The sequence below is a fragment of the Acromyrmex echinatior genome, chromosome 8 (assembly GCF_024713525.1).
Source record: "Acromyrmex echinatior isolate Ae372 chromosome 8, ASM2471352v2, whole genome shotgun sequence".
Lineage (NCBI taxonomy): Eukaryota > Metazoa > Arthropoda > Insecta > Hymenoptera > Formicidae > Acromyrmex > Acromyrmex echinatior.
In genome coordinates, this window is record NC_141859.1 from 14,297,223 (window position 1) to 14,369,311 (window position 72,089).

The 72,089-nt window shown below is 39.9% G+C and overlaps 1 protein-coding gene and 3 pseudogenes across 1 annotated transcript; 2 read left to right on the top strand and 2 right to left on the bottom strand.

The window, feature by feature from the left end:
* Positions 1–10,228: 10,228 nt before the first annotated feature.
* Positions 10,229–11,278, top strand: LOC147908849 (uncharacterized; annotated as a pseudogene).
* Positions 11,279–25,080: 13,802 nt separating this feature from the next.
* On the bottom strand, positions 25,081–31,835 carry LOC147908850 (uncharacterized; annotated as a pseudogene).
* A 13,004-nt stretch (positions 31,836–44,839) lies between these two features.
* Positions 44,840–47,201, top strand: LOC147908851 (uncharacterized). Its single transcript, XM_087409072.1, has 3 exons — positions 44,840–44,934; positions 45,644–46,088; positions 46,518–47,201. The coding sequence occupies exons 1-3, from the start codon at positions 44,840–44,842 to the stop codon at positions 47,199–47,201; spliced, it is 1,224 nt and encodes a 407-aa protein (XP_087265198.1).
* A 23,523-nt stretch (positions 47,202–70,724) lies between these two features.
* Positions 70,725–72,089, bottom strand: part of LOC147908852 (general transcription factor II-I repeat domain-containing protein 2-like) — a 4,602-nt pseudogene continuing 3,237 nt past the window's right edge.

Here is a 72,089-nt window from a genome sequence, read left to right on the forward strand (position 1 = left end):
TCTTGATGATACGGTCATCAAAGATCGACTCATCGGTAATGTTTAGAATATTAGCCATTTTGTACGATGAAACCAACGATTTTAAGAATGCAGTGTTGGATGCAGTGAGTTTCTTTCCAAGTGTAGTCTTTTCAATAAAAGGTGTATCTCTCGTCTGTTTCGGTTCTTCGTTCAACACAAACATCTCACGTTAGCACTGCCGTACATGCAACCTAACTATGATCTCTTCTATGCGAAAATCAAGTAAAGACCGTCTTGGTCCATTACGCGAATCATCAGATCCATAATACTGCACACAACGATCGGAAGGTAAATAATCTGCATCGGCCTTTCCGATATCTTATATTTTGGAGGCACGTTCGGCGAAAATTCGTGTATCGTGTGCACGCACCTGTTGTTGCTGTACGCATCCGCGGTCACGTTGCACTCGATACGTAAGATATTCACGTTGATGATTTATTAGCACGTCCGACTCGTGCCATTGTCGCGGCTCCAGCACGCAATTCAACGAAAATCCCAACAGCGAATCAATGTTGTGAGGTTTTTGCAAAATTTATCCGATAGGTGCATTTGATCTTACTCCTCGTATTGTTGTTGGCGCGAATAACCAGCGAGAGCTCTTCATCCTCCTTGCTCTTTGCATCGTGAGAACGTAAAATTTCACGCATCAGTTATCGCTCTATATCATGCAGTTCATAAGATCCTTCGCGAATGATAATTTCCTTGTTGCCATAGTAAAACTTGTTGTTTGTTGAATTTACATGGCTAGAGTATAGTATGTTTCAAAGTCTGTCAGACCGAGCTCGTCACCCAAATCTACCGCTAGAAAGTAGCTCACGGCGAGGACGCTGCTCTTGCCGGATAGCGTAAACGTCAGTGACATTTCAAACAAGCACTGAGTTAAACAGCGCAGTGTTGGTCCTTAAATTGCTTGTCGACTGTTCGTAGACAAAGCTGCTTGCAATTATTCTGAATGTAACGTTGATGAGGGATGCGAATGTACTGTGTAAATGATGCGGTTATTGTTTGTTAGATAGCGTTCAAGTTCCTTCGGCGATCGAAGATTGCCAAAACTGTCAAAGTACATGACGTGATTCTCTCTTTTCGCATAAGTAGTATAACAGTGGCAGTTCTGGATTAGGGATAGAGCCATCTGGCTGCCACCAGGTGGCGATGGCGTCGCGGTCGCGAGAGAAACTTGTTGAAGATGGGGGAGGGGGAAGGAGCACGTAGAGAAGAGAAGTAAAAATATAAAAATACTGCGTAGAGACAATAAGTAAAAATGCAAAATGTTTACTTGATACTCTCATCTCCTGTTACTTCCTCCGCAGCCACCACTATCTAATCGTTCTCTTCTTTATCCTCCCTCATCTACGCAGTCTCTTCGGCCCAAGCGGCAATCTCTGCCGCTTCAGCTTCCTCCTCAGCCTCTGCCGCCACCACAGCAAAGTACAAAAGAGTGTAATAATTCCTCCTCATCAGTTAAAAGAAGTTCAGCATGAACTCGATTAATTCGTTACTCGTACAAGATGCGAAATTAAAAATCGGGAGACTCTCGTCGAGTTCATGCTCGATTTCCTCCTCGTCTTCGGTAGGAGCATTCTCACAGACATTCTCTTTCTCAATTTCTCCATGAAGAGGACATTCTCTTCCTCCTCATCATTTTTTTTTTCAAATATATAGGGCTCTCTGAATTTCATTTTTACACACACCGTTAAAATGTATATATTTGTATATATATATACTGATAATGCCCGCGCGCGGACAAGCGTGGACAAAACTGCCGTTGAAAATTGGATTTGATGCCTCTCGCGATGACATCATCAATGTAATTAAATATAACAAAAATGTGTGTGTGCGTATGTGTGTGTGTGTGTGTGTGTGTGTGCGACGTTTGCAATTTCGCAAGCGTCGATGGCTTTATTAGATAGCGTAATCAAAGGTTTTTCAAGGACATGCTGCGACAAGTCACATATCACGGCATGTTTCGCGATGACGTCATCAATTTAATATAAATGCAACGTTGCCAAATAATGTACATGTCACATGACAAGATTTTCCACGAACATTCGATATGGTACGGCATGTCACAACATGTTCGAGCGGTGATTTTATCATCAATGTAATGTGATGCAAATATCACGTGACCAAGTAATTAATATAAAATGAGAAAAATCAGACACACCGCGTCATTAGTCAATGCAAGCGATAACATGTACCACGATTTGATAGAGCAAGCGACCCAGCTGAATAGAAGAGTACGTCGCATGGGAACAACGATGCAACGAGCTCATAGAATCTCTGGAAGAGCAGTCATGCCAAACTCCCGCGATTATTGATCGGCAAGAGACAATCAGTGATCACATATATCGCGAGGCTCGAAAGTTTGAAGGATTCGGTGCGTGGACGATTCATGCATGTGGATGCCGGATATGGACTTCGATGGCGCGAAATCGAAACAGCGTTAAACTCTAATCATATCGAGCCGCGACGGTTTTTGAAAGACGCTGACGATGTAATGCTCGAGCGAGTGCGAGACACTGTAGAAAGACACGGTAGTGTAAAAGTGAACATCGCGTTCAAAGGCGAGTTTGCGACGAAAGATGAACGTGCTAATAAGAACATAATTACAAAGAACAGCGAGATATATTGATGCACTGATATGCGCGAGTGGTACAAGCGACACGTTATCGAGCCATTTTGACATCACTGGACGAATTTCAGGAACGCGATAGAGAGTGGGCATTGTCGCGAATTCTCAATTTGGTAGTGAATGTGAATAAGCACAATTCAATGCGCATGGGATGTTACTTCGAAGTGCCGCGAGAAATTATACTATAAGAAAGCGGTAATGTGCGTTTCGATGGACAAGGCATGCTTCGCGTGGTCGGTGGTAGCCGCTCTATACCCAGTTAAAAATCATGTGCATAGAAAATTGTCGTATCCACATTATACGACAGTGTTGAATCTCGCGGATATCGAATTTGCAATGACTTTAAAAGACATTCCGAAATTCGAAAATCTCAATAACATATCGATCAACGTGTACAGCATCGAAGATAAGCAAGTCCTTCCTCTGCTCACCAATGACAAGAGGGACAAGCATGTCAATCTCTTATACCTACAAGATTCACGCAACGACAGTATTAGACACTTTGCGTGGATAAAAAATCTATCCCGCCTTGTAAGATCATAAATTACTGGGAACGAGAGCAGAAAATATTTTTGCGATCGGTAAGTATAATAAAAATAGCCAAAACAGTAAAAATATTAAAAATAGAACAAAAACAGTAAAAATAGAAAAAATGATTTCTTTATTATAAAAATAATAAGGTACAATAAATTAAAATAAATAAAAAGACAAAGGGCTACGAGTTTAAACAATCATCATAAAAATAACAAATTTGTATTGAATAGTTAAAAAATAAAATAAAACATGTCACGAAATTAAAAAACATGAAATTTAATTTGACCGTCAGCAAGTAAACAAACAAACGTTTCGATCCCTGTTGGATCATTTTCAATGTGACGCAAAGATAACAATGGAAATGTTACATAGATAAAATATATAAAAATTAATTAAAAATTCGCTCTCAGTATCAACTATAAATTTCGCCCCAAAATAAAAAGAAAATTATACAAAAGTTGTAGTTGACAACAATGTGTTCCTCCAGATTGTGTATGTAGAATAAGGACGAACATGTTTCTGTTAGCAAGTACAAAATGTAATAATAAATTACGACAGGGAATAAAAATAAAAACAACAAGAAAAGTACAAATCGAGTCGTAAATAATAAAAAGAAAGGTACAAAACAAGTCGCAAGTAATAAATTTAAATTAAATGAAAGAGGTAAAAAATTATTTTTGATATTATAAGACATGTACATAAGAGTATTAATGTCGATAGAGAAAGTGTAAAATGCCGTCATACGTTATATATATATATATATATATATATATATATATGTGTGTATATATATATATATATATATTTAGTTTAGTACAGATAAGTTTCTTTATTATTTGCAGATGTCTTCATTACTTCAGTTCATGTGAAAACTTGCAGTCGTATGAAGTAGACTGCCAGACGATCAACAACTGCGCCATCCGATTGCTGAGCGAGGATGACAGGGGGCTCGAATTCGGCAACTATAATAACCGGGAACGAGTACCGTTCATCGTCTACGTCGATCTGGAGTGTCCTACGGAAAACGGAATTCGACAAGGAAGAGCGATTACGCTCACGCCGCGAATATCTGAAAGCGATTCTCCATCCGAACGCTTGGTGAGTACAGTGATCTGTACTTGAAAACTGATGTCTTGTTATTAACCGACATTTTCGAAAATTTCCGCAGTTGCGAAATGTGTACATGATCTTGCAGTGTAATCGCTCTTGGATACTGTATCGCCTGTCAACGAACTGAAAAATAATTCTCGCAGTGGTAAGCGCGTATTCTGCAATTTATCGACGTAATCAATGTACTTGTACGGAAAGACACCTTTTCGTGTAAGTAATTCGAATTCTTCGTCTGATAATGTTGGAAATTCGGAACATACAATTTTTAATTTATCTTTGTCGAGATACGCCAATTTATCGAGGCTTGCATTTAAAAATTTGAAAGAATCAATAAACTTTAATTTTACAATTTTTCTGAAAATTCTTTTCATTTTTGTCTTTAGTGCTATCGACATGTTTAATGAAATATATTTTTTTTTGGTTATCGGTAGTACATCTACATGTCCATCGTATGTGGTAGCAATTTCCTCAATTATAAAATACGCGTCGTAGCCCGATAAATTGTAAAATATGGCCGGTATATAAAACGAATTTTTATAAATTACAATTCTCTCTCTCTCTCTCTCTCTCACTCACTCTCTCTCTCTCTTTGTCTCTCTCGAATGCGCTGGATCGCGATATCTACTGGTGAGATGACAATGGTCACGGACCAGCGTATCGTCCGGCGCGAACGATTTCTCACATATGTGACAACGCATCACGCTACGATATGCCTCCCATTGCTGTTTAGACAACGTTTCCATAGACGTGTTGGCGGATATGATATTTTTCACGCGATACGCCGAATCGTTGAGTTGTTGCGCGAACCACGCTATATAGTTTTCATCACAACGGAAGTGATACGACGATAATGTGTCGTCGTACGAGCATCGCACGTAGTAGCCTATGTTAAATGCTGCTGTTAATACGCTTACGACGACGCGTCTTCCTTGTCGGATTCCGTCTTCCGTAGAACGCTCTCCAGATCGACATAGACGATGAACGGCATTCGTTCTCGGTTGTTATAGTTGCCGAATTCAAACCACCTGTCGTTCTCGCTCGGCAGTCGGATGGCGCAGTTGTTGATCTTCTGGTAGTCCACTTCGTGTGATTGCAATTTTTCGCATGAACTGAAGTAATAAAGGCACCTGCAAATAATAAAGAAATCATTTTTTCTATTTTTATTGTTTTGGCTATTTTTATTATACTTACCGATCGCAAAAATATTTTCTGCTCTCATTCCCAGTAATTTATGATCTTATAAGGCGGGATAGATTTTTTATCCACGCAAAGTGTCTAATACTGTCGTTGCGTGAATCTTGTAAGTATAAGAGATTGACATGCTTGTCTCTCTTGTCATTGGTGAGCCGCAGAGGAAAGACTTGCTTATCTTCGATGCTGTACACGTTGATCGATATGTTATTGAGATTTTCGAATTTCGAAATGTCTTTTAAAGTCATTGCAAATTCGATATCCGCGAGATTCAACACTGTCGTGTAATGTGGATACGACAATTTTCTATGCACATGATTTTTAACTGGGTATAGAGCGGCTACCACGCGAAGCATGCGTTGTCCATTGAAACGCACATTGATTACCGCTTTCTTATAGTAATTTCTCGCGGCACTTCGAAGTAACATCCCATGCGCATTGAATTGTGCTTATTCACATTCACTACCAAATTGAGAATTCACGACAATGCCCACCCGCCGTCGCGTTCCTGAAATTCATTCAGTGATGTCAAGATGCTCGATAACGTGTCCCTCGTACCACTCGCGCATATCGGTGCATCGATATATCTCGCTGTTCTTTGCAATTATGCTCTTATTAGTACTTCATCCTTCGTCGCAAACTCGCCGTTGAACCTGGTGTTCACTTTTACACTGTCGTATTTTTCAGAGTCTTGCCCTCGCTCGAGCACTACATCGCCAGCGTTTTTAAAAAACCGCGGCTCGATGTGATTAGAGTTTATCACCGCGCCTGTCAATATATGACTCTCGAACGCTGTTTCGATCTCGCGCCATCGAAGTCCATATCTGGCACCCACATGCATGAATCGTCCACGCACCGATTCCTTCAAACTCTCGAGTCTCGCTATATATGTGATCACTGATTGTCTCTTGCCGATCGATAATCGCGGGCGTTTGGCACGATTTTGCTCTTCCAGATTCTGAGTTCGTCGCATCGTTGTTCCCATGCGACGTACTCTTCTATGATGTTCAGCTGAGTCTGCTCTATCAAATCATGCTGTTGTTGCTTGCATTGACTAATGACAGGGTGCGTCTAAATCTTCTCTTTATATTAATTACTTGATCATGTGGCATTTGTATCACATTACATTGATGATGATGTCACCGCTCGAACATGTTGTGACATATCGTACCATGTCGAATGTTTGTGGAAAATCTAGTCACGTGACATGCATACTATTTGGCAACGTCGCATTTGTATCAAATTGATGACGTCATCGCGAAACATGCCGTGACATGTGCTTGTCGCAGCATATTGTCGATACATATCCTTGAAAAATCTTTGATTACACTATCTAATAAAACCGTCGACGCTTGCGAAATTGCAAACGTCGCGCGCGCGCACACACACACACACACACACACACACACACACACACACACACACACACACACACACACACATTTTTATTATATTAAATTACATTGATTATGTCATCGCGAGAGGCGCCAAATAACAAATATGATATGGCAAACACCTAACGTAAGATTTATGATAAAAATTCAAATATTGAATGTGAATTATTAGTTATATTGTGGATAATAATAATAACAATACTAATAATAATAATTATATATATATATATATGTGTATGTATGTAGTATGTAAAAAATAAACAAATATTAACTGTGTCTCAGCGTTTAAAATTATCCATTCCTTCCGTCTTCGCGATGTCTATATGTTCTTTTCCTTTCTACATTTTTCGTATCATATTACATGTGCCGGCAGCATCATCAATGGTATTATCGCGTTTGATAATGTTGTTACGCTCGCTTTAAAAGCATTATTAGAATATAATTGAATAAGTTTAATAGAAATAAAAAAAATACATATATATAATATATATGTATATGTATATATATATATATATATGTATATATATTTTGCGTATGAGAATTAGTAAAAGGAGTCACATATGAAGCTGCAATGAGAGAGAAAGAAATCGTAAGTATAGGATGCACATGAATCGCAACGGATGACATAACGTATTATCGAGAGAAAGATGGTAAGTACCATATATTGCAAGTATATGAGATAGAGCGCACGGCTGCGGCGGCAGCGGAGGCGGTGACAGCGCTGTTCAATATTTCAATGTGTATAATGTGGTAATATTTGATAGCCGGATGCTCTATGTACAACAAAAGCAACTTTCTATGAACTTATTTTGTCGATCTTCTCTCAGAGACACTTTTGATTTACTTTGTTTTATATACATCGACTGCCATAGATAAATCCCAGGACAGTCTCGCTACAGCAAAAAATGCTTTTTAGCGGCAGTTTTATCCATGTCTTGTCCGCGCGCAGACATCATCAGTTATATATATTTAAACGATGTATATAAAAATGAAATTCAGAGAGCCCTATAAATTTGAAAAAAAAATGATGAGGAGGAATAGGATGTCCCCCTCATGGAGACCGGCGAAATTAAGGATGAGAATGTCTCTGTCGGCGAGGATGCTCCCAAAGAGGAGGAGGAAATCGAGCATGAACTCGACGAGAGCCTCCCGATTTTTAATTTCGCATTTTGTACGAGTGACGAATTGATCGAGTTCATTGCTGGACTTTTTCGATTTAACTGATGTTGGAATTATTACACTTTTGTGTAATATACTTTGCTGAGGCGGCAGAGGCTGAGGAGGAGGCTGAAGCGGCAGAGATTGCAGCTTGGGCCGAAGAGATTGCGTGGATGAGGGAGATGGATGAGGAAGAGGACGATTAGATACTGATGGTTGCGGAGGAGGTAGCAAGGGATGAGGGTAAGCATTTTGCATTCTTTTCTCTATGCAACATTTTTATATTTTTACTTCTCTTCTCTACGTGTTCCCTCACCCCCTCCCTCCCCATCTCCAACAAGTTTCTCTCGCGACCGCGACACCAGCGCCGCTTGGTGGCAGCCAGATGGCTGTATTCCTGGTCCAAAATCGCCACTGTTATACTACTCACATACGCAACCCAATGCGCATCCCTTGGCATTGTCCAGATTTACGATGCTGATCTCATTTTAACGATACCGTTCTCCTTCGATTGATAATGTGGTACGCATAAAGATATCTCTAAAATACGGAATGTGCATACGATTTGCAGGTCGTTACAGTTGCTCATCGATAGTTACTCCTCTCGGCATTTTTAACGTTTCATCGACGTTTTTTTTTTCTACACGCGATCTTTTGTTCGCGTTTGTAGGGAGCGAGATAAACGCCGCGGCCTTCCATGACGCGATTATGATGTTGCAGTTCTTCCAGCTGACGCCGCTTTGTTATCATTTACTGCCTTGGCGATCGCCGCGCCACCGACTAATGACTTGAGAATACCAAGCAGCGATAGAACAGGCAGAACGTTGCTGCGTTTCGCTATCAGAAGTTTGCTCTTCTTCTTCTTCCTTGTTTTCAAACCTATACCAATCTTCGTTTTGATCTTCATAGCTACCCAAACTGCGGCTCTTTCTCTAAGAGTCGAATCACTCGCGGTAATGGGTTTGCGTGCCTTCTCAGCGAGTATATTGTCAGCCGCGTGTCGTTCAGCGAGATCGTTGCTGTGCGAATACGCTATGTCATGCTCTCGCACTCGCGACATGCAGCATCCAATGAATTAATTCCTTGATCACCCTAACCAATCTCCAATCGCGTTTCCGCAAAATTGATATCCAGGAATATATAATTCGAAAGAAAATGCGTTTATCACACGATTTAACAAACCTCTCGACGACATTCGCTGCAATTCTTTATCAAAGGCGCCAGACCGTCAATATTTGTTTGACTCGATAAATTGTAATGCTTCAGGCACGGTATCGTCGTATCTCCGAATCTGCTCGAATATGTTCGGGTAATATATCTCACAACAGATGTGCAAACTCTCGCAGCAGTACAATTTTTTGTATGTATTCCAATCCTTTTGAGGTTAAACTGTGCAGATCATCCGACACGACGAAAAATATTTTGATTACTGATCGGTTTGCTTTACGCTCTATAAAAAGGCTCGTTCGCGATATCGTTTTCAGTATTTGTGGAAAGAGAAAATATGCTGTTCGCTAATCGCGGGCGATCATGATGACGAATCTTGACGGCAAAGTGCAAATCGATAAAGAGACACGCAAACATGGCGACATGCTACTGGCATCTATACGTATTGTCGTCTGCGGACCGTCAAATTGGCAAGACGAATGTGTTGATAAGCTTGTTGGAAAGTCCACACGGCGTACGATTCGAGAACGTGTACGTGTACTCGCTGCAACAACCGAAATATCGATACCTAGCGAATTTGTTAGCACCGATCGAGGAAATCGATTATTTTACATTTTCCAATAACGGCGACGTCATTCCACTAAGCGAGACGCTTCTGAATTCCATTTTTATCTTTGATGATGTGCAAGCAAGACGCGATAAGAGGATACTTTGTACTGCGACACGCGGACGTTGACTGCTTCTATCTCTGTCAGACATACGCAAAGATACCAAAGTATCTTATACGTGACAGTGCAAATCTGTTGATCCCGTTCAAACAGGATGGTACCAATCAGAAACGCGTGTATAACGATCACGTGAATACCGATATATCCTGAGGATTTCTGCGATTTAAATCGTAAATGATGACAGCAAAAATATGGATTCCTAGTGATTGACAAGGATAGTGCACTTACCGATGGGCGATACAGAAAAAGATTTAATGACTTTGCAATACTGTGATGTGATCAGTTGTCTTTGATACGTTAACACGGACCACAACAAAGATTGTGAAAAGATTGTTAAGGAGATTGCAAAAACAAACGATTTGATTCGCAAAAAATACCTCGCTTTGAAGACTGTTAAAATGGAGGAAGATACATTGGAGAGACGCTTCAAACCTATTATCGATTCGCTGAAACAGATTGTTGAAAACACTGTTGAATCCTCCAAGGATCCTATTATGATTGAAACATTCTTTTTGGGAGAAGGCGAGGAATCAAAATCCAAAAAAAAAAACAATCGAGTGCTTTGTACGACAATCTTATACAAGCTTCCACGCTTGTGAAATCAATGTTAAATCAATCGAAAACCGTACCATCCACTTTGAATGAAGTGTCTGAAATAATATACAACCGCGTGATTTATCATATGACCACGCTTTCATCGTCGAACAAATTTTCGAGATTGCCGATGAATCTCTCGTAATATCTATTCGACACATGCTTCAAACATCCGAGGAATAAGAAAAATTGCATGCAAACTATGGTCCGTTGGGACAGAAATATCTTAAAGTGGTCCTGAGCCGTAAAAAAGCTGTCAATATAGACGTTGTATATGGAGTTTATTTTAGCGACGAGAGAATAATGTTTGGTGATAAACGTACTACCTTACACAGAAATGACGATATAATTATAGATGGGAAATATATGATGAAAAGCCGGGCTTGTACAAGTAAATTTTCATGAAATTTCCTAACGAAAGTATCTGTATGAATGATGACGTACAGACCTACAGTAGTAGCATTCTGCTGATGACAAATGCTCACTGGCGCGGCCATAGCCCAAATAATCAAGTAATAGGTAGTAAGGGATACAAGTATAAGAACATAATAGCGCCATTGGTGTGGGGTAAAAAAGTTAGAACAAAAATAAACAAAAGAGTGGATTTACCGCATACAATGACGCTAAACGACAACAAGATCGACTATATCCATTGGGACAATCCCAACGAAATTATGGATTGTCTGCGATTGCTCAAGGCCTCGCGCCAGACGGGTCATAATGATCACGACAACGTGAGATTCTGTTGATTGTCGAAAGTTTCGCAAAGCCGGTCTGATCATAAATTAACCTTGTTTTACACACGTCGTTCAGTTGATATCGTAATGCCGATCAACAAGTTTGGACTATCGCTTGGAGGAAGAAGCAAATCACATTATCAGTGACGTGGATTGCAGAAATTACGTGCGTGATAACGCTCTTTGCATAGTCGCAGCTGACTTTGACGCAAAGTCGCGTAAGATTCGACGAGTAGCGCTACCGATGAACGATGCTGACGTAGTAAACAAACGATACGTGCAGCAGTGTTCAATATAAAATATGAAAGATCATCTTAATGAAATCTAGAGGAAGATTGTTGCCTTACAAAATAATGTGCAGGTTGTGCTAAATATATAATATCAGATCTTTCTACAGTTTGGTTGATATAATTTTATAATTTTAGTCATTTTTTATGTCGAAGACTTACTGTCGCATACTAACTAACAACTTTCTAATTCTATTATAAATTGTTACATCTTCAGATACTGATAAGACTTCCACAGATACATCTGAGGACTCTATTATGGTAGTTTCTACAACGTCAATTATAACACCTTCTGTAACACCACTTCCTACAATATTAATTATAACACCATCTTCTGCAACATTACCTCCTGCAACATAACTTCCTACAACTCCACTCACTAAAACATCTGTTATCTGTGAGTCTAAAAGTAATACTAAATGTAATGCAGTTGCACAGATGCAAAAAGCTATATCAAACATGAACATCAAGCGCAAAGTGTCATCACCTGATTCTTTTGCAATCAAGACAGTAGGAGAGAGACATTTTCAATAAGTGCTTAATTGAACAAACTAAGGGAATGTCAGTTGATCAAAAAGATTGGTGAATTAATCACGACTTCATCAGCACTAAGTACTTGTCGAACAGAGATGCGCAATACATCTCTTAATATTCAGACCATGCTGAATGCATAGAGTTTGCATTAAGTAAAGTACCTAAATATGCGCATCTTTAATATTTTATTGGTCTATGAGGAGACGTGGTAGTGTCTCCGGCCATGTTAAAAAAAAAGTAAAAGACATAAAGACATTACAAGTCTCTTATCCCAAGTCACCAAAGTCCATTTTTTGGGAGTACAGAACTACTAAAATATAAAAAATTTTTAATCGCACGTAACATATCCTGAAAGTCGGCATCACCACGAGTAATTTGAGCCAAAAGAAATAAAAATCGGTCAAGCCGTTTTGGACATACAAGCGATCGAAAAGTAATGATTTTCGTGAAAAATAAAGTAACGTTTTCTTTTTCTTCTTCTTCTCTGTCCGCAGTCACATGCACCTCACTTCTCTCTGACCTTTCACTTCCCCCAACTTCGATTAACTCTACCCTCTCCCTCTTCAATCTTCTTCCCCCATCGCCCACTTCCACTACCCCTCTCTTTTTCGCTCTATCTCACTCTTTCGTCCTCTCTATGCCTCGTCTGCTAAAAGTGTCCGATGGTCACTCAGGGTCGTGATCTTGACAATGTGAGTATTAGAGAATAAGAGACATTGATCTTTCTCTCATCGCATTGTCTATTGCACTTTATTCATATTATTTAATTTTTTTGGACTGAACTCTCAACTACAATTATGAAAAGTTTTTCTTATTTAATTTTAATTGAACTATAGATTTGCATATTTTTCACTTTCACTTATATCAATTTTGTATTGTCAAATTTCTGTCATTCTTATAATCTTATATTATTATTATAGCTATAATGCGTTATTTTTCGTTTTGGATACTAATAAATATGTAATTATACACCGATGTTCTTTTGCTGTACAATTTTTCTAACAAAACGAAGATTCTTTAATAATTGATACCAACAGTTTTATGTCTTGACATTGCGAAGTGTATTTTCATTTACTATCGACCGTACATAGTTTAAGTTTTTACTTCTCTGACGAATTCTATTGTATGTATTTTATGTGCGTTACTGTTTAACTAACAAGACGAAGATTTCTAATTTTATTGATACTAACAGTTATAGAGTTATTCAATGCGAAGTACATGTTTAATCTTCGATCGAATTTATGTTATATTTTTTACCATTTAGACATATTTTGTAAACATAATAATGATCGAAACATTTGTTGTTGTTAGCCGGCATGTTATTAAATTTCGTAATCAATTTATTAAGACTTTTACTTATTTACCCATTTTTATAGATCGAAGTTTTTTGGCTTGTAGCCATTTTGCCATTATTTTGTTTTTAAATTATTGAGCCATTATACTATTATACATTTTGAATTTTTAATATTGTATGAATATACTTTTTTTTTGTTTGCGAGAAAAAGAAAAATCTTCACATAGCCCCTTATCCGGGATGTTCCCGAAGGAGAACCTAACTGGATGAGGGGAAAACACTCAGGAGCCGGTCTCCTGATTGTGCAGGATTCGTCTGAGTCTGTATCCCTTCTATAAGGAAGGATAGCGGACATCATCGCCTACCTGCTAAAAAACTCCCCCTATTCAGCATCTTCGCAAGACCACACCTCGAAGCCGTTTACTCGACGACATTTCATCAGGGTACACCCAAGTCGTGAAGTATACGCTCCCACCATGGTCCAGTATACTACTTAAAGACAGAATCCTATCCTATATTATATTAAATTCTATCCTAAATATGAACATTATATATACATTTTTACACATGATTGTCATTAGATCCCAGACAGGCCCAAGCTAAAAGAGTCCTTTGCCTCTTCAGGACCTGAAGCTCCCACTCGGTCCTCTCCTTCTTGCGCATGATCCGCAGAAATCCGCAATGATCGCAGAAATCCGCAAAGGCCGTCCAACACGTAGCGGAGCACATAGCCATCCTGACAATGGAGCCGTATGTTCTCTCAAATACATTGAGCCTCAACTGTTCAAAAAATGACGTCCTTTCTACAGCCCAAGATGGGCAAAACAATAGCGTATTCATCGCCGTATCCGCAGTCGCACAACAATGCGCACAAATCGGCGACGAGTCACGCTATATCTCAAAAAGGTAGGCCTCAAAGCACCCATGACCCATTAAAATCTGAGTCATGCGGATTGTATGAATATACTAAAAATAAAGAATGAGTTCCTCCTTTACCCATTTTCATGGGAACGCAATCACATTTTCTTCGTCTCCCCGATTTTAACACGATCTTTGACATGGAGATTTAACATAAAGAATGGAAGTTTTTTTTATTAATTTCTTAAATCATCGTATTCAATTAATGATTATTTTGGAAGCTCGCTGCCGTAAAGTGTCCAACACTTTCGCTCCAAGAGAGGAGTGCCATAAGAGTTGCAACGCAAAAATAAAAAATGCTTGGAAATAGTAGCACATAAAACAGAATTATTTTACATCAGTCAAAATATTTAATTTTGCAATCTTAAATGACGTAGGAATGAATATGTCTGTTCGCTAAGAGGGAAGTAACTTAAGGATTGCAGATTATAATCCGGCTATCAAGTTAGCCTGGGAGGGGAATATGGACGTACAATTTATTGGAGAACAATCAAAGTTTTTAAACTCATACTTAACAAAATATACGCCAAAGTCGGAGAAATGCAATATAGACTTTGCATTGTTTCCAATAAGCACTTGGCATCGAAATTGTGAAATTTTGCGATGAGTTCATTGAATAACAGATATTGCGTTGCTTTAGAAACTACGAAGACACTGCTAGAGAATCCCTTGTATGGTACAGACAGTGATACCATCCATTGTCAAATGGATTGACGTTAATGAGATGAGAAACAGTCAAAATATTTAATGAAATTAAAGCTCTCGATGAAAATTCTATGAATATATTTATTGTACATCAAAATTCAACATGTTAAAGAATGTTATTCGCAGGTTCCAGTTCAGAAAGGTAACGAGACATCTTTTTTATCATCACGAACACACGTATTAATTAAAACAGGTACACAAATCTCCTGTAATCGTGTCGTACCATCAATGTTTTTTTTAAATGATGGATGGTGCCGTATAATATCAACTCCCGAACACTTTACCTCCAACAATCATGAAATCCATGATAAAACCTACATGGCACTATACGAACCCTGGATCGCTATCAGCAAGCAGCATATATAGTAATAAGGATCTTGAAAACCTGCAGGATCACATAATGTTCCCAGCCGAAGAAAGCGGAATATTATGTACTATGGCATGAGGAGTTAAAGGCGAATCGATAGTCTCTCAAAGAATCTCTCTTTCCCATCTCTTAGATGAGAGTTCAATTCAGAAAATTACAGAAAATACGAGGGCAAGTTAATAAGTTTTTAGAAAATTTGTCAGAAGGCACTCGCAGTGTCATGTCACATTACTTTTTACAACAAGTAGCATCTTTAGTGCTGATTACTGTCAAATTTTAAGCGGAATTCATCGCGTGGTTTCATTTCTGTAGACAATTAAAGCGAACAACCTTTGTATTTTTTGGAAAAAAATGAGTTTCGTGCAGTGATCAAACATCTACATATGAAAGGTTTAACGCCGAAAAAAATTAAAGCCGAGTTGGATAATGTTCATAGCACATCTGCATCAGCGTTTGCGACTGTATACAATTGAATGAATTTACGTGGTCGTACATCCACATGTGATGCCCTCGTTCGGGACGTCCAATTGAGTTGCTGCTACGCCAGAAATCATCCATAAAGTCCACGATATTGTTCTGACTGATCGACGAGTGAAAGTGCGCGAGTTTGTTGAGGCCACAAGCATATCAAATGGCACAGTGATTTTAATTTTGCACGAACAATTGGATATGAAAAAGTTCGGCAAGATAGGTGCCGCGTTTGCTCACTGTGGACCATAAGCGCGACCGTATGACGATTTCAAAACAATGTTTGGAGATGTTTCAACATAATCCAAATGAATTTCTGCGTCGATTCATTACTGTGGACGAAACATGGATCCATTACTTCACCCCGAGACAAAGGAACAGTCAAAACAATGGACTTCACCGAGTGAATCAGCTCCGAAGAAGGCGAAGACCGAAATCGGCCGAAAAGGTGATGGTCGGAAAGGTCGGCCACAGTTTTTTGGGATGCACGCGGTATAATTCATATCGATTACCTTCCGTCGAAGCAAACGATCAATGGCGATTATTACGCAGCCTTATTGGATCGTTTCAACAATATTTTAAAGAAAAAACGTCCCCATTTGGCGAAGAAGAAAGTGCTCTTCCATCAAGACAATGCACGGGTTCACACGTATCCGGCACCAATGGTTAAATTCAATGAATTCCGCTACGAATTGCTTCCCCATCCAGCATATTCGATTTTAGCCCCCTGTCACTATTTCCTGTTTCCAAACCAAGAAATGGTTCGGAGGAAAGAGATTCACCACCAGAGAGTAGCTCATCACCAAAACAGAGGCGATTATTTTAAATAGTTGGACAAATCATATTATTAGGATATTAAAAAGGATATTAAAAAGTTGGAGAATCGTTGAATCAAGTGTATCGAGCTAAAAGGAGACTATGTTGAGAAATAAAAATGAATCGATAAAAAAAATGTGTTTTATTATGTTTTTCTAAAAACTTATTGACTTGCCCTCGTACATGGAAAAAAATCTAGGGAAATTTTATTTCTTTCGGCAACGCAAGTGCTGGAATAATCGGAATCTATTTCTGCATCAGAATAATGAAATTAATTTAATAGATTAATTATAATACATGGATATGCTATATACACTATCTATGGCTCATTACATCTGATCGGGGCCCTTTGGGACTCAGTTACTAATTTAATTATACATTTCTCTCAAAAATCCAAAACGAAGGAAGCATTTCAAAAAGAAACAACAGAGAAATTAACTACTTTAGAAGAAAATCCGAATTCGCCCAAAAATATTATAAATTAAAAAGAAAGCATCAAGATCTCTAGTGAACAAAAGGATATTGTTAGAATATATCCACAATTATAAATGTTTCTCTTATAATTAACAACACTTTATGTATATATGTATTCTTTTTTTCTCTTCTACTATTTTATACATGAACATGCGCGACGCATGACTTAAAGAGGGAGATGTTACATCCCGATAAAATTCTTTCTTTGTTCGAGATACGGCCAACATGTACATAATTTCCAATATTTGGCGTTCGTGCGACATACGGATCGAAAGCTTCTAGAAGGATCTCAAGCGTCCTTAGAAGTTTCCAAAACATAAACTCGGCTATCACCTCGTCGATAAAGTCAAAAAAACAACAAGCTAAACCGCACGTCGCACGTACGCAAATTTCAACCGCTATAACGGCTAACCAATTCGGATCGGTCGTAGCGCACGCGCGATCGCGTGACGCAAAACGCGTAATATGCGTTCATCCCAATCAAGAATCAAGATTTAACGGGCGCGCATGGCAATAGCGTGCCGCTTGGCGGTTGCGCGCGAAATCGCCAATCGCCATCCGACACAGAGGATCATCTCAAAATTTTCAATGTGTAAAAATCTCATAGGCGAATGCAAAGGGAAGCCTTTGTTCTCAAAAGAGCATAAAAGGCAAAACCGAGAAGCAATAGCTCGCTTAACGCTCTTAGTTCTCCGCAGCTCTTAGTTTTCGACACGCTTAACGCTCTTAGTTCTCCGCAACTCTTAGTTCTCCGCAACTCTTAGTTCTCCGCAACTATTAGTTCTCCGACTTTCTCAGTTTTCCGCCGCTCTTAGTTTTCCGCCGTTCTGAATCAACGTAACGTTATCAGTGCACCGCCAAGGAGACGCTCCGCCGCTAGAAAACCGCCGCGTTTAATTCGCAAAGAAAACCGCCGAGTTTGATTCGCAAGGAATATTTTTCGATTGAAGCGAAATACAATTACGTATCACTTTAAAATTTCACGTCAGCGCTCTCGCTCTGACTCGCTCTCGAACACTCTTCCTTATTATAAATATATAATTATTATCTTTTATTATCTTTTTATTATTTTTATCCTATCTCTAGGTTAGTATTTCATCTTAGTCTTGATATTTCGTCCCTATTTTATCTTTATTTTAAAACCGAAAATTCCTTTTCTCTTTTATAAGAGGGTATATTTAGTTCCTTTATTTGAACAATCAAACAGATAGATTACGTTATATACCTTTATGCGTCATACAGACTATCTACCCTAAAGAATGTTTAAGAATATCCCACAGAATCTGTCTCAAAGAAGCTTTTCTAAAATAATAAATAAAACATATATTAACATTATGTTAGCATTAACATTATAATGTATATTAGGGAGGACCGGGGGTCAATTGAATATAGGGATAAGTAGAATAATCGAGGCTACATTAAAAACAAAACATGCGAGACATGCGTAAACGTGTCTGAGCACGCAGCAGCGATTGCCGCTGCTATAGAATCTTGTTGCGAACACATCTATGATAGAAGTTATGCACAATTTTAAAAAATCGTACACCTAAATAAATTTTTATTCTTAAAGTTTTTGTTTTAGTATCGTATATGATTGTCTGAGATGTTTGATTTCTACTTAGATAGTAAGTATAGTTCTTACTTAATAAAATCCAACAGATTTTTTTTGTTAATGTTTCTGTTATCGTATATTGTTAATATTTTTAAGAAATGGACGGATGGGGTATGATAGTAGACTAACTACAACACTGTATGACTCATTTAGTGACGACTCTTATAATACTTACTCAAAATTTTATTCCTTTAAAGAGATTTTCCTCAGTGGTAAATGTTATAAGTTTAGTTCCCTCATATCCAATTTCGAAAATTAGTCTTATTTGACGTGTTTTTGCATGAAATGAATAAATTTTGCAAAAAGAAGTATTGTTTGCCCTGCGAAACGAATGTTTGTGTTTAAAATATATTTTTATAAAAGTTTTATTAATATGTAACCAAAGATATAGTTTAAAATATATTAATCTTTATTTTAATAATCTTAGTCGAATTACCCCGGTCCCGGGGTTAATTGAATCAGATGGAATGCATTAGAAAAATGCATTTTTTTTCATATTAGTCATCAGTTTCCCCTTATTATTAAAATATTATTAGGTAGTCAAATGTATGTAGTAACTGATAGAATTCATTTTTTCGATAAGTCTCTTAATTTTGTCGATAAAATTCGAAACTGAAAAATGAGTCTATTAGCCCCGGTCTCCCCTACATTAGCATTTAGCAATTAATAGCAAAATAGAAATCTTCCCGAATGCGAGGACGAATACCTCTTTCTTCTTTTTTTTCTTCTTCCAATAAAATTAAAAATTTTAGATATATGATTCAGAATGTGGTAGATTTGCCTCGCATAAGAATGTTAATTAAGGAAGACCGAATTTTTATTATAAATTATTAAAATTCTCAACTACTACCTATTAAGATTAAGCTTGTAGAGTAGGGTTTACGCGGTGCCTTGCTGCCTTATCTTAAGGAAACAAGCGCAAGTATAGATTGTATCAAACCTTAAGGAGTATTGATTGGTCCTGAAAGGACACTCCCACATTCATTTCGAAAATATAAAAAGAGCTGCCAAAAGCAGCAATTTGTCATTCAATTCATTTAAGTCATTCAATTTATTCAATTCATTCAATTCATCCGAAAAGAAATAGAATATCCAATATAATCGGAAATTAGTTAGATCAAAGTGAGAATTATCCTTACGCTTCGTCAGTAACACACTCGTATGTTTTTCTTTTCGCATTGTTCTATTTTTCTTATTAAACTAAAAAAATACTGAATTGAATCGGTTGAAACCTAAATCTCTGCTTTGCGTTCCATTCAATTACATACAAGTACGTATACATGAATATCCGAGGAGCTGTTGCAACTGTCGCTGCCAATAGCGTGGCCCTCATCTTACGGCAGTTCTTCGGAACATTGATAATTCTTTTGTATTACCTTCATGCCTACTAAAGACGGACGGAAAACAGAGAGAAAAGAGATTAAGATTTCAAATAAAATCAGCTTTCAAATCATGATCCTTTCCCTTATTTTCAAAAATTAGCGCAGTTATTAGATCAAAACAAACCGGCAGATTCAATCCACAAATGCATATATACTTTCAAGAAATTGGAGATCAATCTCACGTTTCCTAACTACAAAGACATTCGAAAAGCAAATCCACGTAGATTCGCCTCCTATAAGCTTTGTAATCTTTTTGGTACCGAGTTCAAGATTACCCTTCCGAATAATTATTCAATCCTTCTCAGTGAACATTCTTAATCACACAACTTAATCCCCGAATAAATTGCTTAAATACATTGACTCAAAAAACGGAGAAAATTTCAATAGCGACGCAACAACATACATAAAGCGTATTCTCAAAAATGTAAACCTTTTACAAATTTTAATGATTATCTGATAATATATTACCATGACAAGTAACTGATGTATCATTAAAAGTGCCAATTCAAAGTGAACATATATAAATTTAAAAATTAAATGACTAATAACATTGTTGCAACTGCTGTTTCGGAATCGTAAAGTTCTCAATAATATTAGACATTCTTCGTATTTTACACGAACACACTACTTTATTACAAAAACATTAAGAGCATACGGCTCGGATTATTCGCAGTAACAACGGCAGTAAAAAAGGCAAAAGTAAAAAGTTCTATACGCGGGAACGCTCAGCTTGCGATCCGATCTCGTCTTCTTCCGTCGTTCACAGGCGGCCATTCCGGCACCTTCCTCTAACTCGCTCCTCGGCCGGTAACACGCGTCTCGCCCTCTATATCAACGGTACTGAGAGCGCGCTTACAACATCTCTCCCACCTTGAGTTGTGACTTCTTTGTAGGAGCAAATCAACCTATCTAAAAAAATGAAAACAAAAATAAAATGACAAACATTTCTAGTATCTGAACCGGTCCGGTTTCTTGATGATACGACCTCTTCGGGTCTTTAAGCTCGTTTCTTCCAACGATTTCGGTTCCTCTCTAGAGACAGCTACGGACTCTTCGAGGGTGTTGGCTGCATTTCCCTTAGCAGTCTCTGACGTCGTAGTGGTAGACTCGATAAAGTTATCAGGACTGGAGTGTTCAACTTCCAAGGGAATTAGTCTTTGGATGGATCGAACCAGTTCACCTTTACTCGTTTTCAGTTTTACCACCCGCACGTAAACATCTTTTCCAGGGTAGACTTCTCTAATGAGCGGCCTAATTGCTTTTGTTCAATAAGCACGATGTCCCCGACAGCCACGGACGCGGAACTATTGTTGGGTTTAGTTCGTCTAGATAATTGACCCAAGTACTGTATACGGAAACGTTTTCTGAACTTTTCTTTCAATCTTTGACGATAGCGTATCCTCTTTGCAAAGTGGGACTTGTAAACTTGATCCAAGTCTGGAACGCCATTTTCTCGAATGTCACTAATGAATATCGCTGGAGTCAGCGCTGTGATTTCAGTATTTTCCTCTGTCAAGTAGGTAAGTGATCTTGAATTCATGGTAGTTTCGCAATCCCATAGAACAGTGTTCATTTCTTCATAGTTCAACGAAGTTCTCTTTAAGGTCCTCTTCAGTAGATCTTTAAGGAGGCGGATAAGTCGCTCCCACCATCCTTCCCACCAGGCAGCTGAAGATGAATTGAAATGCCATGTTATCTCATTGAGTGCATAATATTGGGAAATTTTCCGCCAATTAATCTTCTGTAGTACGTTCCTGGCCCCTACAAAATTTTTCCCATTGTCGCTACTATATACTACAGTAGGTCTTCCTCGACGTGCAATGAATCTTCTGAAGGCCTCCAGAAATTCCTCTGTTGATAGTAACCAACTCCTTTGCTACCAAGGGCATTTTATTTTGTTACGGCATCTTTTATAGCTGTGCGCTACTTTCAGACAGTTAAAACAGCCCTGCTTGTCTTTTACAGTTTGGATTCTCTTCTCTAAGTCCATACTTCTGGCCGTTTCACAACTCAAGCTGTCATAATTGGCTCCACAAAATATACATTGCTGTGGCTTTGCTTCTTTCGCCGATAGTAAGCTAGACGCTGTCGCTATCTCTGGATCTCGTTCACTCTTTGATTTCCTTTTATTTTTGTCCTTTGTCATCTGGAAATCGTTGTTCTCGAAGCATATTTTTGCCATTTGAATACGCTCACCCTCGACTTTTTTTCCTAGAAAAGTCATTAGACTAGTAAGACGATTTTTTGCAGTAACATTTACAACAGACGCGTCAGAATGAGGAATTAATTGAGCCCTTATTCGTTGCCATGTACGTAAGGTCTCTTCAGGCAGTGAGGATTCTCTAAAGGAAGCAACATTGTTGCGCACATTTCTGTTGTCACGCCTAAAATTTTAAATGCTCGTGTGTCTCTAATTTATCATAAGTGATTGTGAGCGACATGCTTTTATTCTTACTTAAGACTAAGAACTTTAAAAGTTCGCGCACATAATATTCAATCAATAAGTCTTTTTTGCCGAATCGAGACTCGAGGCTGTGTATGGCTTTCTCATAATTACCGGCCGTTAGTGGAAAACTATTCACTATTTCAAACACATGCGAGTCTTTTACCATAGACTGTATTAAATATTGGAATTTATCTTCCCTCGACAACGTCGCGTCTTCATGAATTTTCTTAAAAGTACTCCAAAACAGAAGCCAATCTTTGATATCAACGCCAAACTTTCTCAATTCAATTTTCGGCAATTTTAATGCGCGTATACTTTCTTGTGTTGTCGTGGTAGTCCGTTGCAGCGGAACCGGTGTCGGCATTTCGAGTTCATTCTTCCGCTCTAATAGACAGGTAATAATAATAGTATATATAACTCTAATAGTTAGCCCGACCTTTGCTTGATGGTATTTCGTGGCATATTCATCTGCGTAGTGTGCCTCTCTTCCAATGGTTTCTTCAGACTCTCCAGCTTCAATCATCAAGGTCTGCAGCTTCTGATTTAGCTCATTAAGTTCACTCGTTTTGTCTCGTAGCAACGTGAAGCTGACTTGCAATGAGGTTATGTTCGGCGATTCCTTCGACTGCTCAGTCCGGAAGGAAGTGTACATTCTCGTAAAGGCGGATCGTGTTATTCTTAGCGTTAGCTTTACTTGTTCCATATCTACGGCTTACTTTCTTACGATTTCTGTTTACTATAAAACGGCTACAACGAAATTACTCAGTCCTGTCACGATCGCCAGAATGCAACCGCGGTTTCGGGATCGTAAGATTCTCAATAATATTAGACATTTTCGTATTTTACACGAACACACTACTTTATTACAAAAACATTAAGAGCATACGGCTCGGATTATTCGCAGTAACAACGGCAGTAAAAAAGGTAAAAGTAAAAAGTTCTATTGACGGGAACGCTCAGCTTGCGATCCGATCTCGTCTTCTTTCGTCGTTCACAGGCGGCCTTCCTCTAACTCGCGGCCGATAATACGCGTCTCGCCCTCTATCAACAATACTGAGAGCGCGCTTCCAACAAATATATTATCATGACAAATAACTGATATATTATTGAAGGTGCCAGTTTAAAGTGAACGTACATAGAGTGTATATATTATCTAAATTTAATATAATATATTATTAACGGTTTTATTTAGAGGGGATTATTAAATGTTTCATAATGATTATGTGGAAAGTCTGACAATTATCGGCGCGCAATCACATTTTTGAAACAAATAAATTGATTAAATATATTCGTAACATCTAACTTTGACCGTTCGGCATCCTTTATTTTATTCGATTTATTCATACACGGTCGTTCTTCTTATAATGATATTGTAATATATTATCATGAAAAGTAACTTATATGTTATTGAAGGTGCGAATTCAAAACGAACATACATATTACAAGTAAAACAAATTACAATTTCATTCTAGAAAATAAGTGCGATATGTTATTCTTAGTGTACAAAACATAAAAGTCATTTATTGAGATTTGATTTGAAATTTATACTAGCCCATACAATGAAAAATAATTGCTCGTAATTCCAGAGCACCAATTTGTTAATGACTTGGAAAAAGAACATGGCGGCCTGCTTTTAAAAAACTTTTAATGGATGGAATATTGAAATAAAATAGTTATGAAATTGGTTCAGATTAAAAGTCTACAATCTTTCTTTAGTAAAATTTCGTATTAACTTCCGATTTTGAGTTTATATTTTCAGCGAGTGATTTGTTGATCAAAAAACGTTATCTGAAACGAGTAAATATTAAGTAAATAACAAAATTCATAAATACAATGTTCTCGGGTAAAGTACAAAGAAACTATACGGTTAAAAGTTTACTGATTATTTGACGTAATATATTCACTTCGTTAACAATTTTACGATTTAATATATTTTTATATTTATGTCAAATACGAATCGGTATGACAATTTGTGTACGACGGTGCTTCAATATGCATCAATGCACATTAATGTTTTAACTGTTCTAGTCGCAATCGCTATTATACTCGTAGATCGCTATGATATTTACTGAGATGTTCAATTTACTTGTGATACTTTGATATATGTAGTTATAATTATTATATGAAATATTTTTATGGAAAATCATACAAATAAATACACATTTATATGTTCAATGTCGTTCTTATTAAGACAGATATTAAGAAATAATATAAAAGCCTTTTGTTAAGTTTCAACTTATTGTAAAGTTCGTAAAATAAGTTCAGTTTCAGTTACTATTATTCATATTTATAAAAAAAAAACAATATTGAAGTACTATTTTTTGTTAAAATCTAGACTACAAACCAAAGAAAGACTACGTTTAGATATTATGCTAATATTGTGTTGGTATGGAGGACCATAATAAATAGATTAATATTTCAATTTAATCGTTTACTTTATTTTCAATATATAGTTATAAATATGAGATTTTTTATATTGGGTCATCTAAAAAGTATCCACGGTTTTTTGTCACTAGATGGTGTTGATGTCAAAAGACTAGTGACAAAAAATCGCGGATACTTTTTAGATGACCCAATAGAAAACTATAAATAAAAATGCACATTTATATGTTCAGTTTCGTTATTATTATAAGACAGGAATTAATCCAAAAGGAGGCTAAGTTTAGATATTGTATTGATTTGAAGGATGAAGATAAAAATTTAGTTAATAATTCAATTTAATCGTTCATTTCAATCTTCTTATTGTCATACATTCACAAAATTGTCAGTTATAAACAAAATTATTAATTTTTTTCTTAAATACTCGTTATATTTTTAACATAACCAAGTAGTGCAGCATTTAACTACAGAATTAGGTAGTAATTTATTTTATATACATTAAGTAAGTAACATGTATGTGTGTGAAAATAATTAGAATTAAAACTATCGAAATTGTATATGTAATCCGAATAATATTATTAAAAAAGATATTCTCTCTTAATATTAAAAATATTTTAATAGGATTTTTAAAGAAAAACTTATGTATAGATTATTACTTGTTCAAGACTGTACCTGCACAATCAATTTTATTTTATTAATCAATACTGAAAATAAAATTCATATATCGTAAATGCACATATTTTAAAACTTAATATTAATATTAATATTAATAATTATTCTAAAAACGACACGTGCATTGCTTAATAATGCACTCAAAATAATAGGAGACAAACATTTTTCGAACTTACTTAGCGACACACGATGTACATTTTTTTGTTGGATTGTTTGTGTCTAGTACATTGGAAAAGCCTATTAGAGTAGGAAACGCTACTTAAACACTCTTATTAACTACTGCTACTACTGCTACTGCTACTTATATTTATGCTACTTTAACGCTACTTATTAGAAAAGCCTAATTGCCTGTGATATATTTTTCGAAGAATTGGACAAGTTGTATTATCAAGAATACAGCAGACTCACAGAAATATGCAAACTTAAGTTTATCAATTGTTACATCTATGCGGAAAAGTTTATTATAACCGTGGTTATATGACCGTGAAAAGCTCTCATATATTGCTAAGGTATCTGAGCTTTTATAATTGGAGATACAAAGTACTCTTTCAAGTAATTACGCCTTCCGATATCGAATCACCTCGATTGACTCCAATCCTACCCAACTCTTAGAAAAATGCACCAGAGCCAATAGTTCTCTATCGACCGTCATGAATTTATCCGTTCTCATCCTCACATCGACCCAATCAGGAGGACAATACTGCGAGGTAAATTCATTATTACTATTAGAGCTCATAATAAAATTATGGAGGCAAATAAGACCTTCAATAACGTCTTCTGCATTTTTTACGGAAAAACATAAATATCTGTGTAATATATACCGTATAATATATAGCATGACACTAATATTCCAAAAGTATTTTCTATGCAGAGGCGAGTTCTACTGAGTCGATAATTAAAAACACATTGCTGGTCTGTCAGTCTATTGCGTTTTGCAAGGACGCATGAAATATGTATTAAGGAAAGGCTTCATCAGCTACATGCGGAAAGAGAACATGTCTTCCTGAGAGAGATGTTGGTGAAATATCAGCGTCATCAGAGGTAAAGTCTGTAGCTAATTCAAAATTTCTCCACACACTACCGTCACTGATGGAGCCTATAAATTACATCAATATTACATTGTAACGTTAGTATTAATAATTTCTTTCCTGTAAATTATTTTAAAAAGTGACTATCATTTCTTATCAAACTGTCCAATGTCTACCCATGTAAATTTACGATTTGTATCACTGAATGCCAGTAATACAATATTATACTGAAAAAATTCTTGTAATTATGATGATACTGTGATCCAGAATATGGAAGCTTTTTGATTTACATGTGTCTGCCATCCAGAGCACCTATACAGTTGGGAAATTGCCACTTCAGCATGTATTCTTCACATATTTTTCTCCAGTCATCTGCATTTTGCGTAGGAAGCACAATGGGTTTTAGAGTACATCATATAATACGGCAAATTTCTAATACTATTTTGCCAACTGTAGACTTTTCAACTCTGAATTCTAAATGCTTGGTCTGCATGCTTTCTCCTTGAGCAAGACCTACATAAAACAAAAACATTCGGTTTGTTAAATTCACAGCATACTCCAACATGCTTCTATTCATTGAAATGTTTGCATTGTGATAAGTGAGTAGGAACATGTTAAAGTATTAGGGGTTTGCATTAAAAGCCGCTGTTTTTTCTTTATATTTGAGCACTTATTTCAATAATAAAATATATGAATACCTCAATCAAAGTATTTTCCCTCGGAAGCTATGACTTTTTGCCACTTTTCAGGCAGAAGTTGAATTCCACGATGAAAGAATAGTCTGTCTTTTGAGTCAATCCATTCAGCAACCCAATTTTCGACTTCGCTATAATTATGGAAGTGTGTATCTTCTAGAGCATGTTGCATCGATCGGAACAGATGATAATCGCTTGGTGCTAAGTCCGGAGAATACGCTGGGTGCGGAAGAACCTCCCATTCGAGATCTATCAGTGTTTGTTTCACGGCTATAGCAACATGCGGCCGAGCGTTATCATGGAGTAAAATCACCTTTCGACGATTTGATGCAATTGATGGTCGTTTTTGCATCAAATTATCATTCAAACGTTCCAATTGTTGTTGATAACGCTCGGTGGTGATTGTTTCGTTCGGTTTAAGCAGCTCATAATACACGACACCTTCCACATCCCACCAAATACAGAGCATTGCTTTGTGACCGTGGATATTTCGCTTTGGAGTAGATATTGATGGTTGGCCAGGATCAACCCATGATTCTTTGCGTTTTGGGTTGTTGAAAAAGATCCATTTTTCATCGCCGGTCACGATACGCCACAAGAAACTCTTCTTGTTATGCTTTGCAAGCAAAGAAATTGAGATGTTTAAACGGTTGGCAATGGCATTTTCGGTCAATTCATGTGGCTGCCATTTTCCTTCTTTCTGAATCTTTCCCATAGCTTGTAAACGTCGAAAAATAGTTGATTTATCGACTTTCAGTTGTTGAGACAATTCTTTGAGTGTTTGAGCTGGATTTTCTTCCAATAGAGCTTGCAGTTGTTCATCTTCGAATTTTTTCGGTTGACCTGTTCGTTGTTTGTCGTGAACGTCACAATCACCACTTTTGAATCGTCGAAACCAGTCTCTACATACTGTTTCCGATGGAGCAGATTCACCATAAATTTCCGCAAGCAATCGATGAGTTTCCGAGTGGCTCGGGGACGCCATGTCGAGCGCGTGCGATGCGTTGATGCCCCGCTGCCGTCCAATGGCGAGAAGGTGATCCAGCCTACTGATGATTCGAGGAGCTGGCCGGGCTGCGTCGGGCCACCATGGCTGCCAGGAGGATATATATACACCGCAGGCGGCGGGGCACCGACGAGGAGAAGGAAGCGGCCGCCGGGGACGCAAGGAGCGCCCTTAAGACGGCCATAAGGAAGGCGAAGGCCGACGCCTGGCGGGAGCTCGTCTCCTCCCTGGACAGAGATCCGTGGGGGAGGCCCTATAAGATCGTGACGAAAGAAATTTCGCCCGTGCCCCCCCCCCCCCCGATAGTGGAAATTCTGGGCGCTCGGTTCCTGAAGAACGTGGTGGCCGCCCTCTTTCCCACCAGGGAAAGAGACCCCGAAGAGGGCTGGCCCCCCGTCTGGATGGACGGAGGAGCTGAGCGTCACCGGGGAGGAGATGGGGAATGCCTTCGCCCGCTTGAGGGGAAGGCCGCGGACGCCCGGACACGACGGCATTCACGGTAGGATCTGACTCGCCGCAGCCCCCATCATGGGTGAACGTTTGAGGCAGCCCTACACGAGCTTTCCCAGGTCGTGGAAGAGGGCTCGGCTTGTCCTTCTACGCAAGCCGGCGGAGAGTCCCTTCGTACAGGCCTACAGGCCTATATGCCTGCTGGAGAGTCCCTCCGTACAGGCGTACAGGCCTATATGACTGCTGGACGATTTTTCCCTGGGAAAATTGTTGGAGCGCATCATCACCGCCCGCATCGTCTGGCACCTATCCTGGGATGGTCCTAATCTGTCCTGCGGTCAATATGGTTTCCGAGAGGGGTTATCCACGGTAGATGCCATTAGGCAGATCCGTGCCCTCTCGGAGCAAATGACCGCGGGCGGAGAGGTGGCATTGGCGGTATCTCTCGACATCGCCAACGTCTTCAACAGTGTGTCAGGTAGTGGGGGCAATGAGAGAATACCACCTCCTGCCCACCTACCTGGTGGCCATCGTAGAGGACTACTTCCGGGACAGGCAGCTGGAGTTCCACAACAAACAGGGACTCCAGCAGCGGAGGGACACGTCGTGCGGCGTTCCACAGGGGTCCATGCTGGGCCCCCTCTCTGGAACGTCGCATACGATTCTGTTCTTCGCGCGGCCCTATCCTCCGGCTGTCACGTCGTCTGCTATGCAAACGACACGCTAGTGATAGTCGGGGGCGTGACCTGGGAAAGAGCCGTGTGTGCGGCGAACGTCAGTGACGTGCGTGGTCGGCTTCATAAGGGAGTTGGGCCTGAGGGTAGCCCCCGCTAAAACGGAAGCCATTTTCTTCCATAATGAGTGCCCCCTTGGACACAAATTGTGGTGGATGAAGTCCGCGTTCCGGTGGAGCCCACCATCAAGTATTTGGACCCGCTTTGTCGAGCATTTCGACAGGCTAGCCCCGCCATTGGGCCGCCGGGCAGATGCTCTGCTCGGCCTTATGCCCAATCTTCGCGGTCCGAATGCGTCGGTCAGGCGGGCGTATATGCACACCGTCCTGTCCGAAGCCTTTCACGGGGTCCCGGTATGGGGTGAGAGGACCCTAGCCAGCCGCCATATACAAGACTGAAATCTCCTTGGCGAAACTTTTGATACCGTCTTTTACATGCAGCATGACTTACAGCGTTCTCTCCATATGCAGCACAAATCATTGCAGTGGCTTCAGCAGCATTTTTCTTCAGATGAAACGCGAAGTGGATGGAAAATCGAATATGCTCTTTTGTTATTGCCATCGTGAACACTACTGATTTTTGAGGTTATGTGCATCAAACGCCAAACCGTATGGCATTTTAGAAGGCCAAATGTTAACGCTTTAAAACCGCAAAAGGACGGGAAGATATATATAAAATTTAAATTGTTATTTCGGTTGTATCAAATCTAAAGCTCAGAACTTTTTGTACACCTAATAGATTGCACAGCGTGCAACGGCGGCTGGCCCTTAGAATCTGTAGAGCCTATAGGACGGTGTCATGCGGCCGCCATGGTCCTCGCGGGGATCCCTCCTGCCGAGTATGTGGTCGACGCCCAGGCGGAGATCTAGGCCAGAGTAAAGGCCATTCGGCTTCGGGGGGATCGTAACCCCGGAGACAATTGACCGACAGAGAAGGACCGCTCGTCGGCGGGTCTTTAGACAGTGGCGTACCACTCTCTAGAATAGCCCGCCGACAACGGGCGTCCGAACTGTGGAGGCCATCTTCCCCTGCCTAGAGGAATGGATAGGCAGGGGATGGACTATCATTCCACATGACGCAGGTGCTCATCGGACAGATGTTTCGGGGAGTACGCGACTAGGGGGGAGGGCGGTACTATAACTCCGCGCGCAGGGGGGTCAACCAGTATCTGGCGGCGGTGCGACCCTGGGACCGGCAGCCCGCCGCCGCTTCGCTGATTCCCGCGTGGGATCCGAGACGCGGGGTAATGGGGGAGGAGAAGCCTTTGACTCCGCCTCTCCCATGCACATCTCGTCATCATCTTCGTCTGCCTCCTCCTTCGGTATCGGGGGGAAGGAGATCGCCGCCGTTCTCGCCCCGTGAGGCGGTCCCGACGGCGCGTATGCGCGAGTGGGGGCCCGGGGCACGAGCGACCCGGCTGAAGCCGGCGCCCGCGTGGTCTTCCGCGGCCACGCCGCCCATCTCCCACTCCCCCTTCATCACCTCTGTCGTCGCCGCTGCCGCCCGGGGGCGGCAGAGGAGGGCCACGGCCGCTCGGGGCCCGCTCCCTCTCTCTTTCGGCTTCCTCCTTCTGCGACATGTTCGCAGAAGGAGGAGAATGCCTTTCCGGCGGAGGCCGGGATCCCCAACTCCCGCCCTCCCAACAACAACCAGGGGGGGCGGGGGTGGTGTCCCCCTCAGCACCCGACTCGGGCAGTCCGTGCCACGCGCCGCCCGGGGACATTTCTCCGACGAAACCCCGGGCAGGATCGACTCGGCAACAGCCGACTGACCAGAGAGGCTCCCAGAAGTATGCTACACGCGTTCCTGGGAGCCCCTGAGCTATGGCCCGTTCAAGACATCCGGAGGAGGGTGCAAGCCCCATATAACCAATCAATAATAGACTTCTTCGTCTGAATAATGCGTGATTGCAGTATTAGGAGCCTCATAACATCATAAATAATGTAATAACTCCAATTTTTCGCAAATTCATAATTATGGATACAAAAGATAACGCTCTTTTACTCGTTATTGCATGGCTATATATCATTGTAAACACTCAGGCGTAAAGATACCCTAATCCTACTTCTAATGTCTACTTCTTAATCCGCTACTACTACTGCCTATCGCAGACGACGCATTAAATTACATGCTAACAAAGCAGATATACTTTGATGAAATTGCAAATGTTGCATTTTTGCAGGTGTTGTATCAAATTACATTAATGATGTCATCGCCAAAACATGTTAATGTCTTTGAAAAAAATTTATTAAAATTTATTACTGACAAAACAGTTGTATATTTGCTGATATTGCACTATTTGCAACGTCGAATTTGTATCATATTACATTAATCATTGTCATTACGAAACATATTAATTGTCCTTGAAAAAAATTTCTTATATTTCGTTGACAAGATAATATAAGAAACTTGCAAATTTGCGGTATCAGATTTCATTAATATCATCGCCGGATGTTTTTAAAAATCTTTTGTTACAAAAAATTGTTGGAGGGAATAAGATTTAAATAGAGATTGGAGCAATGATACTGCATCAGTAAAATGATACTCGCTCAGACAGATTCATTTTGCAGTAATCTCCAGCGCTATGGATTCATACGTTCAACATGAGTCAAGCAAGTATTTCAATTATATTTGTTTTTGAAGATATTTACTCTATATATTGTTTATTTTTTTGTTCTTCCCCATTACAGCGCGTCTTTTCATACCATTTTGACAAGACTATTAGCGTTGACACCGACGGTTTACAAATTTTTGAAGATTGGAATCATCGTGGAGCCAATCCCTCATATAAATTGCGATTAGCGATACCCGAGGCAACTGCATCATCCTGCCGCATGCTACTTGGATGGCGTTCATAAATATTCAGCGATTGGTACAGTCATCTACGCCATCGAAAATAATACTGGACCTTGTCAGTGAACTTGTTAAAATACGTAATGTTATTAATGTGAAATTATCTTTATGTGAAAAGTGCTTATATATGAAACCGATTATACTTTTTATGCTTGAACTCGAATAATGTGTCGAGTACATATATTTAGATTTGTATCAATATACTAATATTATAAACGATAAATTTAAATATTTTGTGACCTATTTATATCAAAACTGTATAAATAACAATAGCGACACTGTAGATACTTTCCGTAGGATTTACGAAAAAATTCGTATATTGAATGTGAATTAATAGTATACGCTGTGGATAATATTATATAATTTGCATTACATTCTGTGGCACATAAGCGTGGTCAGTAGCTCTTTGAAAGAAAACCGAATGTATCATAAAAATAATAAAGTAATATTTTAAAAGTACATTACAGTATCAGTAAAATGCATTTACATATTAATATGTTTAATCACCATTATTAAGAAAATAACAATTATGTAGGAAGGAAAATATTTTCATGATAATTTTCATGCTAAAATGTTGTCATGCTATCATGATAATTTTTATGCTGGAAGATATGGTTGCAGTATGTTTCTTATACTGTGACGTTCCTGAGCACGTCCGCGCGCGATCCAACGGTTCGGCCGTCGAGCGTTGAGCAGTTGTAAAGGAAAAATAGGCAGCACTTCATAAATTGGCTCGAAATGTGTAACTAGTTCTGAGCACACTAAAGTACACACTAAAGTAATTTCTATAATTTTATAAAAATATATTTGGAGTAATATGTTCATTAATAACGTTATTTGTTTAAAAAAAAATTATGAAAAAAAGAAAAAAGCAGAATCAAATGTAGGATCTTCAACATTCTGATCTCGCAGCTACGCCTGAGACCACGCTGTTTTTGCAAATCACCTCTATGAACGCGGTAAATAAAATACACGGAAAATCGTAAACTATATCTTGTCAACTATTACGTTTTGAAATTTTTGCTATTATACGTTAATGAGAAAGGTATATGATTAACCCTTTCGCTTACAATACCGTGTGAGACTCGTGGTAAAGAAATCGGGCCAAACATCAGTATTATGGGTAAGAGTGATACGTCTATTGGGCCAAACATAAATAACACGTTCCAGGCTGTTGATTATGGCACGCGCCATCAAAATTTAAATCGTAGAGCAAAGGGTTAATATAATTTAATAAAAGTTATGTATTATCTAGAATCTCTCTCTTTCTCCCTCATTGTACACGCCAAACATCCGAGATCGCCAAAAAAGTATTTTCGATCGCTAGAAATAAGCGACCACAGAGAGAAGAACAGACTCTGAGGGACAGATTCGCTGTTTTGCTAGGCGAGCCCAGCTCGGAGTGTCCACGTGGAGGCTCATCAATTACAATCGGAGCTTCTATCCGTTTTTGTTTTTTCTCTGTTTCACTCTATCGAGACAACAAAATGAAAGAATTTTATATCACAAACACGATTGCTAGTTCTCCGTATTTTTTTGATAGAGACTTCGGTTTCTTGGATTAATATTCGATACTCCAGCAGACATGAAAATTTCCAATTTTTGTAAACTTTTCGCCTCTGAAGTTGAATATTAGTCCAAGAAATCGAAGTTTGGCAAAAAAAAGAACCGTGATTTAAAATTCTTTCATTTTTCTTTTATTAAATTATATAAATCATATATCTTTCTCATTAATGTATAATAGAAAAATGATTTCAAAATAATTGAAAAACATAATAATTGATGAGATATAGTTTACGATTTTCCGTGTGCTATATGTACCACGTTCGTAGAGGTGATCCGCAGCGTGGTCTCGTTAGGTGCAAGATCAGAATGTTGAAGATCTTATGTTTGATCCTGTTTTTTCTTTTTTTTCATAATTTTTTAAAAATAAATAACGTTATTAATAAACATATTACTTTAAATATATTTTTTATAAAATTATAGAAATTATATACGTACTCCAATGTGCTCGAAATTAGATGTGCATTTTGGGCCGATTTCTGAAGTGCCTATTTTTCCTTCACAATTACTCAACGCTTAACGGCCGAACCGCTAAATCGCGCGTGGACGTACATCTCAAGAGAGTCGCAGTATAAGAAACATGTCGCCACCATACCTTCCATTATCATGAAAATATTTTCCTTCCTACATAACTGTTATTTTCTTAATAATGATGATTGAACATCATATTAATAAGTAAATGCATTTTACTGAATGTAAATGTACTTTTAAAATATTATTTTACTATTTTTATGATACATTCGCTTTCTTTTAAAGAGCTACTAATCATGCTTTTGTGCCACAGAATGTAATATAGAATTTTACTTTACCATGTCATATATCTGATCATGTCATCTGGTCTGTTTGTATTTTTTTTTTTTGGAATAAACTTGGAGAATGCACTTAAGGGGATGCTGGAGTGTCCTGTTTTATCATTAAATTTTAAAAGCACCTTTCTCATAACTGTGTTTATGGACTGAAAAATCCTTCTCCACAATTAAAGTATCGACAACAACGCAAATCGCCAGCTACATTTGAATTCGAAAAACGAAAAAAAATTAAAGACTTACAGTTTTGTTATCGGCTTCTGTAGTCAACACATCACAATATGTGTTGCATATAAGAGTTTCAGATCTTGCACGTTCATGAAAAGTAGCTGGCGTATTGCGGAAAACCTAAATGAACAATCCCATGCTTTTAGAAACGCGGTAGGAGTTTTAGTTTAAGAGAAAGGTGCATTCAAAAATTTCGTTTGTATATTACGAGTGAAATTGACGTGAAGCCATGAAACTGAGCAGTATTTTAGTTCCGCGATATTCCGACAGCGGCGCTGTCATGAAAAGTGCGTCGCTGAACCATAGAAATGATCTGAATTATCGACCTACTCAGGCCCATATCAATCAAAACGTGCCCTGGTCAAAGTTTTTTCTTTTGAGAGGAAAAATAATAAAATAAATATGATATTAGTTATTTCAATTTTGTTGAAATAATTTCTTCCTAAACAAGAAACATACCATATTATTTACATATGAATACAAGTGAAGATAATTATTTTAATTATACTGTTCTGTCTTTTACATACATTTTATTTAGTAAATTATTGATGCATATATATAAAATAACATATATATATATATATGTATGTATGTATGTATGTATGTATGTATGTATGTATGTATGTATGTATGTGTATATATATATATATATATATATTATATATAATAGCATAAATACACACGCGTGTGCGTATGTATGCGTGTGCGCGCGCGCGCGCATGTATGTGCGTGTACATATATACAACACATGTCTAAACTTTATTTACTGAATTATTTACACATGCATATATCAAGATTCGGAACGCAATGTGTGTTTCGGTTGAGCTTCCATTCTGCTCATATGTCGGAACGACAAGCGGCGATCTCGTAGCAGACATAGCATATAAATGATATTTTTGAATACTCTTTGCTCTTATACTGAAACTCGTAACTCATTTCTCCAAGCATAATATTGTTCTTTGAGGTTTTCTGTAAATTGCCAGCTACTTATGCAAGGTATGAAATTATTGTATGTAGCACATTTTTGACTCGACTCGAATGTCGAAATGTCGACTTAGTAAGAAGCGCCATTCCTCCTATCGGTCGCGCGCAAACTAAGTAGTATTGCTATTCAACTATAGAAATGGATTGAACCATTATAAATAAACCAGCAATATATTATCAGCCGGAAACGCCATAATAATATATTTTTGTATATATAGAAATATATATCAGGATCGTTGTTTAGAGAAGGAATCGTGCGTCCTTGCTGCATCGACGATGATGCCAGAATCGATAGAAATCACATTCTTGAATTGTAGAACGAATTATTGAAACAGAAGTACGACAGAGTGAGACAGAGAAAAAACAAAAAAGGATGGAAACTCCGATTGTAATCGGTGAGACTCCGCATGCCGAGCTGGGCTCGTCGAACGAAACAGCGAGTCTATCCTTCAGAGTCTCTCTCTCTCTCTCTCTCTCTCTCTCTCTCTCTCTCTCTCTCTCTCTCTCTCTCTCTCTCTCTCTCTCCCTCTCTCCCTCTCTCTCCATCCCCTCCCTCTCCCTCCCCCTCCTCTACTCTCTCTCTCTCCTCTCCACTCTTCTCCTCTCATCTCCTCTCCTCTCCACCCCTCTCCTCTCCTCTCCCTTCCTCTACTCTCTCTCTCCTCTCCTCTCCTCTCCTCTCCTCTCCTTTCCTCTCCTCTCCTCTCCTCTCCTCTCCTCTCCTCTCCTCTCCTCTCCTCTCCTCTCCTCTCCTCTCCTCTCCACTCCTCTCCACTCCTCTCCTCTCCTCTCCTCCCCCCCCATCTCTCTACGGTCGCTTGTTTCGAGTGACCGAAAATGCTTTCTGGAAAATTTCGGCCGCTCAATGTGTATAATTAAGAGGAGAACATTATAGATAACATATAAGTTTTAATAAATTATGCTAATCCTATATCCCTCCAATTTATGTATAATAGCAAAAATAATTTCAAAACACGATAATTTATGGGATATTGATATTTTTATGATTTTCCATGAGACTTATATACCACGTTCATAAAAATGATTGCAAGACCTCAACGTGGTCTCACGCGTAAGATGCGATCTGAATGTTAGAGATCTCACGATCAATTCCTTTTTTCTTTTTTCATAATTTTTTTTTTTTAAATAAGTGACATTGTTAACAAACATATATTACAGGCTAAATATATTTTTATTTAATTATTGAAATTATATGTGTATTTCTAAACGTTTTAATTTACCTTTAGAAAAAATCCAAAAAAAAATTATGTTTCTATAATCATGTAACGTCAGTACTTTCTGTGAAATGTTTTTTTTATAATTATCATCCGAAAGAAAATTCTGATAATCAATCAAATCGCAAAAGTGCGATTAATATAATTATAAGGATGATTAATATAATTATAAGGATGATGTCAATATAATTAACAAATCAAAAAGCCTTTATATGTGCCTTTATATGCAACATACAAATAATTTTTTATTTATCTATTAAAGTGATTCGGTATTCTTCCTATAGTTATTGGAATACATATTAAAATTTGGGTCGACTTTTGAGGCATCGCCTTCTTTCCCCTCGCCGCCGCCGCTCAATGCTCGACGGCTGAGCTGCACCGGATCGCGCGCGGATGTGTATCTCAGGAGCGTTGCACTAAGAAATATGCTCCGTATCTTCTAGCAAATTATCAATCCTTTACTTTCCTTAGTCTTCTGTGATGTCTTCTTTATTTTCTTTTCAACATGCCTTCTTTATTCACATGTTGAATAAAGAAGACATCACGGAGTTATTGAAGTTGAATCATTCCAGTTTAAAATTACGCATCTCGTTCTGTATCGACTCTTATTAGTCTTAAATTGATATTATCAGTATTCTATATTAAAAGATATTACCTTTTGTGGCACATAAGCGTCAGTAGCTCTTTGAAAGAAAACCGAATGTATCAATGTAATGTATAAAAATAATAAAGTAAATATTTTAAAAGTACATAATATTTAGTAAAATGTATATACTTATTAATATGATGTTCAATCACTATTATTAAGAAAATAACAATTATGTAAGAAGGAAAATATTTTTATGATAATTTTCATGCTAAAATGTTGTCATGATAATTTTCATGTTGGAAGGTATGATAGCAGCATGTTTCTTATACTGTGATGCTCCTGAGATGCACGTCCGCGCGCGATCCAACGGTTCAGCCGTCGACTGTTGAGCGGTTGTAAAGGAAAAATCGGCAGCACTTCAGAAATTGGCTCGAAATGTGTAACTAGTTCTGAGCACACTAAAGTACACATATAATTTCAATAATTTTATAAAAATATATTTGGAGTAATATGTTCATTAATAACGTTATTTGTTTAAAAAAAAATTAAGAAAAAAGGAAAAAGCAGGATTGAACATAGGATCCTCAACATTCTGATCTCGCACCTAACGCCCGAGACCATATTGAATTTTGCAGACCGCCTCTATGAACGTGGTACATAAAATACACGGAAAATCTATATCTCGTAAACTATATTTCGTTAACTATCATGTTTTGAAATCATTTTTGCTATTATATATTAATGAGAAAGGTATTTGATAAACTCTTTCACTAATATCGTGTGAGACTCGTGGTAAAGAAATCGGGCCAAACATAAGTATCATTGATGAGAGCCGTGGTATGTCTATCAGGCCAAACATAAACAATATGTTCCATGCTGTTAATTATGGCACGCGCCATCGTAACTTAAATCGTAGGGCAAAGGATTAATATAGTTTAATAAAAATTATGTATTGTCTAGAATGTCTCTTTCCTCCTTATGATACACGCCAAGCGGTCGAGATCATCGAGAAAATATTTTCGGTCGCTAGAAACAAGCGACTACAGAGAGAAGGACAGAGACAGAAGACTCATTGTTTTGCTAGCGGGTCCAGTTCGGCGTGTCCGCGCAGAGACTCACCGATTACAATCGGAACTTCTATCTGTTTGTTTTTTCTCTGTCTCGCTCTATCGAAATAACAAAAATTGAAAGAATTTTAAATCACGAACACGGTTGCCAGTTCTCCGTTTTTTTTTTTGACAGACTTCGGTTTCTTGGACTAATATTCAATACTCCAGCAGATGTGAAAATCTCCAATTTTTGTCGAATTAAAATTCTTTCATTTTCTTTTTATTAAATTATATTAATCATATATCTTTCTCATTAACGTAGCAAAAATACAAATGCAAAAATGATTTCAAAACGTAAACATTGATGAGATATACAATAGTTTATGACTTTCCGTGCACTATATGTATCGCGTTCGTCGAGGTGATCTGCAAGAACTCAGTGTGGTCTCGGGCGTTGGGTGCAAGATCAGAATATTGGAGATCTTATGTTCGATTCTGCTTTTTTCTTTTTTAATTTTTATTTAATAAATAACATTTTATTTATTAAATTTTATTAATAAACATATTACTCCAAATATACTTTTTATAAAATTTCAAAAATTATATACGTGTACTTCAATGTGCTCGAAATTAGTTGCGCATTTCGAGCCGATTTCTGAAATGCTGCCTACTTTTCCTTCACAATCGCTCGACGCTTGACGGTCGAACCGCTCACGCGTGGACGTATCTCAAGAGTGCACAGTATAAGAAACATGCTGCGACCATACCTTCCAGCAATTGTCATGAAAATATTTTCCTTCCTACATAATATTGTATTTTCTTAATAATGGTGATTGAACATCATATTAATAACTTAATGCATTTTACTAAATGTAATGTACTTTTAAAATATTACTTTATTATTTTTATGATACATTCAGTTTCAAAGAGTTACTGATCACGTTTTTATGCCACAGAATGTAATATAAAATTTTACTTTACCGCATCATACATCTGGTCATCTATTTGTATTTTTTTTTAGTGGAATAAACCTGGAGAATACATTTAAATGACGTATCAATAATAGAACTTCAAAGATAATAGAGAGTCTTTTTACAATAACGTGGATTTAGATACGGTGAACGCCTTTTCTTAATTAGTCTCTAAGGAAAAGATAATGTGATCATGATATCAATTATGTATCTTTTTTCTTTGAGTGATAAATAACAATTTTTTGTATGTATGTGTATTATATATATATATATATATATAATATATATATATATATGCATACATATATCATTTTGCGTGACGCTGTATGTGTCGAAAACAATGGCGTTATACGAGTCAATCAGCTGTAACCAGTATGGCACGCGTTCACAGTATCATTGCCACACAAGTACAGTACTGTCAATGTAGTGTAGTGTAGTAGTGTTCTACACACAACCATATATATATATATATGTGTGTGTGCGTGTGTGTATGTGTATGTATATATGTGTGTATACGTGTGTATATGAATATATATATATATATATATATATATATATTTATATGGTATTTTTTGTTCACAAAATAGAAAATATGTAATAGCAGAATATTGTCTGCCTTTGATAAGACAAGGTTATGGGTGCTTTATAACAAGCGACTCAGTACAATACAGTACAATATCTCATCCTTGTATTATTGAACAAGATTGTAATGATGCACCGTGTCGCACTGTGTCTCTTGTTGAAAGGCGCTCTTGAAGGCCAAAATTGGTTATTGTGATGTGTGTTTCTTGTTGGTACCCTATAAAGCTAGAATGAGAAAGGTTAGCATCTTTATGTTATTCGTGAAAATATCACTTTTATTTATCATACAAGTGATATGATTAAATTTATTGTTATAACAATAAATTGCGCTTTGCCTAATTATGATCCAATGTCAGAGGCGTTCATCGTGGGCTGACTATTTTTAATTTACTGCCAGAGGCGTTAATCGTGAGCTGGCTAGCTATAACAAAATGTCACAGCCATAAATCATATTTTGGCTAGTTATAGACAAATGTCAGAGGCGTTCATCATGGGCTGACTATATTTAATTCACTGTCAGAGGCGTTAATTGTGAGCTGGCTAATTATAACAAAATGCCACAGCCGTAAATCGTGCTTTGGCTAGTTACAGATAAATGTCAGAGGCGTTTATCGTGGACTGACTATTTTTAATTTATTGGCAGAAGCATTTCGATTATTAAATTTGGTGAAATACAATTACGGAATCAATTTATAGAATTTTGCGTCTGCAATTAAAGAAATGCAAATAGATACATTGTCATGATGGAATCAAAAGCTAATTGCTTGACATAACCGAAACAAAGAAACTAATGAAGAAAAAAAAACTGAATATCAGTAAATAGAAACCTTACAACTTTTGTCTGAAGCGTTTTTTCTAAAAACGTTATGTAATAGCCTTAGCACAAGGATGGTCGTAATTGAATCGTAGAACGTGAATCATAGGGCAACGCATTATATTTTGGCGTACTATACATGCCGATACAAGTTCACATTCCTTTACGATTAGTTATAGTCACTTTTATATTCAGCTCCTAAATCCGGAGTCTTTTTGGACACCCTATATAATATATATGTTATACATATATGTATATATATATATATATGTGTATATATATATATATATATATATATATATATATACAACATATAATACATTACACAGTCAATAGTCACATGCATAATTTTTGTACGATGCTATACGTTTATGAAATGTATGTGAGTATATTATATTCAAAGTGTTTTAGCAAATATACACTTACAGGTCAATGTACGTTGACTAACAGCAAGTTACAATAAGTATATTTTTCCTAAAGGAACACTCTGACTGTGACTTAGATATATTTTCGGATGCACCATGTATTTGAAATACATGTATACACGTGTAATGTAATAGCACTTTTTCTTTTATTCCCAATGTCATTTTAACTTAGGATGTAACATATATTGTCAGTACGTAAATATGTTGCACATACATATGTAACTATTCCATCTCTTTTTATTATTTAATGGGCCTTTTACAATTATAAGCCATAAATCAGCCATAAATAAGAAGTCAAACGCTAAAAATTGGCTGTGATTGATCAATTTTTTGCTTCTGACTTCTGATTTGTAACTAATGTGTTATTGTAGAAGGCCCATAATAAAAAGAGATAGAAGTTACTCATACTTAGCTTTTCATGCAGATATAGTATAGACACAGTCTATTAGTGAATATTAGAATTATATTTTATGTGCATTATGATGTGTACACACATTATAAAATATATTTCTAATTCATATTCACATACGTGTGTAGCTACTTCATCTCTTTTTGTTACGTATAACAAAAAGGTGTACTGATGTCCTCTTTTTTCTACGTTTAATAAAAAGAGATATATTTTTTTTTTTTTATGATCAAGTATTAGTGATATATACTTTTATATTTTCAATATCAGAATATACAACGAACATAAATCAAAGCTAACGATAGTCAAACACAGATGATCAGACGTAACATCTTAAAAAAAATAATCAAATTACGAATCCTCTGATAAATCCTCATTTTATGTATATATATATATATATATATATATATATATATATATATATAATATAATATATATACATAAAATGAGGATTTATCAGAGGATTCGTAATTTGATTATTTTTTTTAAGATGTTACGTCTGATCATCTGTGTTTGACTATCGTTAGCTTTGATTTATGTTCGTTGTATATTCTGATATTGAATATATATATATATATACAGGGTTGGCCATATTCCCCCCTCGTGGGCTGCCACCTTGTCGTGGTGAGGGGGCTCCCCCACGGGTCGCTTGCGGCACGTGGGGGTCTAAGAGCAGCCTGTACGGACTCCTTCCTCACGGGGGGAGTCTGTACACCGGGTCCGGCACCCCAAGGGGGGCCCTCTCCTCGTGGGAGGAACCCCTGGGGGTCTCGTCCTTCTCAGGACGGTCCCCAATGTGCCGGTAGGGGTTGGCGGCCCCGACTTCAATCGCCCGGTGGCACGGCACCGACAGGGGGAGGATTGCTCCCTTCCCGTGCGTGATGTGGGGTTTCGACCCCCACTGCGCGTGGACCCGTGCGGGGCCCTCCCCTCCTCCCTGTGAGGTGGGGTGGTTCCCTTGGGGTTTTGCGTGCGAAAGGGACGACGCGGGTGCTCCCGCAGGCGAGACGGCCCGTATGCTGGGTGCTCCTGGCTGCGGGCTGGCTCATGCCATTGAGGGGGGAGGGGGGATCCCTGAGAGCTTCGGCTCATTGCACCAGGGTCCCCTTTTTTCCTGCCTCGGGATGTGCGGACCTAGTCCGCGTGGGAGGGCGGGGCCGCTCGGACTTCGGTCCGTCGCGGAATCACCCGTCTCTCCTAGTGGGGGGGTAGCGCGACCGCTCGGAATTATTCCGAGTATCCGAGTAAAGGGAGATACGCTTCTCCATAGTTATCGTGCGCGCCGGTGGGAACAGGGGTCCGTCTCACCCTATACAAAACGGAGACGGTGACACGGGCAGGGGGAGGTGGTTCGTCACCGGCCCTACCGTGGGCTGCAGTTGACACACACCGGCCAGCAGGGGTCTGCATTCCCCCTAGCTTGAAAACTCGGATGCAGGGACACGGGTAGGGGCAGGTGGATCGGCGAGGCACGGGTTCATCTCAGAGGACCCGGGCCGGTGCCACACACCGCCGACAGGGGTCTTACTCCCCCTGCATAAATAACGGAGGCGTAGTGGAGGAGACTGGGGCGCGAGGCTTCGTAGGGTCTGGAATGGGGTTGCTAGAGGGACGGCGCGTAGGGAGCGGGGCCGGAGTCGCCTTAGTACCTACGGTTCTCGTGGCGTACGAGGGACGTGCAGGCCCGACGCAGAGGAAGTACCTCGCCTCTGCCTAATAAAAACCGGAGGTAGTCGGGTAGGTGGAGACGGATAGTCGCGGCTCTGCTCGGTGGTTACGAGCGCGCGTATGTGTTCGCGACACGCTCAGCCGAGTATCCGGTGACACACGTCGGCCAGCAGGGGTCTGCATTCCCCCCAGCTTAAAAACTCGGATGCAGGGACACGGGTAGGGGAGGTGGATCGTCGCGGCTCTTCACTCGGAATCCGACGACACACACCGGCCAGCAGGGGTCTGCATTCCCCCCAGCTCAAAACTCGGATGCAGGGACACGGGTAGGGGAGGTGGATCGTTGCGGCTCTTCCTTCGGGAATCCGACGACACACACCGGCCAGCAGAGGTCTGCGTTCCCCCTAGCTCGAAAACACGGACGTAGGGACACGGGTAGAGATGGCGGATAGGCGCTGCACCGGTGCTGATGCCACTCGCCATCGAGCAGAGGCTTGCCTTCCTCTGGATAATCCACGAATGGCAGGGACACGGGAAGGGGGTTGGGGGTAGCAAGGGACCGGTCCCCGAAGTACCCACGGCCGAACAGGGGTCTCCCTCCCTCTGTCATCAATTCGGAGGCGAGTCGCGCCGAGCAGTTGTATTACCGGAAGATACGACCGCTCGGATCTTGAGGCACCTCGCGGCCTATTGTTAGGTCCCAGCATGGTGACGATCGGGTAGGCGGGCGAGGTGTGGGCACTCACTGAAGAGCGTCCCTACCTGAGCAAATGGAGATACGCTTCTCCTTAGCTATCGTGCGCACCGGTGGTAGGTAAAAGGGGTCCGTCTTCCCCTATATAAAACGGAGACGGGGACATGGGTAGGTGGAGGTGGTTCGTCACCGGCCCTACCGTGGGCTGCAGTTGACACACATCGGCCAGCAGGGGTCTGCATTCCCCCCAGCTTGAAAACTCGGATGCAGGGACACGGATAGGGGCAGGTGGATTGGCGAGGCACGGGTTCATCTCAAAGGACCCGGGCCGGCGCCACACACCGCCAACAGAGGTCTTACTCCCCCTGTATAAATAACGGAGGCGTAGTGGAGGAAACCGGGGCGCGAGGGTCCGCAGGGTCTGGCCGGGGCTGACTAGATGGTGGGATGGTGCGTGGAGAGTGGGGCCGGAGTCGCCTTAGTACCTACGGTTCTCGTGGCGTACGAGGGACGTGCAGGCTCGACGCAGAGGAGGTACCTCGCCTCTGCCTAATAAAAAACCGGAGGTAGTCGGGTAGGTGGAGACGGATAGTCGCGGCCCTGCTCGGTGGTTACGAGCGCGCGTATGTGTTCGCGATACGCTCAACCGAGTATCCGGTGACACACGTCGGCCAGCAGGGGTCTGCATTCCCCCCAGCTTAAAAACTCGGATGCAGGGACACGGGTAAGGGAGGTGGATCGTCGCGGCTCTTCCTTCGGGAATCCGACGACACACACTGGCCAGCAGGGGTCTGCATTCCCCCCAGCTTAAAACACGGATGCAGGAACACGGGTAGGGGAGGTGGATCGTCACGGCTCTTCCTTCGGGAATCCCGTGACCGACATTGAGATGGCCATCGTGGAGGAGTCACCCCCCACGGCGGTCGCAGACGTGGCAGACAAATCCAACGTCGGTGGGGGCGAGGAACGAGGTAACAATAATTAATGTCCCTCGTCCTCGCCCAGGTTAACCTCAACTCGGCCGGGGCGCAAAGCATGCTAATACAGTGCCTCGCCGATTGGGGAGGTGGACTGGCCATCGCCGCAGACCCATACCATATCCCGGAGAGTTACCCCAACTGGGCGGGGGACTCCCTGGGACGGGTGGCGGTGGTCAGCCGGCACGCGCGCGACACCCCGCCGATGATTCCAATATCGGCGGCGGAGGGGTTCGCTCTGGTAGAGTGGGGGCCCATTGATGTAGCGGAGTGCTACTTCCCTCCTCGACTAACGAGGACGCCCTGGAGTCTCTGGGGGAGCACATCAGACGACGCTCCCCCAGGCCAGTACTGGTGGGTGGGGACTTCAACGCCCATGCGTTAGAGTGGGGTTCCCCATCCACCGACTCCAGGGGCGACAGCATCCTGCTGTGGGCGGCGAGGCACGGCCTAGTCTTGTTGAATAGAGGCCGTGCCAGTACCTTCGTGGGGGCCCGGGGGGAGTCCATTGTCGATCTGACGTGGGCGACCCCCGCGGCTGCCGCCAGGACACGTGGTTGGCACGTGGACGCCAGCTCCTTAGGAGAATTGTCGGATCATCGTCTGATCCGCATGGAGCTGGTGTCCACCCCCACGGTGTCGATAAGACGCCGCCTACATGAGAAGGAACGTCGATGGGCCCTGCGCGGGTTGGACCCCGGCGCCCTCGAGGTGAGCCTCCTCTCCTCCACGTGGCCGGAACCCAACCAGGCCCGCTCGGTGGAGGAGGAGGCCGAATGGCTCGGGGACGCCATGTCGCGCGCGTGCGACGCGTCGATGCCCCTGTGCCATCCTGTGGCGAGGAGGGCAGTCTACTAGTGGTCCCAGGAGATAGCTGAGTTACGACGGGCCGCCGTAGCTGCCCGAAAGAGGTTCACCCGCCGCAGACGACGGGGCACCGACGAGGAGGTGGAAGTGGCCGCCGAGGCGCTCCGTGAAGCTAGGAGCGCCCTTAGAGCGACCATTAGGAGGGCGAAGGCCGACGCTTGGCGCGACCTCGTCTCCTCCCTTGACAGGGATCCATGGGGGAGGCCCTATAAAATTGTGACGAAGCAATTTCGTCCGTGAGCCCCCCCGATAACGGAAACCCTGGACGCTCAGTTCCTGGAGGATGTGGTGGCCGCCCTCTTTCCTAATAGGGAAAGGGAAATACCGGAGAGGGTCGGCCCCCCGTCCGAATGGACGGAGGAGCTGGGCGTCACCCGGGAGGAGATGGTGATGGCCTTCGCCCGCCTCAAGGGGAGGCCGCGGGCGCCCGGACCCTCTGGTGTACACGGAAGGGTCTGGCTCGCCGCGGCTCCCATAGTGGGCAGCCGTCTGAGGCGGCTCTTCACGAGCTGCCTCAGAGACGGCATATTTCCCAGGCCGTGGAAAAGGGCCAGGCTTGTCCTCCTCCGTAAAGAGGGCAAGCCAGCGGAGAGTCCCTCCGCTTATGGGCCGCTATGCCTTTTGGACGATGCGAGGAAATTGCTGGAGCGAGTCATCGCTGCCCGCATCGTCCGGCACCTGTCCCGGGATGGTCCCAATCTATCCCGCGGTCAGTATGGCTTCCGGGAGGGTCTATCGACTATCGACGCCGTCAGGCAAGTCAGGGCCCTCACGGAGCAGATGACCGCGGGAGGGGAGGTGGCGTTGGCGGTATCCCTTGACATCGCCAACGCCTTTAATAGCATCCCATGGGGCCGGGTAGTGGGGGCGATGAGAGGACATCACCTCTTGCCCCCCTACCTGGTCGCTATTATATATAGAGGACTATTTCCGGGACAGGCAGCTGGAGTTCTATAATAAAACGGGACTTCAGCAGCGGAGGGACGTGTCGTGCGGCGTTCCACAGGGGTCCGTGTTGGGACCCCTACTCTGGAACGTCGCATACGACTACGTTCTCCGCGCGGCCCTACCCCCCGGCTGCCACGTCGTTTGTTACGCGGACGACACGTTGGTGGTGGTCGGGGCCACGACCTGGGGGAGAGCCGTCGGTAAACGTCGCAGTGGCGTGCGTGGTCGGCTCCATTAAGGAGTTGGGCCTGAGGGTGGCCCCCGCTAAATCGGAAGCTCTTTTCTTCCACGATGGAAAGAACGGGGTGCCCCCTCAGGCACATATAGTGGTGGACGATGTCCGCGTCCCGGTGAGGCCAACGATCAAATATCTGGGCCTCACCGTGGATAGTCGCTGGGGCTTCGTCGAACACTTCGACGAGCTAGCTCCGCGGTTGGGCCGCCGAGCAGACGCTCTGCTCGGCCTCATGCCCAACCTCCACGGTCCGAACGGGTCAGGCGGGCTTATATGCACGCCGTCCTGTCCGGGGCCCTTTACGGGGCCCCGGTATGGAGTGGGAAGGCCCTGGCCAGCCGCCGAATAAAGCAGAAGTTGCACAGCGTGCAACGGCGGCTGGCCTTGCACATCTGTAGGGCCTACAGGACGGTGTCGTACGCCGCCGCCATGGTCCTCGCGGGGATCCCCCCTGCCGCGTACGTGGCCGACGCCCTGGCGGAAACCATCGCCGGGGTGAAGGCCATTCGGCTTCGGGGGGGGATCGTTACCCCGAGGACCACTGACCGACTGAGAAGAAACGCCCGTCGGCGGGTCTTCGAAGAATGGCGCTCTCGAAAACGACCCGCCGACAACGGGCGCTCGGACCGTAGAGGCCATCCTCCCCTGCTTCGAGGAATGGGTAGGCAGAGGATGGGGCGGACTATCATTCCACGCGACGCAGGTGCTCACCGGACACGGATGTTTCGGGGAGTACCTGTGTCGCATAGGTAAGGAGCCGAACACTTGTTGTCACCACTGCGACGGGGACCGGGACACCGCGCAGCATACGCTGGAGACCTGCCCGGCTTGGGCGGGCGAGCGCGGTGTCCTGGTCCGTGAGATAGGGGAGGATCTCTCCCTGCCGGCTGTCGTGAAGGAGATAGTCGGCAGGGAGAGTGCTTGGAGGGCCTTCTCCTCCTTCTGCGATCGGGTGATGTCGCAGAAGCAGGAGGTTGAGAGACAGAGGGAGAGGGCACCGGGAGGTCGGGGCTTTCTCCCGCCCCCGCCGCCTCCGGGTGGCGGGGCTGACGGGGGGGAAGGAGATGCGAGGGGTGGTGGCGTTGGGAGTCAACGCGGGCGCCGGCTCCAACCGGATCGCTCGCGCCCCGAGTCACCCCTCGCGCGGGACCGCTCCACGGGGCGAGAACGACGGCGACCTCCTTCCCCCATAGATGAGAGGAGGACGGTGGGGTGGTGTGCGGGAGTGTCGGGGTCAGTGAACCCTCCACCTCCGCCGCCACCATCATCAGTGACGGCCCCGCGTTTCGGACGCGGGGCGCAGTGAAGCGGCGGCGGATCGCCGACCCTAGGGTCGATCCGCCGCCGGAAACAGGATAACCCTCCGCGTGCGCGGGGTGCAGTGGCTCATCATCCTCCGGCCGCGTCGAATGCGCGACCGGGCGGGGAGCCCTGCGCCGCCGCGCGCGGGGGGTGCGCCGCGAGACTTCCTCTCGCGGCGCCGAAGCATGAGGGGCGCCAAACTTCTGATTGGCGCCCCTCGGGGGGCTGGGGATCGCGGCGGGGGCCGTGATCCCCAACTCCCGCCCCCCAACACCAACCGGGGCGGCGGGCGCAGGGGGGGTCCCCCCAGCGCCCGAATAAAGTCGAAGGTGCCAAGCACCGCCCGGTGTCACGTCGTCTCTCAGACGACGCCATAAAAATCCCCGGACGGGAATAGAAGTCGGCAATAAGCCGACTGGCCTCCCAGAAGTATGCTGCACGCGTTCCTGGGAGTCCCTCATGCAAGGCCAGGTAAGGACACTCGGAGGGGTTTTAGTGGGTGCAAGCCCCACATAACCCCGGGCTCTCCCCCGAGGCTCGGGGTATGCGTCAGGCATTTCCCCTCCGTTATCAAAAAAAAAAAAAGGGTTGGCCATATTCGACGGAAAGATCTGGCAATGACAGAGATGTTAGATCGAGTAGAAAAAAAATGTGTTTTTTTTCATGATTGAAAAAAAAACATCTTTCCGTCGAATATGGCCAACCCTGTATATACACGCATTATATATATATATATATATATATATATATATATATATATATATATACAATTTTAATATTGCACATTTAAACACAGAGAATGCATAAACAGCTTAGCATTGATAACTTCTATGTGCAACGTATGTATATTCACACATTATAGTACATATATGCAATATTGTACAATATTGCCTATGTTTGTATTATATTTAAGTACATCACTAATATTTTAACATGATTAACTTCTACATATTTTTATTAAACATAGCAAAAAATGGTATAGCTATGTATATTATATGTGTAATATCTATGTATAGCTAATACATATTACATCCTGACCTAAAATGACATTGTACGACAGGAAAAATGCTATTATATAGGCCCATGTGTCAATGTTCACTGAAAATCTATAGTTACGTATTTTTAGTACTCGCAGTGAATATCGAAATACAGTTGTAGTATCACTTTTTCCTATGATCAATATCATTTAGGGTTGCGTCAAGATGTAATATATATTATTGTCAATATATGGATACGTGTTTCATATATATATATATATATATATATATATATATAAATGAATACGACATTGCACATACATAATGTAACTCTTTTTACTCTGTCTAATAAAAAGAAATAGATACTTATAGTACTTATACATTACTAATATGTCGACTATATATCTAATATAGAAAATTGTATGTACATTATACTATGATAATTCTAACATTATTGTAATATATAACAAAACATTATTAGTGAATATAAATTATAATTATATTTTATATGTATTATAATGTACATATACACAATAATGTACCCAAAATATAATTTTAATATTGCATATATCATTAATTCACTAACATGTTTATGTCTTCACTAATATGTCAATAATAGTTAAAGTTATAATAAGTTATAATAGTTAGAATTATAATAGTATAATATTTTTTGTGTTATTGTGTATATACACATATATTATAATACACATAAAATGTAATTGTAATTCGTATTCATGAATGTCTTTTTATATACAACGTTAGAATTACATTTTATATATCATTATACACATTATAATATAAAATTTTAATATTGCATAAAAATGGACGTAGAGAATATCTGCATGAATATATATATATATTAGGTGTTGGAATTAATTCGTAGCGTTTTTAATGAAAGAATGTTATTTATTTCACATGAGCATTAAAAAATACATTAATGAAAGTACTTCCCATCACTTGTAAAACGCTACGAATTAATTCCAACACCTAATATATATATATATATACAGGGTGGCCCATTTTAATCGATCCACCCAAATATCTCCAAAAGTATGCACTGTATCAAAAAATTGTTCAAACAAAAGTTGTTCAGGACAACGGGGGCCATCTTTGTGCAATATTAGTTTTGACCTTGAACTCAATTTTCAAGGTTATTTAAAGGTCAACCTAACTTTTTTAAATGGAAACCCCTATTTTTAATACCGGATTCGGAAAGAGCGGGAAATTTTACGTCCGAAATGATATTTTGTAATTTAATAGATTGACCTTCAGAAGGTCAAATATTAAAAAATCGTCCAGACGTTGTTTTCTTTGAGCATCAGAGGATTTATAGGGGAATAAATGTTTGAGTGGACTTGGAAGTCAACGACCTTGACCATCTTGACCGCGGCAAACTTTCAAGGTCATTCGAAGGTCAATATAAATTTTTTATCAACTGTATGCAGAATCTACTGGACACTATTGGCAATGTCTTCATACATACAATATGGTGAAAATTATCCTATGGCCATTACTGGACACAACCGAACAGTACTGGACACTACTGGACTTCACTGCATACTACTGACTAATACTGGACACTATCGGCCACTACTGGACACAACCGAACAGTACTGGACACTACTGGACTTCACTGCATACTACTGACTAATACTGGACACTATCGGCCACTACTGGACACAACCGAACAGTACTGGACACTACTGGACTTCACTGCATACTACTGACTAATACTGGACACTATCGGCCACTACTGGACACAACCGAACAGTACTGGACACTACTGGACTTCACTGCATACTACTGACTAATACTGGCACTATCGGCCACTACTGGACACAACCGAACAGTACTGGACACTACTGGACTTCACTGGCCACTACTGGACTGTACTGGACACTACTGACCATTACTGGATACTTTGGCTACTACTGATCACTACTGGATTTTACTCGATTCTACCTGGATACATATTGGTCGCTACTGCCCGCTATTGGACTACTACTAACTTCGCTACTAAGTACTAACCAGAACTAAGTTATAACCAGATAGCCTACGACTCTACAAATCGTGTGCCTTTAAATTTTAAATTTAATAACTTTCACTATCCAATGCAATTTTTTTTAGACGATTCCAATATTTGTTCAATGTTATTTTTTCAGTTTCATTCTTGTCGAGATTTGTTTGTTTTAATTTTATGGAAATTGAAATAGAGATTACAACATTACTATTTTGATTAAAATTGTTCATTATGGCTGATTATCCTCCTAATCATATCGTTGATATGACTATGATTTTAGGAGAATGTCAAAACAATTATCGTGCAGCGGCACGGCTGTACGCTGAACGCTTTCCTTTAAGGAGATTCCCTAATCACACGACAATACGCCGATTAACTGAAAGAGCCCGCGGTGGACATCTTTCTCGTCAACGCAGACACCGCGAATACGACGAGAATGATCCTCATGTTGTAACTGTCCTTGCAGCTATTCATCTCGATCCTCACACTAGCAGTCGCATAATTGAAAGGGAAATTGGTATACCACGAACAACGGCTTTACGAATTCTGAAAAAGCTGAAGTATCACGCTTACCACATCACCTTAGTTCAGGAATTAAGACCAAATCACGTTCAAATGCGTATTGAGTTTTGCCGGTGGGCTTTAAGAATGACAGAAAATAATCCTGACTTTTTTAGGTACGTAATGTTTTTCTGATGAGGCTACATTTAACAGTCAAGGTCAGCTTAACAGGCACAATTGTCACTACTGGTCTGAAGTAAATCCCCACTGGCATAGGACTGTTGACCATCAACATCGATGGAGCATTATGGTTTGGTGTGGCATAATTAATGGATACCTTATTGGACCTTATGTGTTTGAGGAAAATGTCGATAGATTTACCTACTTAGAATTACTTAGGGAACGACTACCAGAGCTCTTGGAGAATGTAGATTTGGTGACACGTCAGAGAATGTGGTTACAACAAGATGGTGCTGCACCCCATTTTGCGCGAATAGTACGTGATTTTCTGAATAATAATTATAAAGACAGGTGGATTGGACGAGGAGGTCCAGTTAACTGGCCTCCGTGTTCACCAGACATGACACCTCCGGATTTCTATTTATGGGGCTTCTTAAAAGATGCTGTTTTTAAACAACGACCAACAACCAGAGAAGACATGATAGGCCGTATTCGTCGCGCTTGCGCAGTAATCCCAAGGGATACTTTGCTAAGGGCAGTGCAACATTTTCAAAGGCGTGTAAATTTGTGTCTTGAAGTTGATGGAGGCAATTTTGAACATTTGCTTCAATAAAGTGAAAGTCAGAGGCAAGGGGACTTACAGTAATGAAGCACCCCAATCGTGAGAGGCAAGGGGACTCACGGTAAACAAGCACCCCAAAGAAAACAGAACTTACTACGTCCACATCGTTGTTTTTGGGTAATGCTAAAAGTAAGATGTTCATCAAAAATTTATATTGAATGACCTTGAAAGTTGCCGCGGTCAAGATGGTCAAGGTCGTTGACTTCCAAGTCCACTCAAACATTTATTCCCCTATAAATCCTCTGATGCTCAAAGAAAACAACGTCTGGACGATTTTTTAATATTTGACCTTCTGAAGGTCAATCTATTAAATTACAAAATATCATTTCGGACGTAAAATTTCCCGCTCTTTCCGAATCCGGTATTAAAAATAGGGGTTTCCATTTAAAAAAGTTAGGTTGACCTTTAAATAACCTTGAAAATTGAGTTCAAGGTCAAAACTAATATTGCACAAAGATGGCCCCCGTTGTCCTGAACAACTTTTGTTTGAACAATTTTTTGATACAGTGCATACTTTTGGAGATATTTGGGTGGATCGATTAAAATGGGCCACCCTGTATATATATATATATATATATTATGATATTCATTTATGATAATATATTATCGTAACCTAAAATGGCATTGGATGTAAGAAAAAAGTGCTATTACGGTTTCGTATCGATATATCTATTAATTAAAAATCTGTATTTTATGTATATTACAGACTTTTAGTACTGGTGATATATATTAGAACACGGCCTACATTGCATGTGTATATAATACAACTAAATATGTATATAATGCAATTAAATTTCTAAGGTCCGATTCTACAAATATAAGATTAACTTCAATTATGTTTATTTTTTTTTAAATTCTAAAATTGAAAAATTTTCCAAAATAAATCTTACATTGTGGGACCGACCCTAATACACGTCCCTGTTAAGGTGGTAACGTAGGAAACGGAATAAAAATATCGATAATTAATCGATCGAATTTCCTGCATGATCATATTAACTTCAGAGAGCGTAAGCAGTTTATACATTGGAAATGAAAACCTGTAATATCGACCTTGATCAACTTCGGCCTTCGCTCCAGCATCCCCTTAAGGGTCATGCAAGAAATTCGATCAATTAATTATCGATATTTTTATTCCGTTTCCTACATTATCATCTTAGCAGGGACGTGTATTAGGGTCGATTTCACAAATGTAAAATTTATTTTGGAAAATTTTCCAATTTTAGAATTGAAAAAAAAATAAACATAATTGAAGTTAATCTTATATTTGTAGAATCGGACCTTAGAAATACAGTTGTATTATACAGAAATACAGTTTGTACACATGCAGTGTAGGCCGTGTTCCAATATATACCACCAGTATTAAAAATCTGTAATATACATAAAGTACAGATTTTTAACTTTAATAGTTATATTGATACGAAGCCGTAGTACACTTTTTCCTTACGTCCAATGCCATTTTAGGTAATAATAATATCAATAAATGAATACAACATTGCACATACATAATGTAATTCTTTTTCATGAATATCCATATGTATATAATGCGTATATATGTACACATAAAATGAGGATTTATCAGAGAATTCGTAATTTGATTATTTTTTTAAGATGTTACGTCTGATCATCTGCGTTAGACTCTCGTTAGCTTTGATTTATGTTACTTGTATGTATATTCTGATATTGAAAATATAAAAGCATATATCTGTATATTTGACCATAAAAAAACATATCTCTTTTTATTAAACGTAGAAAAAAGATCAGTAGACCTTTTTGTTACACGTAACAAAAAGAGATGAAGTAATTACACACGTATGTGAATATGAATTAGAAATATATTTTATGTTTTGTAATGTGAGTACATCATAATGCACATAAAATATAATTCTAATATTCACTAATGTGTCTATATTATACAGGGTGTACCATTTTAATTGCCCACCCCAAATATTTCGAAAACTACACATCCTAGAAGAAAAAGTTTTAGACAAAAGTTGTAGGGTTTCGAGGGGGGCATCCAACAGTGACCTTGACCATGACCATTACCATGGCCGTCAAGGTCATTTCAAGGTCAAGTCAAAATTTTCAAATGGAACGCCCCTTTTTTCACACCGCAATTGGAAAGAGGAAGAAATTTTACGTCCGAATATGACCTCGACCGTGATCTCAATGTCAAGATCATGTCAAGATGAAATCCAAACATCTTGAAAACTATGTGCTCTTGCAAAAATGTTCGACACCAAAGTTGTGAGGTTCGGCGGGGGTTACTTAATGACCATGATCATGATCTTCAAGGTCATTTCAAGGAATTAGAAAGAGGAGGAAATTTTACGGGTCTGAATTTTGTGTGATCATAAAAGCAAACTCCCAATGAAGAAAACTAGTTATAAAGGACCATTTTATGAAAATTAACCCTTACTCCGTAACCCTTTGTTTCGGCACCTTAAATCTGTAAACCATCCAGGTCTTTTAGATCCTGTGCCTTTTTTAAACGATAAAAATGCTTTGAAAAATCTGCAGAAATTCATGGAGCTTCTTAAAACCCTCAACTACAAATCCCAATTAAATATTTCGGAAAAAATAATTTTTTTATACATTTCTTATTTGAAAAAAGTGAAAAAACCTATGGAAAAATCACTTGTTCTTGCACTTGCGGCAGGATCTTGTAGACCTTGAGTTACAGGTTAAGGGTTAAAGATTTACCTTCGACATTAGTGTTAACCGATGTGTACGGCGTGGAGGTCATCGAATGGATTTCACACGTCATTGGCCCTGAAAAAGGCCGATATTAGTCAGCAGTTGTTGGACCATGTAAATAACTGAGTACTAACAAAAGCAAGATGTAATGGAGAATCTGGATAATTTACACAATATCCAGCCATCAAAGGCAAAATAAAGTGTACAATCCAACCAATAAAGGTAAGATCTAATAGTGAAATTGAATAAGTTAGGAAATGCCCAAACAACCATGGCAAGATGTATCAATCAAGTTCAGGGATCTATTTTAAATGTTCAAATGCCTCTCCATTCACTTCCATGCATTTGTTAATTCTTCTTTGGAAGGAATTTTTTACATTTTGAAGAAAAATTGGAGGAATATCTTGGCATGCCCTTCGAATTCTGTCCTTCATATCTTCCATTGTTGTGGGTTCCATTTTATAGACTTTCTCTTTGAGATATCCTCAAAGAAAGAAATCCAAAGGAGTTAAGTCCGGTGATCGTGGTGGCGAAATTTGCGTAGTACTTCCCAGACCAATCCATCTGTTTGGGAATCGCTCATTTAAGTAATTTTTTACTTGTCGAGATCGATGTGCCGGGGCCCCATCTTGCTGGAACCACATTATTTCCTGAATATTATGAGGTACATTTCTTAAAAGATTTGGTAACTCAGTTCGAACAAAATCTAAATAGTTATTACCATTTAAATTTTCCTCAAAGAAATATAGTCCCACAATGTAATCATCCACAATGCCAGCCCAGACATTAAGCGACCATTGACGTTGGAACTCCTTATGTCTTTTGCAGTGTGGATTAACATCTGCATAATAATGCATATTATGCCTATTAACGTCACCTCTATTGGTGAAGGTGGTTTCATCGCTGAACAGTACCTTTGCAACGAATGCTGGATCTACTTCCACCTGGCCTTGCACCCAGTTGCAGAAAGCTAAACGTCGAGGATAATCAGTCTCTTCTAATTTTTGAAGCATGTGAATGTGATAGGGATGGAATTTTTGAGCCTTCAGGATTCGATTGGTCGTTGATTTTGGGATACCATGCCTTTTTTCTATTTCTCTTATTGACATATGAGGATCCACAATAGCAGCTGCCACAACAGCTACAGATTTTTCTTCACTAGCACCTGATTTTCGTCGCTCTCTTTTTAGACTTCCGTTCTCAGCTCTGGTGCAAAGCCTTTTTATAGTCTTCCTATCAGGATGACGCCTGTTCGGATATTTTTCAGCATAAAAGCGCGCTGCTAGTGAATAATTATGCTCAGCTCGACCAACTTGGCGAATCATATCAACAATTTCATTAGGCGGATAATTGCCCATGATTACGATTTACAGAAAAAAAAGACAGAAAAAAATCTAAAATAACCGTTAAACTACTACAAACAACAGAAATCCAAAGATCTTGTTATTGCTCGAGACAACATCAAAACTTCTTACTTTATGAAATAAACATTGAGTATAACTAGATTAAATGACAATCTGCCTTCCGCATGAAAATTAAGAATCTTCCAGTTATTCAAGTGAATAAAAGAAACTAAAACAAAACATGGGTTACATAAATAGAAATTGACAACTTTTCAGGTACTACTAAAACAAATGACAATCTGCCTTCCGCATGAAAAATAAGAACCTTTCAGTTATTCAAGTGAACAAAGGAAACTGGCTGGATGCTTAATTACATCTGGCCTTTGTTGGCATTCAGTTATTTACATGGTCCAACAACTGCTGACTAATATCGACCTTTTTCAGGGCCAATGACGTGTGAAATCCATTTGACGACCTCCACGCCGTACACATCGGTTAACACTAATGTCGAAGGTAAATCTTTAACCCTTAACCTGTAACCCAAGGTCTACAAGATCCTGCCGCAAGTGCAAGAATAAGTGATTTTTCCATAGGTTTTTTCACTTTTTTCAAATAAGAAATGTATAAAAAAATTATTTTTCCCGAAATATTTCATTGGGATTTGTAGTTGAGGGTTTTAAGAAGCTCCATGAATTTCTGCAGATTTTTCAAAGCATTTTTACCGTTTAAAAAAGGCACAGGATCTAAAAGACCTGGATGGTTTACAGATTTAAAGTGCCGAAACAAAGGGTTACGGAGTAAGGGTTAATTTTCATAAAATGGTCCTTTATAACTAGTTTTCTTCATTGGGAGTTTGCTTTTATGATCACACAAAATTCAGACCAGTAAAATTTCCTCCTCTTTCTAATTCCTTGAAATGACCTTGAAGGTCATGATCATGGTCATTAAGTAACCCCCGCCGAACCTCACAACTTTGGTGTCGAACATTTTTGCAAGAGCACATAGTTTTCAAGATGTTTGGATTTCATCTTGACATGATCTTGACATTGAGATCACGGTCGAGGTCATATTCGGACGTAAAATTTCTTCCTCTTTCCAATTGCGGTGTGAAAAAAGGGGCGTTCCATTTGAAAATTTTGACTTGACCTTGAAATGACCTTGACGGCCATGGTAATGGTCATGGTCAAGGTCACTGTTGGATGCCCCCCTCGAAACCCTACAACTTTTGTCTAAAACTTTTTCTTCTAGGATGTGTAGTTTTCGAAATATTTGGGGTGGGCAATTAAAATGGGACACCCTGTATATGCATGAAAAATCTAAGTATGACTTCTATCTCTCTTTTATGGGCCTTCTACAATAAGCCATTAGTTACAAATCAGAAGTCAGAAGCTAAAAATTGATCAATCACAGTCAATTTTTCTGACTTCTTATTTATGGCTGATTTATGGCTTATAATCGTAAAAGGCTCATTAAACATAATAAAAAGAGATAGAATAGCATTGCACATATGTATGTGCAATGTATTTACGTACTGACAATACATGTTACTAAGTTAAAATGGTATTGAGAATAAAGGAAAAAGTGCTATTACATTACACGTGTATACATGTATTTCAAATACATGATTACATCCGAAGATATATCTAAGTCACAGTCAGAGTGTATTTAGTAAAAATATACTTATTGTAAGTCTTGCTGTTAGTCAACGTACACATTGACCTATAAGTGTATACATTTGCTAAAACACTTTGAATATGATATACTTATATACATTTCATAAACGTACAGCATCATACGAAAATTATGCATGTGACTATTGACTGTGTAATGTATGTTATATATGTATATATGTATATATGTACAACATATACATTATAGAGGGTGTCCAAAAAGACCCCGGATTTAGGAACTGAACATAAAGGTGATTATAACTATAATCGTAAAGGAATGTAAATTATACTTGTATCGGCATGCATAGTATACGCCAAAATATAATACGTTGACCTATGATTCACGTTCTCTTCTATGATTGAATTACGGCCATTCTTGTGCTATAAGGCCATTACATAACGTTTTTAGAAAAAACGTTCCAGACAAAAGTTGTAAGATTTCAAAGAAGCTGTTTACTGATATTCAGTCTTTTTTTTTGTTCATTAGTTTCTTTGTTTCCATCATGTCAAGCAATCAGCTTTTGATTCCATCATGACAATGCATCTATTCACATTTCTTTAATTATAGACGCAAAATTCTACAAATTGATTCCGTAATTGTATTTCATCAAATTTGATAATCGAATGCCTCAGTAAATTAAAAATAGTCAGTCCACGATGAACGCCTCTGACATTTATCTATAACTAGCCAAAGCACGATTTACAACTGTGACATTTTGTTGTAACTAGCCAGCTCACAATTAACACCTCTGACAGTAAATTAAATATAGTCAGCCCACGATGAACGCCTCTGACATTTGTCTATAACTAGTCAAAGCACGATTTATGGCTGTGGCATTTTGTTATAGCTAGCCAGCTTACAATTAACGCCTCTGACAGTAAATTAAAAATAGTCAGTCCACGATGAACTCCTCTGACATTTGTTTATAACTAGTCAAAGCACGATTTATGGCTGTGGCATTTTGTTATAGCTAGCCAGCTCATAATTAACGCCGCTGGCAATAAATTAAAAATAGTCAGCCCACGATGAATGGGATCCACCTGCCCACTCTGACATTGGATCATAATTAGACAAAGTGCAATTTATTGTTATATATATATGTCTTGTGAACACAAAATACACACACACACACACACATATACACATATATGGTTGTGTGTAGAATACTACTACACTACACTGAATTGATAGTACTGTTGCGCGGCAACGATACTGTGAACGCGAGTCATACTGGTTACAGCTGATTGACTCGTAATAACGCCGTTGTTTTCTGACACATACAGCGTCACGCATACGATATATGTATACATATATATATGTATATACACATACGTAGAAAAAATTATTTTTCACTCTAAGAAAAAAGATACATAATATCATGGTTCACATTATCTTCTCCTTAGCTAATTAAGGAAAATTTTATTGTATCTAAACCTACATTATTGTAAAAACTCTCTATTATTTTTGAAGTTCTATTATTGATACGTCATTTGCAAGTGCATTCTCCAGGTTTATTCCATTAAAAAAAAATACAAATAGATGATCAGATATATGACGCGGTAAAGTAAAATTCTATATTATATTCTGTGGCACAAAAATGTGATCAATAGCCCTTTGAAACTGAATGTATCATAAAAATAATAAAGTAATATTTTAAAAATACATTACATTCAGTAAAATGCATTAAGTTATTAATATGATGTTCAATCACCATTATTAAGAAAATACAATATTATGTAGAAAGGAAAATATTTTCATGACAATTTGCTGGAAGGTATGGTATCGCAGCATACTGTTCCTTATACTGTGACGTTCTTGAAATGCACGTCCGCGCGTGAGCGGTTCGACCGTCAAGCGTCGAGCGGTTGTGAAAGAAAAGTAGGCAGCATTTCAGAAATTGGCCCGAAATGGCCAACTAATTTCGAGCACATTGAAGTACATGTATATAATTTCAGTAATTTTATAAAAAGTATATTTGGAGTATTAAGTTTATTAATGTTTATTTATTATTATTAAAAAAAAATTTTGAAAAAAGGAAAAAGCAGGATCGAGCATAAAATCTTCAATATTCTGATCTTACACTCAACGTCCGAGACCACGCTGAGTTCTTGCGGATCACCTCGACGAACGCGATACATACAGCGCACGGAAAGTCTTAAACTATTGTATATCTCATCAATGTTTATGTTTTAAAATCATTTTTGCTATTATACGTTAATGAGAAAGACATGATTAATATAATTTAATAAAAAGAAAATGAAAGAATTTTAATTCACAAACACGGTTGCCAGTTCTCCGTTTTTTTTTCCCAGACTTCGGTTGCTTGGACTAATATTTAATACTCTAGACGACAAAAATTGGAGATTTTCACATCTGCTGGAGTATTGAATATTAGTCCAAGAAATCGAAGTCTGTCAAAAAGAAACGGAGAACTGGCAACCGTGTTTGTGATTTAAAATTCTTTCAATTTCTGTTATTTCGATAGAGCGAGAGAAAAAACAAAAACGAATAGAAGCTCCGATTGTAATCGGAGAGTTTCCGCGCGGACATGACGAACTGGGCTCGTCTAGCAAAACAATGAGTCTGTCTCTGTCCTTTTCTCTGTGGTCGCTTGTTTTTAGCGACCGAAAATATTTTCTCAGTGATCTCGGCCGCTTGGCGTGTATCATAAGGGGAAAAGAGACATTCTAGATAATACATAATTTTATTAAATTATATTAATCCTTTGCTCTACGATTTAAGTTACGATGGCGCGTGCCATAATTAATAGTCTGGAACATGTTGTTTATGTTTGGCCCGAAAGAAGTACCACGGCTCTCATCAATGATACTTATGTTTGGCCCGATTTCTTTACCACGAGTCTCACATGATATTGTAAGTGAAAGAGTTAATCATATACCTTTCTCATTAATATATAATAGCAAAAATGATTTCAAAACGTGATTAACGAGATATAGTTTACGATTTTCCGTGTATTTTATGTACCACGTTCATAAAGGCGGTCTGCAAAAACTCAGCGTGGTCTCGGGCGTTAGGTGCGAGATCAGAATGTTGAGGATCCTATGTTCAATCCTGCTTTTTCCTTTTTTTCATAATTTTTTTTTTAAACAAATAACGTTATTAATGAACATGTTATTCCAAATATATTTTTATAAAATTATAGAAATTATATGTGTACTTCAGTGTGCTCAGAACTAGTTACACATTTCGAGTCAATTTCTGAAGTGCTGCCTATTTTTTCTTTACAACCGCTCAACAGTCGATGGCTGGACCGCTAGATCGCGCGCGGACGTGCATCTCAGGAGCGTCACAGTATAAGAAACATGCTGTTATCATACCTTCCAACATGAAAATTATCATGATAACATTTTAGCATGAAAATCATCATAAAAATATTTTCCTTCCTACATAATTGTTATTTTCTTAATAATAGTGATTGAACATCATATTAATAAGTAAATACGTTTTACTGAATATGATGTACTTTTAAAATATTACTTTATTATTTTTATGATACATTCGGTTTTCTTTCAAAGAGCTACTGACCACTTATGTGCCACAAAATGTAATATCTTTTAATATAGAATATTGATAATATCAATTTAAGACTAATGAGAGTCGATACAGAACGAGATGCATAATTTTAAACTGGATGACTTAACTCCAATAATTCCGTGATGTCTTCTTTATTCAACATGTGAATAAAGAAGGCATATTGAATAAAGAAGACTAAGGAAAGTAAAGGATTGATATTTTGCTGGAAGGTACGGTCGCAGCATATTTCTTAGTGCAACGCTCCTGAGAGCCGCACGCGATCCGTTGCGGCTCAGCTGTCGAGCATTGAGCGGCGGGGGGGAAAGAAGGCAACGCTTCAAAAGTCAATCCAAAATTTAACATGTACTCCAATAACTATAGGAAGAAATAATATCGAATCACTTCAATAGATAAATAAAAAATTATTTGTATATTGCATATAAAGGCACATATAAAGGCTTTTTGATTTGTTAAATATTGTTTTATATTTATAAAATTATATTGAAATTATCCTTATAATTATATTAATCATCGCACTTTTGCGATTTGATTGATTATCAGAATTTCCATTCGGATGATAGTTATAAAAAAAAACATTTCATAGAAAGTACTGATTGACGTAACATTATTACAGAAACATTGATTTTTTTTTATTTTTTCTAAAGGTAAACAGATCTTACATATATCTTTACATATAAAAATACTGATTTTCTATCTATTTGAGGCATACTATGTCAATTATTTTTTGCTACAATTGTCGGTTTAAAACTTTTAGAAATACACATATATAAGGTGTAGTAACAAGATATCCATTATTTTTGCATGAAATTGAAAGCTTTATTTAGTATAGTTAGAATGATCCGATTTAGATCAAATATGCACCGTTTTGTTCGATAACTTGTTACCATTTTGAAGATAATTCCATTATGCCTCTCTCATAGAAACTCTCTTCCCCATTGGCAAAAAACTGGGACAGTCGATTTTCACAAGCTTCTTTTGAGGCGAATTTTTCACCAGCAAAATCATTCGCCATAGACAGGAACAGGTTGTAACTTGGAGCCAGGTCCGGACTATAAGATGGATGCATAAGAATCTCCCAACCAAACTCCCGGAGCTTCTGGCGAGTCACTATCGATGTGTGTGGCCTTGCGTTGTCCTGATGGAACACAATTCCTCTCCTATTGGTCAACGCTGGCCGCTTCTGGGCGATTGCTTCCTTCAGACGGTCCAATTGTTGACAGTACAGATCCGAATTAAGAGTTTGGCCGTAGGGGAGCAACTCATAGTAGATGATTCCCTGCCAATCCCATCAAACACACAGCAAAACCTTCCTCACCGTCAATCCTGGCTTGGCCACTGTTTGCGCCGGCTCACCGCGATTCGACCATGACCGTTTTCACTTGACGTTGTCATAAATGACCCACTTTTCATCACCATCTTCAGAAATGAATTGATTTTGTTGCGATTCAGCAGCGATTCGCAGATAGAAATTCAGTCCGTGAGGTTTTTTTGCGTTAACTCGTGGCACCCATACATCGAGCTTCTTTTTGTATCCAGCCTTATTCAAGTAGTTCCAAACGGTTTTTTGTGCAATGTTTAGCTCCTGGGCAAACAGTGCTTATATGACGGTCGGACTCGATTTCCATTATTTTATCGACATTTTCGATAATTGGCCTTCCAGAGCGTGGTGCATCTTTAACATCAAAATTACCGGAACGGAATCGACGAAACCAAAATTGTGATTGGCTGTTACACCATAAACACTATTCACATTTTCAGCTGCCTGGCTTGCGTTTTCGCCTTTATCGAAGAAAAACTGTAAAATATGGTGTATTTTCTCTTTGCTGGTGTCCATCTTTGACGCGCGCTCAAACAATACTGAGTCAAGCAATCACAAAACTGTCTGAGAAGTTTTTTTAGTACGAAATCTTATCTTTCTAACGCCATCTAGCATAACCCGATCGCACTTATACAACGCGAGATACAGATTACTAAAGCCATCTATTAGAAAAATAATGGATTTCTTTTTACTACACCTTATAATTTCAATAATTAAATAAAAATATATTTAGCCTGTAATATATGTTTATTAATAATGTCACTTATTTAAAAAAAAAATTATGAAAAAAGAAAAAAGGAATTGATCATGAGATCTCTAACATTCAGATCTCGCATCTTACGCGTGAGACCACGACGAGATCTTGCAAATCATTTCTATGAACGTGTATATAACGCTCATGGAAAATTATGGAAATATCAATATCTCGTAAATTATCGTGTTTTGAAATTATTTTTGCTATTATACATAAATTGGAGGGATATAGGATTAGCATAATTTATTAAAACTTATATGTTATCTATAATGTTCCTTCTCCTCTTAATTACACATTGAGCGGCCGAAATTTCCCAGAAAGCATTTTCGGTCGCTAGAACAAGCGACCACATATAGAGAGAGAGAGAGAGAGGGAGAGAGAGAGAGAGAGAGAGAGAGAGGGAGACAGAGAGAGAGAGACTCTCAAGGATAGACTCGCTGTTTCGTTCGACGAGCCCAGCTCGGCATGCGAAGTCTCACCGATTACAATCGGAGTTTCTATCCTTTTTTGTTTTTTCTCTGTCTCACTCTGTCGTACTTCTGTTTCAATAATTCGTTCTGCAATTCAAGAATGTGATTTCTATCGATTCTGGCATCATCGTCAATGCAACAAGGACGCATGATTCCTTTTCTAAACAACGATCCTGATATATATTTCTACATATATTGTGACGTGACGTTTTCCGTCCGTCACAAGGGCCGCGTGGCCTGACCGAACAGTGCAGTATAGCGTCCTGAGTCCTCTTACATGTTGGGAGCGGACGCACCTGCGCTTTTCCCGCGACGCCGTTTGCATACCTTACGCGTTCCGCGCTGTCATTTCGTTTTCCCGTTTCGATATATTCCCGTAAATGAGGGTTACAGAGGCCGGCGACTCCCACGACCTTGGCGGAGTGACGCCACCTCACCGGAGAGAAGAGGAGGAAGAACGACCAGGATTGGGAGTCAGGAGATGACCGCTGATGACGGACCCGCCAGGGCACGCATGACACCTGACCCCGGGTTGCACGCAGGTGATATCCTTCCTTCATTGTTACGCCCTTTTGATTATCGCAAAGCATTCTTTATCGCATCCTCTTACAGGCGCAAAGCGGATCGAGAGCCGGTACGGCATAACGGGGAAGGCCACTCTACGCCCCAAAGACGGCGAGAGCCCCGGATAGGCGCCTCGAGGCCACGAGGCGGCATGAAAAGGACTATCGCGATCTCTCAAATTTCGCGCGCCAGGACATGCGACGCGGTTTCCGCGATTAGCGGAGCCGCGGGGCTACACGCCAATCAGGCGCGATAAGGCTCCCTCGCGGGGATAACGAGCCCTGCGTGCGCCCGGGAGGATTAGCGCCCGGCACTTGAGCTGTGGCCCGCTTGGAGAGAGCACGCGAGAGGACGCAGGACGACAGCGGATTACGAGCCTTCCAAGGTCGATTAGAACGAGCACCTGCGAGGGAGTCACGGTGAGACAAGCGTCACCCCTGTAAAGTCGCCGGTTTTCGCGTCCGGGAGGCGTAACTTATCGGATTTCTATCGGGCGTGTAATAGTGAGTGCACATGGCATTACCGTGCACCAGAGTTTCGCGGAATTCGAGTACGCGTGTCGCCTCCCGGAACGGCCCTTGTCATCGGGATAACTCTAAGGCGTCCGCCACAGCGTCACTCGTTGTCGGTTTTCTTTTTATCGCGGATCATATGTTGCGTCGAAGTTCCATGCCATAGTATTGTCGCGTATCGTGTCGTCTCAAGCGTCTGTAAGATTTGCATGTTTATTCGGTCCTCTGTGTCATAGCCAATAAAGTCAATTTATAATAGTAATTGATAAGAGTGCGTATTCTGTCGTATCGAGACTGCGTAGTGTTGAGTTTGCACGCATTCGAGCCTTCTCTTCATCTCAGCTGAGCGGCGCGAGGTTTTGTGAGCGCGCACGAGGTCACGCCGTGTCCACGCTACAAGCTGCCGAATTCCTTAGCATTTGCGCGGATAAAGTATAATTCGCGAGAGTATTTCCGCGTGGCGTGAGCTCGTATCGCGAGAATGTAATGAAATTGATACGCCTAGTGTAAAACCTCGGGCTTATGTAAATCAGTTGTTGCGCTCACATAGAATTTATTGTCTCGGGTATATCGCCAACTGTAAATGTGAGTCGAAGACTCATTTAATATATTTGTTACTCTTGTTACTGTTAAATTCGTGTGTACTTTATTCTCGCTCCTATTCGCTCCTCCAAGAGATCTGCTATCCTCAACCACGAACCCCCCCTCTGTCATTTCCGAGGCTGAGCTGCCGGTTGAGGGCCGTCGACATTCGCAGCTCATTATAACATAATAAAGCATAAAGAAAATATCGCGTAATTTCTGGAAGGAGTGGCACGCTCACTCGTGCCTGGCGCCCAACTATCGTTTTGTAATTATGTGCCGCCCTTAAGAGTGGTCGCGGGAAGATGCATTTTGTCGCGTTTCGTTTAACGCCCCCCGGCATCCGATCCTGCGAGAATCTTAGCTGTGAATGTGCGACGAAGTTGCGCCACGCTCGTGAGTGCGGTTGCAGTATATACACAGCATGGAGCAACGCAAGGTGCGTTTATTGGGCAGACGTTACGATCTGACGACTACGGGCTACAAATTTTTGGAAATTGGAATCAACGTTGGTCCACCAAGTGGAGATCGCCCTGGGAGATCATCGCGGACATGAACTGTTGCTGTCTCTCGAAATGTGGAAGGGCCTCTATGAGCAACGATGGAATATTTACAAGATGCTGCGAAACGAATACAAGGATAATTTTATAAGTGTTGGACTAACTGTCAGCGTTTGCATGCTGAACGATGCTACGCTCGTACATCTCAATTCTTCGTCCGTACGCATAATGATGACTTCGTATGACTTCGTCGTACGCATAATGATGCAGCTCGCTCATTGGCTGCTCTCCTACACCACAATACCCCTCTCGTCCAGTTTTCCCCCCGGCCCCTCACCCGCGGATTCCCCCATGGCTTCATATATACATAGATCTACTACTCAAGGACAATTCTATAAGCGTTGGACCGCTAACCGTCAGCGTTTGCATGCTGAACGATGCTATGCTCGTACGTCTCGATTCTTTGTCCGTACGCATTACAATGACCAAAACGACGCTACGATATATGTTTGAGTTTGACGAATGTATCGATGTAACATTCGAATGATTAACCCGACTCGTCGATACGGTTGATGTCAAGTATATGCGATTCTCCAACATCGCGTCCAAAAACGCTATACGCGATAGTGATATCTTTAACAAACATCAGCTCGTCGATTGCGACCTATTGGCTTTAGTTTTTTAATACGTAAAAAAAAGAAATGATGTAATAATATGTGAATAAAAAATTTTTTTTATTCATATCATTATATATATATAATACTTTCTTTACTTCCCATCCGTCTATCCATCCATCCATCCATTCATCCTGTATCTCGACGCGCTATAGCGATAATTTTTCGTGACGGCACTTATGATCTAAAGTGTTTTATTTACAACTGCCCCCCTATAGATCCTAGGCAGGCTCGTTTCTCAACGGCGAAGATCGATTCTCAACGTCAGTCTTTGTCCTGCTTTGTCCGCGCGCAAGACGTGTTAAGACGTGAGTGATATTTTTTTTTCCCAACGTGCAACAGTATTCTACCATTTAGCGTTAATGATAGAATATTGTTGCACATTTTCTATGATTAAGTGAAGTGATAATTTTTTTATTGTGCAGCTATAACATGCAAAAAGAACAAAAAGTTGTGGAGACTGCCTCCTCCTCCTCCTCCTTCTCCTCTTTCTTAGAAGAGATTCAGAATAATATCATAGTTGATCTCACTCAATTACATGTAGATCAATTATTCAACCATCTCATCGACAATCTCGATGAGGCTGTGGAGGAAGAGGAATAAGAATTCAATGGAAGATGAGGAAGAGGAGGAGGAAGAGGAAGAGGAGGAGGAAGAGGAGGAAGAGGAGGAAGAGAAGGCGGTGAAGGAAGAAAAAGAGGAAGAGGACTAAGAATTCAGCGGAGGATGAGGAGGAGGAGGAGGAGGACGGAGAAGGAGAGGGTGTGGAGAAAGTAAGAATATTTTTTTTTATTATATAATTTTTTTCTTTCTTTTTTTTCTTTAATATTTCTTGTTCGCGTTATAATACTGTCACGCATTTAGGGAGTGGACTCCGCAGTGGCTGTCTGAAACGCATTTTTTGGGATAGACGCGAGGTCTGCGGTGATGGCCCGAAACGCACTTTAGGATGGACGCGGGGTCTGCGGCGGCAGCGCTGACTCCTGCGGCGGGGTGTGGAGTGACGACGATGGCGTCGATGCTGACGCTGACGCCTGCGGCAGGGTGTGGGCATCATATCGGTAAACACCAATAACGCTGGGACTCATCATATCAGTAAACACCGATAGCGCCGGGACTTCCCGCGCCTCCCCTCCCTTCCCCGCGCCTACCAGTACTCCCCGCGCCTATGAGTATCTCCTCGCGCCCCGCGCCCCTCTCAGAGGACCTGGATTAGAACTGCCACTATTATACTGCTATCGATGTCGAAATATAAATCATAAAGTATAAATATTGATAAACTCGCGAACAAAGAAAATATGTAGAAAAAACACGATAAAACGTGCCGCGACACGCTCGCAATTCTTGAAAAGAGAGAAGAGATTATCCACCCTTCGATTCCCGAGGTTTTACCATATACGTCGCAATTTATGCGGATGCAATTAGTCTTGCGATACTCGCTTGTAGGAACAGTTGAAAATATACTTCGCTAAAGATAGCAACGCTTCGTACGAAACAAAGAAGGACTGCAATAATATGTAAGTTTCAACGTTCTATACACAAAAGAAACATTTTTTTTTAACATTATGTACGTACACAGCATGGAACATCGCGCGATGCGTTTACTGAGTAGATATTACGACTGACGGTTGCGGATTACAAATTTTTGGAAACTGGAATCAACGCTGATCCACTGAATCACGTGCAGATCGCCCTGGGAAATCATGAGCTGTCGTTGTCTCTCGAAATGTGGAAGGACTTCTACGAGCAACGATGAAATATTTACAAGATGCTGCGAAACGAATACAAAGATAATAAGATTTATAAGCGTTGGATCGCTAACCATTAAAATTTACACGCTTACTTAATGATGCTAACTGAACGACTGCTACACTCGTATGTCTCGATTCTCCATCCATGTGCATGATAATGATCGAAATGATGTTACGCTATATTTTTTGACAATGTAACGTTATAACGGATATGTCAATGCAACGTTCAAACGATTAGCCTGACTCGTCGATACTATCGATGTCAAGTATACGCGATTCTCCAACATCGCATCCAAAAACGCTATAGGAACACCTTTAATGGACACCATCTCGTCGATTGCAAGTTATTGGCTTCAGTTTTTAATACGTTCGAAAAAATGATGTAATAATATGTAAATAAAAATTTTTTTTTGTTCATATTATTATATATTTACTTTCTTTATTTCCCATCAAACCGATCCTATACCATATGTACCCATAATTTTCATACAAAAGAATGAATAACAAGTATGAAAATAAAAGCGCGCAATTCGGATGTTAAAATTGATCTTTCCATTTTATATCATTTACGCGTGATATTTGTATCACATTGATGATGATGTCACCGCTCGAACATATTGTGATATGTTCGTACTATGTCGAATGTTCGTGAAAAATCTGATCATGTGACATGTACATTATTTGGCAACGTTGCATTTATATCAAATCGCATTGATGATATCATCATCAGAACATGTCGTGACATGTCAAATGGTTTTGAATGCGAAAAGAAAAAGAGGGAAACAGGAGAAGACGGCATCGAGAGAAAGATGATAAGTATATGAGATAACGCGCATGGCGGCGGCGGTCCGTGACACATTTTGGAGTGGACGCGAGGTCCACGACGGTGGCTCGGAACGCATTTTGGGGTGAATACGGGATGAGCGACGGCGGCGGCAGCGGTGGTCCTCAATGATACGTGACGTCACAACATGACGTCACGGCATGTATCATCATATCGGTATTCACCGATAGTGCCGAGACTTCTCACGTCTTTTCCCTTCTTTCCTACGCTTTTCCCGAGTACCTCCCGCGCCCCCCGCCCCCAGAGGATCTGGGTTAGAATCCCCCTAGTATACCTACTCATAGTTTCGAAGAAATCAATTTTTTTATTTTTTAAAAATAATTATGATAATAATGTGAAAAACGTACTGTATAAATGAAAATATTAGAATCTTAAATTCATAAATTTCATTTTAATTTAATATTATTAGTTTTAATTATTTTTTGATTGTAATGAAATTTCATGATATTACGTATTAGTATTATACGGGATGATAAATCATAAAAACAAGAAGAACATAAATATTTATTGCAAACATCTTACAAATAAATTTTAGAATTTCATTTTAGAATCCTGTGATGTTCCTCTTGTTAGCCTGATTTAAGAAATCAATCTCTATAATTAGTCATCAATCTCTTATAACTTAATTAGTTATCAATCTCTTAAATAGAACAAATATCTTCATTGCATCAAAAGACACAACATGAAAAGTTAGAGAATAATCATTATTGATAGAAACTACAGTTTGTAAACAGCCTAGAGTTTTGACTTCACTTTGCACAATTCCGGTTATAACGATATAAGACTTAAGTAATTCTTTAAAATTTAATTTTAAATAAACATCCTTACGTAATAGATAAAGTTGACTACCTATATGGATCAATGCATCATTTTTAATATTATTAATAGTAATTTTTTTCCACATATGGTTAATAGAATCGGTTGATTCGATATTTAAATTTACTGCCGTTTTTGGCTCTGTGATAATTTTATTTTTTAAACTGTATTCGAACAATTCGATGATTCATGTTCGAAATTGTTATATCTTTCCCTAAGCATTTCTTTCCCTAATCTTTATATTTACACGTGTTAGCCTTGTTATGTCCAATAGATTCCATCTCCTTTCTTCATCTCGCGAACGTTCAATCAATAAAGTAGGGGAGATCGGTAGACTATAGAAGTAAGAATTAGAATAATCGAGACTACATTAAAAACAAAACACGTGAGACATGCGTAAACGTGTCTGAGCACGCAGCAGCGACTGCCGCTCAGTCTGCTGTAACATCTCGTTACGAACACATCTATGATAGAAGTTAATTTAAAAAAATTGTACACCTAAATAAATAATTTCATTCTTCAAGTTTTTGTTTTACAATCGTATATGATTATCTGAGACATCAAATTTCTATTTAAATACAATAGTAAGTGTATAGTTCTTACTTAATAAAGTCTAACAGATTTTTTTTGTTTATGTGTCTTTGTTAGCGTATATTGTTAATGTTTTTTAAAAAATGAACGGATGGGGATAGTAGACTAACCACGGCATGGGACTGTATGACTTATTTAGTGACGATTCTTATAGTACTTACACAAAATTTTATTCCTTTAAAAAGATTTACCTTAGTAATAAATGTTATAAGTTTAGTTCTCTCATGTCCAATCTCGAAAACTAGGCTCATTCGAATGTTTTTGCACGTATTTTTGCACATGTTTTTGCACGAATAATTTTACAAAAAGAAGCATTGTTCTGCCCTGCAAAGCGAATGTTTAAAATATATTTTTATAAAAGTTTTATTAATATGTAGCCAAAGATGTAGCTTAAAATACATTAATCTTCATTTTAATAATC

Bases quoted from the DNA above. Each gene is read 5' to 3' on its own strand.
- LOC147908851 (XM_087409072.1), top strand. From the start codon at position 44,840: ATGGTGGGATGGTGCGTGGAGAGTGGGGCCGGAGTCGCCTTAGTACCT. The intron at 44,935-45,643 runs GTACCTCGCCTC...CCATTGATGTAG, and splicing joins GCAGGCTCGACGCAGAGGAG to CGGAGTGCTACTTCCCTCCT. The intron at 46,089-46,517 runs GTGAGCCTCCTC...CTGGACGCTCAG, and splicing joins TGGACCCCGGCGCCCTCGAG to TTCCTGGAGGATGTGGTGGC.